Here is a 53,169-nt window from a genome sequence, read left to right as displayed (position 1 = left end):
AAAATGTTAAGTGTACTTCTCTATAGTGTTAAGTGTAGTCATGTTGTTGTGCAACAATCATCACCATCCCTCCCTAGAAATCTTTCACCTTCCCAAATTAAAACTCTCTATTAAACACTAACTCCCATTGTTCAAATATTTTTTTAGAACTCATCTATATGGTAAGAAACATGTACCTAATTAGGATTATTATTTGAGTGAGATTGGAATTTGGGGGTTCATTATAGCAATGTTCCAAAGGACAATGTTTTCTATATTTATATTACGATCAATGCTTGGGGCTGAGGTTGTGGCTCGGTGGTAGAGCAATTGCCTAGCATGTGTGAGGTACTGGGTTTGATTCTCAGCACCACATATAAATAAATAAAATAAAGGTCCAATATATATTTGGCTTTCTTTTTAAATTGTTTTTTAAAAATTATCTTTGGAGAACTGCAGAGTAGATGTAGATAGACAAAGTAAGATGAGCATCTCAGTAACCTTTACCTCTTAGCAAGAGTTTTGTCCTCAGTCTAGTCTTGCCCTTCAACTGTGGAATAAGTTTGTATAATTACCATGGGGAAACTTCAATCCTACAAGGTGCCATATCCTGTAATTAATATTAATAGGTAATATTAATTTGGTCACACTTCCTGCCTGAAACATAGTCTGTCATCAGCAGTGTCACTCATGTAAAGTAACTTGGAAGAAAAACAGGCAAAAATTTATGATTAACAAATACAGAATATAGTTATTATTATTTTTGTGGTGCTGGAAAAAGATAGTTATTACTAACTCAACTGGTTGCAAAAATATAAACATGGAAGTTGTAGTACCTTCCTCCATTGCTTGCTCTGTATAATACTTGCCTTCAGTCAGCACTTAGCTAGATGAGGTCCTTCAGAGCTTTATCCACTGTGGATCTGAGCCCTTGAATCCCTACTCTTATTGGGTAACTTCAGGTCTCTATGGGCCAGGAGTATTGTTCAAGTCACCTCTGTGACCCCTGGATCAGTCTCTCCAGTCCTGCAGTGATGTACTTTTCTGATTCTTGGTTAAATGGTGTGAGAAGCTCCAAGTGGTTAGGGGAAAGTCTCAGCTTCTAATTCATCAGACTCATAATTGTGTCATATAGTGAAAACCTTCCTCTGTGAGATTATGGGACCTCCAAACACACTGAATTGAAGACTATAAGAGGGGCAAGTAAACATTTTTTAAGTAGGTTATAAAGTCACATAATGAGAGGGTCACCTTCCAATCTACTCCTTGGTTTCTAGGACCTTGCATTCTGCTATAGAGAGAAGTCACATTCAGTTATCCACTAGTTTAAACAAACCCCACATGTTCTAGAGCTAGTGTTACACCTCAGCCTTCCTCAGGTTCTATCAAATCAGTTATATCTAGGTCATGGGCACATGGTAAGACTGGTGAATCTCATGCCCCTGAGCACATTGGTGCACTTTCTTTGCTGTAAAATGAATTTCCTGGTCAGAAACAATGTTGCATGTGTTTTACAAAAAAAGGAATGAAAAGGCATTTTTATGTGTATGAATATCTTGCATGATGAAGTACTACCAGCCGGAAACTCACATCCAATGATAGAGTCAGTATCCACCCCTAGAGTATACATTTATGTTTCCTTTATGATGGATGCCACCAGCTAGCCACGAGTCTCCTGAAATAATAAGCTGAACATTCAGGGGTGATAGCTAAATAATCCTAAAAGCAAGGATATTCATATTGTTAATCCTATGCATGGCCCTGTTCCTCTGTCCCAAATCCCCTTGCCCCAAGTCTCAGCATTTTAGGCTGCCTTAGAGTGTCTTTAAATTAGCTTAAGAGTCTTTATAAATGTAGCATTTAATTATTGCTCCAATTCTGAAACCCTTAAAATTAGACCTTGGATTCAATTCTCATTTCCATATCTTATAATTAGGGAAAAAATAAGCTTTTCCAGAGTTAGGATGGAGACCCCCTGGTTCTCAACTGTGGATTCATTGCTTTTAATTTTTCCTTTTCATCAGGTCAATCTTCTAGGACAATCATAAGAAGGTAGAGAACTTTGTAATCTTTATAGTTACTTTTTGATCATACCAACCACACTATTTCCTTTCCTTCCTTGTGCCTTCTTCACCACCTGCACTTGATCCTATACCACCAATATTCATACTTTGAATAAGTTTAGTGCTGTGGCATGCTATAGATTTTTTTTCCATTCCTTTTAGTAGGGTTAGCTGTGCCTTCCCCCAGTGCATGAGAAAACCAACTTCAGAAACACATGTTGGGAATCTCTTTCTGAGAATTACATTCAATACAAATTCCTGTTACCAGCCAGGGTTTCAGCAAGAAATGAAAGACATGCTCAAGTTCGAGGAATATTAATTAAAAAGCTTATTTATAAATGTACAAATAAGATGTAGAACAGTTTGGAGGAGCAAAGAAGGACCCTGGAGCTAAGATAAAGAGATTGTGATCACCCATACACCTGAGGAAATAAAGGCAGGAAGCAGGAACCAAAACTTATGGGCAAAGAGGGCTACAGGGTATGTTTTTAGTTTGTTTTATGTTTGGTTTTGTTTGTTTGCTTGCTTAATGATTGGACACATAGCTCACACAGCAACCCAGCGGAAAAGTCTGAGAGAGCAAATATTCCAAAGTCATCCTCTTTCATTCGTGTAATCTGCGTATTATTTCACCAGAAGCCACTGAAAAGAGAGCCAATTGCTATAATCCTTAGTTTCATTTTGTGAGAAACAGAGAAAGGTGGAGAAATGGAGATTGTATCTGGGGAAGCAAACAGGAGACAGCCAGCACATCTAATATATGCTGGACACACTACCGGATTCAGCAACATATTTTGAAGAGAAGCTATAATTCCTATATAAAAATCCTAAAAATCTATAGCAAAGTCATGTGCCTTAACAATTGTAGCAGCGAATAATATGTGTTCATAATTTACTAGGGTAAATAAAAATAATTGCATAGAAATCTAAAAGTTGACCTGTTCAAAATTTAATTGCTTTTCTTCCCAAGAGTCTTATCATGACTAGTGACATAATTTAGCCACCCAGTTACACATCCAAGAAGCTCAGAAGTCATGTGAAAATACATCTCTGCCATTTCCTCAATTCAGAGATTAATTTAATCCAGGAGTCATACAGTTATTCTCTCTCTTATGTGGTGATATTTCGTTCCTTCCCCAGCAACACCTGTTTGGATTGAAATACTCATTCTGTTTGCCATGTGACATTATAGCCTCCATTCCTTCCTCAGCCTTCAGAATCGCACTTCAAATATGTAAATCTCTATATACTGTACCATGACTATAAATTCAATAGCTAAAAATAATATTTTTAAGAATTTTTTTACTCCAAAACTTTATAAAAACTTAAACACTTATATTTAATTAATTTAGGTATGTGAAATAAATACTTTTATGCATTTTTTTGGATAGTAAACAGAGGTACAGAAATTACACAAATAACTCAGGTAACCGTTAAGTAGTAAAGCCAGGGTGTGAGTCTGATTCCAAGGCTCTCACTTTTCATCTCTCTTAAATATTTCAACAATATTAAAAGTGGTAAGAAAATTAATACTTATAGTCCTTGAGTTCGTTACAGTACTTATACTTTATAGTATAGTAGTGTCAGGTATTATTCTGGTTACTTTAGATATTATTACTCCAATTAATTCCAACAATAAATACAATGAGAAAGAAATTTTCATCCCCTGTATATAGCTGAAAAATGGAAACACAAAATTTTAGTAATTTTCCTAAACTCATACAGTTAAATGACAAGGGCAGAATTTCGACTTAGTTGATCCCTTTCTAAGACCCTGCTTTTAACCCCTATGCACGTGGCTGCTTAGACTGTTACAATTCCCTTGCATAGAGGATAAAACTTACATTCATTAACCTGGCATGTGGAGCCTTCGTAATTTGCTCTCTGCCTCACTCATCATTCTTACCAGGTTTTGCTCAAGTCCTCTTGCTCAGCAAGGCTTCCTCATATTGAGTCTGATGTAGGTCCTCGTTGCCTCATGCTTCGTGAGAAAGCCCCTCTCTCTTCACAAGGTTGCACCTCCTCACTAGTAAAGCCTCTGTGGACCTTCTCCCTCTTATTATATTTATGTACTGCAGAGGGAAGTGCTCTCCCAGGTTGCTAGAACTGCCCGTGTACACAGGGTGGTATTTGCACAGCATTGTTGCCATCAGCTATTTTTTCCTCTTGTCTGTAACACCACTAGCACCTAGGAAGCTGTTTGGTTCTTTTTTTTTTTTTTTTGAGGTATCCATTGATAACTATCACATTTATCTGCTGAGTCAAAAATCAAACTATCATATGAATGAAAAGCCCTCACATTTGATTGAGGAAACCAATTTCATATTCCCCTTTGCTTTTTATTGACCACACGAGTCCACACATCTATCTCTAATTACAAGTCCTCCATGAAGATAAAATTTGGAAATCCATATCCCTTTCTGAAACGGCCACTCCGTTCTCCCCTAATAATAAGCCTAAATCTCTGTCTGTAAACTTTTCTGTTTAAGTAAATGTAATTATATGTGACAGATGTTTGCAATACAGAGACTTAGGAGATAAGGTTCTGTTCTCTAGGTCTGTCACTTTGAAAAAGCAGGTCATTCAATGAAGTCTACAAAACCAGAAGACAAATGACATCTAGCTTGGGAAGAACTCGCCCTTGAGTGGGAAAGACAGGTCAGTCTGGGCCTACTCATTATATTGCATATTCTTAAGGGTTGGGTTGCCAGAATTAGCAAATCAAAATTTGAGGATACTAAATACTACAAAGGAAATGCTTATACTAAAACTTGCTTATTGTTTATCTGAAATTAAAATCTAACTGATGCCCTACAATTTTACCTGGCAAGTTTACTTGAGAGTTAATTACTATGAAAAGATGTGGAGGTATTTGAATTCTGCAACTTCTTTCTCCTGTTATCACTGTTTATGAACTTGCCTCATTCCTTATCACAGGTGCAATGGAAACTACAAGGGTACTTTTCTGCAGACTCTTTCTTGTCTTGTATCTCCTTCAGATGGTTACACCAAGTTCAGGTATGATCTCTCACTTGTCCTTACAAATATAAGAAAAATGAAGTTTGCCAGGAAAAGCAAGGAAGAACTCAAAAAATAAGTTTTTATTTATTTTTTGACAATTTCTTCTAAGGTTTAATATGTAGTAATGATATGAAGATGGGCACCATAGGATACAGCTTATATTTAGGAAGAATTAATCGTTCCTAATGAGCAAGTTTTCTTTTTTTATCTTATCTTATTTATTTATTTATTTATTTATTTTTATTAGTTGTTCAAAACATTACATATGAGCAAGTTTTCTTTACTCAGATTTGTACTAGGTTCCAGGAAGGAAAAACAAATAAAGATAAATTAAAACTTGCCCTTGAGAACCTTTCATGTTGAGAAGACATGATTTATGTATTACTTTTGCAGAGAGAAAGTGGTGCAAAGAGTGGATCCATCTTGGAATCCCTGTGTGTTTTCAGAACAGTGTAGAATAAAATAAGGAAAGATGAAACAGACTAGAGGGATCTTGATAGAAGATGGGAATCTGCATTTGTCCAGGAATCTAGACAAGGCAGAAATAAATACAGGTATTTAGAGATCCATAAAATTCTAAGACAACAAATGACATAAACGTATAGAAATTTCTAGTAAAAGCTGCATGTTAGATGAAAAACATCTTACTGATACAACATTAGGTGGGATTCAGTCTTTTGTTAATTAAAATTAAAAATTCCACAAATATCATTGTACCTGTTTTAAGCATAACTGTGAGTGTGAACATACAAAGTATTTCCAGTAGAACTGCTGACCACAGTTTATGCACTATTTTATTATTATATTGAAAATGTTATTCTAAAGTAGTTGTCAATAACTTCTGCCAAATAGCATATGTGAGTTTGTCAGGTAGATGTTACAGGTATCAAAGTTTTTTATCTTTTCCAAACTTATTGTTGAAAAATAGGATTTTACACTGATTACTTTCTAGTTTCTTATTAATGAGTATGGTTGAGTATCTTTCCAAAAATTTTGTATTTTCTTTTTCTCTGAACTTCCTGTTATTTTCTAACTTCCTATTTCCTCTTCATTGTTAGGCATTCATAAAAAGCAACAAAGAAAAAACTAACCATTGATTTGATTTTTAATCTGTTTTATCTGTACCCTATGTTTATGACAAGTTTATAATTTATTAGATTTTTAAATCATATTTTGGATATATAAAATCTATTTTGTTTTGAATTTTAATTTTATTTGATTGATTACAAAATTGCCTGCCAAAGTTGTTATTTATTTTGTCCTCCATTTTTTCCTAATTGACTTTTAATTTTTAACTCACTTAATTTTTATTTTTAACTTTTAATTTTTAGCTATTTTCTAAATCAGTTTCAGGTTCATGAAAAAATTATGCAGGAAGTGTATGGAGTTCCCATATAATCCCACTCCCTTATTGCCATCTGCACCCCCTCCACACACACACACAGTTTCACTTTTTATTCACTTATTATTTCACAGTTTTATTATTAACATTTTCTCTTTTTATACAAGGATTGAGAGAAATCCAACATTATTTTTGTCCAAAAATAATTAATCAGTTGTCCTTTCCACTGATTAACTCAACTTTCTCCACTGATTCCAGAAGTCATCTTTGTCATAAACCAAATTTCCAGTGTGTCTGAATTTCTAAACTCTGTTCCATTGAGATCTCTTCATGAACTAATTTCAGATTTCAAAAAGATGATTATATTTATGCGATAAACTTTAATATTTTGTAGATATATCCCATACCCAGTAGTTACTTAAAGATAGAGCTTTTATATAAAAAATTTCCAGAGATTGAAAGATCAAGATGGTGGATCAAAAGCAGGCTATACAAATGCCCGCTCCTCCAGTCTGGAATAAAAGCAGTGAAAGATCAGCTACTCGGCAAAGTTAAATATTAATTTTACTTTCTTCAATATCCAACTTTACAACCTACTATAGTATTATTCCCATTTTCACTTTTGGATGAGTGGAGCTACAAAGATCATTATCTATAAGTTTTTAATGGATTATTAGTATATGGTTTACTCTCAAATGGTCACTTACTCAAGATTATTATGATTTCTCAAAGAAGGGTTGGGGATTGATCACAGTAGTGTGAATATGTTGAGAAGTTGCTTTTATGCTGAGATTTACCCACAGCCTAGGGCACATGGTAAAGACAAAGTAATTCACTAAAAAAGTCTCTGACATAAGAGTAGAAGATATATCTAGCCCAGCGGATATTCAAATATCAAAACAGAAATATGGAAACATGTCTCCAAAATTTTATAACTTTCCAATAGTTGAACCCATAGACAATGAAGTAGAAGAAATGTCAGAAAAAATTTCAAAAAGTTGATTGTCAAAATGATCAAAGTTCTGGGCTGAGGTTTCGACTCAGTGGCAAAATGCTTGCTTAGCATGTGTGAGGCACCGGGATCAAGTTACAGCACCACCTATAAATAAATAAAATACAGGTCCAGTGACAACTAAACAATATTGAAAAACAATGATCCAAGTTCCAAGGAATGATCTATGGGAGAAGATACACACAGAAGAGGAAGATAAAAATAACCAAGAGATCAGGGAAAAGAATAAATTCCATTAGAAAAATAAATAAGCAAATGAGAATTAGTCATGACTCAAATATGAAAAATGAAACAAAATGACAGATGGTAGCACATACCCCTATAATAACAAGTTCAAATGGTCTTAATTCTTTCTAATAAGTTCAAATGGTCTTAATTCTCCAATTAAAAGATATAGAATAGAATACTGGATTGAAAAGCAAGACCCAACTGTATGTTGTCCCAAAAAACACATCTCATAGGCAAAGATGTTCAGAGACTGAAAAGCGAAAGGATGCAAAATGATATCCCATGCAAATGGACTCCAAAACCAAGCAGGATTAGCTAATCTCATATACAGACAAAGCAGACTTCATGCCAAAAATAGAACAAACAATGTCAAAACATTTGATAAAGGAAACAATCTAACAAAAATATAATTATTTATGCCCCAACTATCACTGCACTTAATTTCATATAACAAACATTACTTGATACAAAGGGACTGACAGGTCCCAATACAACAATAGTGGAGTACTTCACTACCCCATTCTCACTAACAAGTCATTCTGGCACAAAATCAAGAAAGACACATCAGATTTAAACTGTAATATAGCCCAAATAAATTTAACAAGAATCTACAAAATATTTCATCCCAAAAAAGCTTAATACACATTCTTTTCAGAAACTCATGGAACTTTCTCCAAAAGTGATCACGTATTAAGCCAAAAAGCAAACCTTAGCTATTTTAAATGATCTCTTGCATCCTTTCAGATCAGAATGAAATTAAATTAAAAATCAAAATAAAAAAATACAGAAATTATACAAATGTATGAAAGAGTTACTTTTGAATGATAAGTGGATCACTGAAGAAACTGTGGAGATGGGTTTAAAAATTCTTGGAATCCGAAATATTAATAAAACATATCAGAATTTATGGGATACAGCAAAGGCAGTTCTAAGAGGGAGGTTTATATATATTAGTGCCTACATTTAAAAAAATCAGAGAGGTCTCAAAGAAACAAGCTAATGATACATCTCAATGACTTATAAAAACAAGAACAACACAATACCCAAACTAGAAATGTGAAATAAATCATAAACATCAGAGCTAAAATTAATGAAATAAAAAGTAAAATAAAAATACAAATGATTGGGGCTGGGGATGTGGCTCAAGAGGTAGTGCACTCGCCTGGCATGCGTGCAGCCCGGGTTCGATCCTCAGCACCATATACAAACAAAGATGTAGTGTCCGCCGAAAGCAAAAAATAAATATCAAAAAATTCTCTCTCTCTCTCTCTCTCTCTCTCTCTCTCTCTCTCTCTCTTTCTCTTTAAAAAAAGATTTTAAAAATACAAATGATCAATGAAATAAATAGTTGGGTTTTTTGGGGGAAAATAAACAAATTGGTAAAAACTTAACCAAACTAACTGAAAGAAAGAGATACTTGCAAACCAAATTCAACCATTATTAAAAAATACATATTACATGATCAAATTGGTTTTATTCCAGAAGTGCAAGGATGGTTCAATGTATACAAATCAATAAATGTAGTATAGAACATAATAGAATCAAGGAAAGAACACATAATCATTTCAATAGATACAGAAAAAGCATTTGATGAAATTGAACATTCCTTCATGATAAAGTCCATGAAGAAAGTAGGTATAGAAGGAAAATCCTTCAACATAATAAAGGCTATATATGACAAAACCAAACTCAGCATCATACTGAATGGAGAAAAACAGCATTTTTTTTCAAATTCAGGATTGAGATAAGGATAGCTGCTGTTTTTGAAAGACATCAAGGCTCTTCTTCACTATAGTCTTTGAAATTTGAGCCAGAGCAATTAGGCAAGGGAAAGAAATAAAGGGATATAATAGGAAAGGAAGAAGTCAAATTATCCCTATTGGCAGCTGCAATCATATACTTAGAAGACCCTAAACATCGGTTCAAATGACACTTAACCCTGATGAATAAATTCAGAAAAGAAGCAGAATACTGAATTGATGTATAACAACAAATAGTTTTTCTATATACCAATAATGAATCTTCTAAGAAAGAAATTAAAAAATAATTGCATCTATAATAGATTAAAAAATACCTAAGACTAAATCTACCAAAGGAGGTGAAATTTTCTGTATAAAGAAAATTTTGAAATGCAGAAATTGAAGCAGATATCAGAATATGAGAAACCTCCCATATTCATGGATAGGGAGAATAATTATTGTTAAAATGGACATATTACCAAGAGTTGATCTATAGAGCAATACCCATAAAAATACCAATGATATTCTTCATAGAACTAGGAAAAGCAACTACAAAATTTTTAAAAGACAAAACACCCAGAATAGCTAAAGCAATCCTGATCAAAAAGAGTAGAGCTGAAGTCATCACAATACAAATAACCAAATCAATAAGTGGGCAAATTAACTGAACTGAAACATCTCAAAAGAAGTACAAATGGTCAATAATTACATGGAAAATGTTCAACATCTTTGGCCATCAGGAAAATGCAAATCAAAACACTGAGATTCACTCTAGTTAGAAAGTCAACCATCAAGAATGCAAATAATAATAAAGACCAGTAAGGATGCAGGGAAAAAGGAAATCTTGCCCATTTTTGGTGGGAATATAAATTAGTATAGCCACTATGGAAATCAGTATGGTGGTTTCTTAAAAAATTACCATGTGATTCAGCTATACCACCATTGGTATTTATCCAATGAATGAAAGTTTGCATACTTAAGGACACATGAATACCCATGTTTATCACAGCACAATTCACGAAAGTCAAACAATCAGCCTTGATGTCTTTCAACAGAATAATGGATAAAGAAAATGTGAAACACACACGTACACACGTATGCATACACATACATACATACACACAAAGTTTTATCAACCATAAAGAATAACTTAGTGATATCATTTGCTGGAAAATGTATAGAACTGGAGAACATCATGTTAAGCAAAATAAGCCAGACTGAAAGTGGAGTACTAGGTGTTATCTCTCATATGTGGAAGTTAGTGAGAAAAAAAGGGGGGGGGAATATTAAAGTAGAAGGAAGACTGATAGAGTATAGGAAGGAAATAAGGGTGATGGAAGAGGGGAAATTAAGAGGAGTTATTGAGGAGTGAACTTGATCAAATTATATTACATGCATGTACCATATGCCACAATGAAACGCATCAATCTGTGTAATTAACATGCACCAATTTAAAAATAGATAAAAGAAGTTTATATACATGTTTCTTTTTGAAATGGTTCAAAGATTTTTATTTTGGTGGCCTCAAATTCTTACACTGAGTTATCCTTTCTGCATTGTTGATTTTAATAGGAAAAGCTCTAATATTTTCTATTTTGACTTTGAGTATTTTCTTCCTTTATCTGTTGCCTGTGAGATTGTTATAACCTGAAAAATTATTAAATTAAGTATTACACAACTTTAAGAATGAATATATATATATATATACACTTATATAAGAATATACTCATATTTTTTTATTCTTATTCTAACACATACACATGCATATGCACACATATATGTATGTATCTGGTCACAGTGGCACACGCTTGTAATCCCAGCAATTTAAGAGGCTGAAGCAAGAAGATAGCAAGTTCAAGCCCAGCTTGGGAAATTTAGTGAGAACCTGTCTCAAAATAAAAAAATTAAAAGGACTAGGGATGTAGTTTGGTGGCAGAAAGCACCCAGGTTCAATCCCCAGTCTTACAAAAAAAGAACTTATATGTCAAAATACATTCTACTATCATGTGTATCTAAAAAAATAAAAATAAATATGTAGATGTTAACCTACAATAAGGGAGGGTAGGGAGGGAAAGAATAGAAGTTCATTGGATTAATCAAAGTGGAATGAAAGGAAGGGAGGGTGAAGGGAATAGAAAATACAGGAGAATGAATTGAACATAACTGTCCTTTTCTCGTCAATGTATACACAACTAGTGTAAGTCCATATTGTGTGTGATCACAAGAATGGGATCCTAATTGGAATGTGTTGTGCTCCATGTATAATATGTCAAAATACGCCTTACTGTCATGTATATCTAAAAGCAACAAGTAAAAAAAGATGAAAATGTAGCAAATTATTTGTCTAGTTATATATAAAAACTAGTAGAGAATAACAATGAAATGATTTAACCCCTCATCATTATTATTTTGAAGTAGATGTGAAGGTAAACATGGCAGCCAATGTATAATCACTCTTTGCAATTATTTTGTCTGTAACACGTGCATTTAAAACGTACACAAAATAATCTGTATTTTAGAGATCCAAATAAGAGTTTAATTGTTTAAGGAAAGGAGATTAACTTCGCTAGCAATGCTCAAATATATGAAACTATCCCCAAAGATTTGTTATATAGGCATACAATAATTTGGAGATTGAATAATCAGCACCTAATGTAACATTCCTTCACATTTACAAAATAATTTTTAACATAAATGTATTAAATATAAATTGATCAATCGCACACTGATACTTGAGACTGTTAAGCCTCCAAGGGTGAAAAAAACCTAAATTGATTTGGCCATTTTGATTAAGTGGCGATATAACAGAAGATATTGAGAGAGGTAAGGTGGCCATCATGTGGGAAGTTGGAGAGTACTGTGAGAACAACTGCTTTTCATTCTCCCTTCAATGAGTGGTGCAAGAGACGAAAATGAGAGAGTCTAAAATGTCCCATATTCTCACATCTTATTCCAGTCAGCCTTGAGAGTTTCTGAGTCTCTTGCCTGAAAGAACATGTACTTTAGCCAAGTTGCACCAAAAAGGGAAAACAAAAAATGAATCTTGGAGGAGAAGGTGGTGGTACTTTAGGATGTCTTCCTGGTAATTCCTAAAACAGCTGAGACAGTTACGTTATAAAAGAATATAGAGAATAAGAGAAATAAAATTAAACATGCAATGAGTAGAAATTTCTAGAATTGAAAAAAAAATAAGAATCTTCCAATTCAAGAAGACCTATGAAAATTATCTAGAAAAAAGGATACATTCATTATAGTTAAAGTGCAGCAAATATTAAAGCAGTCTGAGACAGAGGTTTACAAAGGATGAACAAATAGAATGGAATAAGAAGCAACTATTAAACTTTTTCCTAACAAAGACAAACCATTTAGCAGCAATGAAGCCATATTTTCATATTTTTTAAGGTAAATAATTTCATGAACTCTACTCAAGTCAAGGGTTAAGTTAAAATGTCTTCAGGGTGAACAAAATAATTGACTCTCAATAAAGGATGTGTGTGTGTGTGTGTGTTTGTGAGAGAGAGAGAGAGAGAGAGAAGATAATGATTTAAGTAGAAGGTGTGTCCTAACTCATGCTCTCACCTTTTGGTTATTGTTTCCCTTCCCAGAACAATTTATGGTGAAAGGCATAAAGGGGCCAATCCTGGCTCCATTTGGTGGAGAAGTTGAGCTCAGCTGCCAGTTGTCTCCACCGCAGAGTGCACAACACATGGAGATCCGCTGGTTCCGTAACCGCTACACACAACCTATTTACCTGTACAAGGCAGGTAAAGACCTGTATGGAGAAACTACCTCCAGGTATGTGGAGAGGACAGAACTCCTGAAAGATGCCATTGGAGAAGGTAAAGTGACCCTCAAGATCTTTAATGTCAGTGTTGATGACGATGGGCAGTACCACTGCTTCTTTAGAGATGGAGATTTCTCTGAAGAGGACGTCACAGAAGTGAAGGTCACAGGTAAGATGGATCCCTCTGAAGTTTCTCTGCATCTGTGATTCTCAACCCATCTGTGGCTCAGCATTAGAAAAACTCTCAAGTGTTTTCAGACTATTTCCTTTTTACATAATTTGGTTAGCAAGTTCAAATTCATGCATTAAGTTTTTGAACTGGAAAGAGTAGATGATCAAGGGTGAAAACTGTGAAGACAACAACTCTATCACCAAATACCTTCTTTTTATGTCCACATACATTGTAGATTTCTAAAAGACCAATAGTTCCATTTTTAAGATTTGTTTGTTTTCAGTTATTTCTGGTAGCACTTTAGTAAAATGTAATTTTACAAGCTACCTAAAGCTTTACAAAAGTCTCCTTAATGGTAATTTTATTGTCACTTCTCCCAGACTCAATTCACTGACTATTTAGTGCTAAGTTAATTTTCTTAAACCTATTTGAAAAAAATCTTTATCTACAATCTTCAATGTCCTCAGATATATATGCTGTATCTATATGGGATGCAAATTCATAGTATTTAAGTCAAGCTCCTCATCCTTTAAATTATTCCAAATAACAGAGAAATGCAAGGGATATGGAGTAAACTGAAGAATTTCATATATGTGAGCATCCAAATGTAGGACTCCAGCCCACTCATGTTTAACATACTTATTGGGCATTATATACCACCTGACTCTGCAGTCTAGATTTGAGCTATCCAATGTGAGGTGATCGTCTAAATTTATATTTAAATTTATCAAAATTAAAGAAATAAAAATTACATGTCCAGTTCTAAAATCTCACTGACTCCATTCCAGGTAATATTCTCATGTAGCACATAGCTACTCTATCAGCAGAGGTATAGACTATTTCTCTTATTGCAGAAAGTCTTATTGGACAGATCTGCTTTTGGGTTACACTTTAAATCTCTACTAATTCTTCCTTTGTCCACACATTAGTCAAGTCTTATGTCTCAGGCAATACCTTGAAATTTTTCAAAAGTTTTTTTTTTCTTTAAATGAATAGGTATTTTGATGTCATCAGTATATTAACTGTTTATGCAGGACATATTATATATAAATACCTGTTATATATAATGAACACATAAAGTTTCAGTTTAAGTTGGATTCATACTATAATCAATTATTTATAATTGATTTTGGTGGCTCAAAAGTGACTCATGATGAAGATAGAATAAAAGATATTAAGCCATATACCTATGAGGTCTGTAATCTTCTAATAGTTATATAATCATAATGTAATCATTTTAGCAATCCAAGGACCCATGTAAGCCTCTAAGATTTAGTAAATAACTAATCAACATTTTTGATTGAATGAATGAATGAATAAATAAAACAAAGAGTCATTTTCTCCCCTAACTTATTTAGAACAAGATGTTCTTTGTATGTTGTAACCCTTTTGCCTGGCTTATTTGGTTTTCCTTTGGATTTTTGTTTCGCTGCTATGTTCCTCTTCCCTTTACCTATAAATATTGTCTTCCCCCTTCATATCCAACCAGCTACAAGCTCAGACATACAGATTTTTGTGCATCCTCCTAATACCAAAGGTCTTATTATGGAATGTCATTCAGGAGGTTGGTTCCCACAGCCTCAAATGGACTGGAGAGACAGCAGAGGAGACATACTCCTACCTACATCAAAATCTCACTCACAGGATGGAGACAAATTGTTCAACATGAAGATGACCCTTCTTCTCAGGGATGCCCACTCTGGAAATGTTGCTTGCTACCTTAGAAACCCTCTAACTGGCCAAGAGGAAAGAACAAGCATTGTCTTAGCAGGTGAGATCTGTGTATTTGTTCTTCAAATGATAGCTAATGTCACATGACGTATAAACAAAACAGAAACATTCACTTGCTTTCTTCACTTGGTTTCCAAGGCATTAGTTTCTCTTGGATTTATTCGTCATTTTGCTTGTTGTCTTTCTTCATCTCTTTCCTACAGTCACTATTTTTCACTGTGTTCTTGATATTGGATTTCCCAGGGCATAGGTTTTCAGCCTTTACTCTCTAATGAGTTCATCTTGCCTCCCAGCTCTAAATACCATTGATCTAATGATGGCTTCTCAAATTTTATCTTCAGGTCAGACCTCTTCCCACTCTGTTCTCATCTTCATCTCAGCATCTCAACATAGTCCAGTGGGTACCTCATGCCAAGTGTATAAAACTATACTCTTGGTTTAGTTTACTACCTTCCCAATCACACTTCATATTTTCAATTTTTCAGAACAAAATCCTTAAACTTATCCTTGACTCCAATTCTTTTCTCATATTCTACATAGTATCTGTCAAGAAATAACACCATGTCTAGCTCTAAAATAAATACCTGGTGTCTCCTCACTTCTCACCACCTCACTACTGCCCTCCAAGTCAGACCCCATCCCCCACTGAGTGATGCAGTGCCGTAGCCCCTGAAAGAGTCCCACGTCTGTTCTTACTCACATGGCTTAGCTCAACATGCAGAAAAAAGGACCCATCTCAAACATGAGACATAAAACACTACCCTCTTTCAATACCCTGCAATTGTTCCCCATTTTATTCAGAGTAAAATGCCCCACAACGTCCTGCATTGTCTGTGTTTCCATTACCTAGCTGACCTCGGCTCCTGGTGTCCTCCTTTGTCCACTCTAGAGTCACACAGACTCCTTGCTGCCCCCATTTGTGCAGATGAGCCCCTACTGTGGGGTCTTTGCTCTAGTTGTTCCCCCTTCCTACAATGCCATAAATCTCACTAACCTTCCTTGTCTCCCTAAAGTCTATGCTAAACTCTAATCTTCTTAATAAGAACTTGTTCCACAAACCAACCTGAAAAAAATGTAGCCTGCTTCCTATCACCTGGGGTCTCCTATCTCCTCACACTTCTTTAATTTTTTATTTTTAGTATCATTACTTTTTAACCCACGGCATAGCGTAATTATTTCATTTTCTCTTATCTCTTTACCTCTTCAAAACATAAAGGTAGGAATTTTTGTTGGTTTTATTAACTGAGACACTCCCCCAAACTGCTTCAAATATTGCATGGCATATAGTATTTAGACAATCAATAACTTATACTTAAATGATTGAAATAAAACCAAAAAAGTATCTTGTAAACTACTAGTTATATATGTATGTATTAGTGTTTGTATGAGTTCATAAAATTAGTGTTGGAACCAGAAGCTGAGAAGCATATTGTAACTCATGTATATTATAATATTAATTCTCCTAACAGTTCTAGCAATTTACTTTATTCAAACACTTTTACATTTATTTTCTCATTTGGTATTCAAAAACTAAGCTTCATATTATATTGTGTTAGAAACAGAAGGACAAACTGTTATATAAAATAAAGAAAAATTGATCTATCTACTCTCTGTCCCTATAGTTCATGGCAGATATAGAAGGGAAAATATTTAATTTAATTGCAACTTCCGAAAATAATGAGACATATTTTTTGAGTTAGCACTTGCTTAAAGTAGACATGTACTTTTCTACAAACTTATATTTTTAAAAAGAGTTATAATTAACACAAACTTTGGGAAATAATTCTCAGTTCCAGGAAATATAGACATCTCAGGGAGATCTGATGTTCCATTCATGAATATCAGAACATATGGAAAGAGTCAAAACTTATGATAAAGAAAATATCGTAAGTTTAATCTTACTTGGGACTCTGTCCCTGCCTGACTTGTGAGCAGATAAAAGTCTGTTTTGACCTCATTGGGTTGTGGTAGGAGGACAGGGTGGATATCTGGATACAGGATTAGTTACAACACCATGGGTATCTTGGTCCGCTCAATATGCACAAGCCAGTAGGCCAAAGTAGATGCTTGTTCATACGACTAGAAGAGAAAATTTTACATCGACTATGTCTCTGGATGTATTTGAGAAGAATAATGCCAGACCCAAAAAGTACATTGGCAAATTCAGAACTGCACATATTCTGATAGTTTAGACAAGAGGACTGAAGGCTTGAGTTGGGAGTGACCTTGTTATAGTTCTGGAAAAAGTGCATCTGAGTCTTGGGTGGGAGTGTAAGGGGAAGAACTTAGCACTACCTCTTTCTTTTACCCAAGGAGCTCATGAAACAGAATGCATGGGAAGAAATACAGAGAGTGGGTTTCACTCACATGTGTCAGCCTGACTCAGCCTCATTCTAGACCCAATCCTACTTTTCACCTACCCAATCATAAACGTCTCTCCAAACTGGCGTAGGTTTAATATTCCAGGGAGAAGGGATCTTGAATTGGATTATGCTTTGGATGAATCATAATTTTTAATTGGGTGGGTCCTTCACCCCAAGTTTCCTAAGAGGTAAGATTTGTAACTCTCCATTTCAGATGAACTATTTTCACAGAAGAAAATTTGGATAATAATTATAATTACACTTGCGACAGTGCTGATATCCTCTATTGCATTTCCCAGTGTTGTATTCTATTGCCAACAGGGACAAGGTAAGTAGGTTTGAAGAATGAGAGATGCAAAGTGGAAGAGGGCAAAGAGCTAAAGCTGCTCTTTCTTCCCAAGTCTGTCTACCTGAGACATTCTAAACTCTTGGGTGTTAGATATATATCCTACACCAATTCCTTGGTCCTAGATATTTTTTTCTTGTTGCTGAGCTGCGTACAGTGTTATTTATCTGGAAGCCTGAGCACCTTAAAAAAGCCAAAACCTCTTTTTTTATGGTAATAGATAGGCAAACAAGCTTGGAAAGATTTTAACAACATCTAACACCATTAATACATATTTCTCCCTTGGAAATGACCTTCTCAGGGACAGAAAATAAAGTATCAAATGCATATTGCCATGAAAAGGCTTCAGAGAGGTCACTCACCACTGCATCAGGAAAACAGAGCACTCAGGGATAGATACACTAGTTGCATCATGGGGTGATTTACTTTTCCCTGGAGAAAAAGTTTTCATTCATTCTAAATTATGCTATGGGGGGAAGTGAAATTGAAGGATTCACAATAAAATTTGGTATACACAATAAATAGCCATTCAGGATTGGAAAGCACCAACTCAATAAAGGTTTACAACATACCAAAACATTCAAAATGGCATAGCAGAATTCTTGATTGGCTCAAGAGCAGCCTCCTAGATTCATTTCCTCATACAGCATTGCAAGACAGGATGTCATTTCTAGGTGGGCTAAGAGAGGAGTCTTTCCTCTGGGAAGAAAGACATCAGATTTCCAAACAAAATGACAAGGTCATGCCCAATATGCACAAGCCAGTAGGCCAAAGTAGATGATATGCTCGTTCATATGACTAGAAGAGAAATTTTTACATAAACTATGTCTTTGGATGTATTTGAGAATAATAATTCCAGACTCAATTTTAAAAGCCTCAAGCTCACATACCCACTCTGGTACCCTGTCTTTAACAATCAGATAAGATCCCCTAGGATCTCCTCCCAAACCAAGTAGTCAGCTGAGGATATGGGTCTCAGTTCTTCTGCATTTCTCCCAACTTGATGGATCTCTCCTTTTTCATTTCTACCTGCTCTTCTGGCCTGAACTCTGTTATTTGATTTAAATGGCTGCCATTTTCCATTACTGTGTCCATGGGGCTTGGGAAGAACCCACGTACCAGAGAGCCCCAAATCCACAACTTTAGCTCCTGCTAGTTGCTGTTTCACTAAAGTAAATTTTTGTTTAGTAGCTTATCTGCTTATTGATAGCATCCAAGTTTCAAGGATTTTTAAAATTATTCCTCTCCTTCATTACACCTTTTAATGTAATTCCTTTTTTATTGCATACTTCCTTCTAGTATCTTGTGCTTTATTGAGACTTCTAAGGAAACATGTGTTGTTCTAGATAGCTCTTTAGAGATTATAGTGAAAGATCTTTCTACATTGATCTTTACAAAGCAAACTGCCTCCAGTTATTCAACTATTCCCTTCTGGCATAATTTTAACTCCTAACATTTATTAATCTTTATCTAGAAGGTGTTCTTGAATCATTTGAAATGAATCATTTTCAAGGTGGCAGAGTCATTCTATGGTAGGAATTATCACCATGAGAGTCTAACACTTTACTGAGTTTTTACTATTAACAAGGCCTATTCCAGTAACTTCACAAATATTAAGGAATTTGACCTCTACAATGCACTTTGAACTAGATGTTATTACTATCCCCATTTTTCCATATGATGAAAATTATGTATTTCAAAGTTGTATTGCACCTAAAATCACAAAGGTGATAATGGTAGGAAATAAGTTTGAATATAAACCATATTTACACTCATATCCTATATTTTAATCACTAAGTTGAACTGTTCATTTAACCCTCTAGCAGAAGAATGGGCAAACCAATAGTAGTAAGCCTTCACAGCATGAAATAACTCCATGAAGAGAAGAGACAGCCAAATGATACACCATGATTTGAGATAAAGAAGATTTTAAATAATGTGTTATCTGAAGGTCATTCACTTGTGATATTCTTGTATTTAAAGACCTTAAAACCCCATATCCTGCTCTCTAATGAGGCCCATTGATTGATGGGCTAGATAGAGTAAGATTTGTTTCTTTCCTCCAGACCTGTTTAGCCTCAGCCCAACACCTCTCCCATCCCTTTTTCCTATCATCAACAGCTCTCTGATATTTCAGTCCTAATCCTTAGTCCTGTTCTTAATCAATACTGGAGAAGGCATCAAAATATAGTTGTTTTTTTCTTTTGTCCTTTCCCCCAAATCCAAAGTGTCTCCCACCAGTAACCAGTGATTATTAACATCTCTTTTTCTTCAGGTAGATGCTGCAGCTGGAATTCTCCTCTGTTAGTGGGTTCAGTAATAATTATTTCTTCAGTGATTGTGGATGTCATACTCAGTGTCTATTTGTATCAGCATCAAAGAGGTATGTAGGATCAAGAGGATGAAAATTTTTTTCCCCAAATGCCCAGTAGCTGTTAAGATACTTAGCCAAAGAGGAGGGATACTTGTGTGAACTATAGGAACAATAGACCCTTGGGCCACATGTCATAGGGTTTGAATTCCAGCCTCCTGAATTTTATGGGATTAATGATACAGTAAAAATTACTGCTGTTTCTGCTTCTAGAGAAAATATTTCTTCAATTTAATAGTCTTATTTTTGCTCCTAAATCTAGCCATCAGCACTTTGCTTCATAAGTTACTCTAATTATTCCCATACTTTAACCTAGAGATAATGATTCACTGTATCTTAATGTTTGTAGGTCATAGATATCTTTCAGAGATTGATGCAAAGAAAGGGACCCTCTTTCAAAATTATCCATCAGTACATAAAAATTTTGCTTAATGTCATGGTGTGCTTGGACACCTGAAATTGATCCTTCTTTTTTAGCTCTCCTTGAAGGTGAAATTAAATTAGTAATTACAAAAGTTTGGGATAGTTGAAATCAGCATTTAAAATGTGCCATCCACAGTGTCTTTGAGGTCCCTAAGAAAATTGTATGTACAAGGTAATGATCATTAAGATAAAGTAATTTTTAATAATATGTCAGAGTCATAGACAAAACCACAATGCAGAAACCATAAAGTAGGACTGGACTTTTCAGAAGATTTTTTTTCATTAACTTTTTCTGATAAAATGAAGACACAAATGGTCTTAAACCAAAAGAGGTGAAATTAGAAATTCTGCAACATCTTACAATATGTTCATCTTAAAGCATGAATGAACTTTGAGGATATTATTCTAAATGAAATAAACTACTCACCAAAAATACTATATGGTTTCACTTGTATAAGGCACTAGGAGTAATCAAAACCATGCAGATAAAAAATAGAGTGGTGGCTGGCAGGGGCTGGATGTAGAAGATAGGGAATTGCTAGATGAATACAGAATTTCAATTTGGAAGATAAAAAAATTTCTGGAGATGAATGGAGGTGATAGCTGCAAAACAATATGAACTTAACTTCCCTATGTACATATATGAACACACCACAGTGAATCTACATCACGTACAACCACAAGACAGGGATCCCAGTCAGAATAAGATGTACTCCATGTTTGTATAAATATGTCTAATTATACTCTACTGTCATGTATAACTAAAAAGAACAAAAAACGAATTAAAAAATAAAATGAAAGTGAAAAGTGGAAAATATATTAAAAATAGTATGAAAGCACATGATATGACTGAACTGTAGAGTTAAAAATTGTTAAATATGGTAAAGTTCATGTTATGTACATTTTACTATGATTAAAAAATAAAATTTTCTAATTTTCAAGGGACAGTGTTACAACAAAGAAAAGGCATTATAGAGTGGAATAAAAGATTTGTAAAATACACATACTGACAAATAATTGAATCTAGAATACATTATTTCATTTTACACAAGACAGCTACTACTAATCATCCCTTTCTTTTATAGTATTTTCAGTTTTTCATTGAAGAAATGTACACTATAATTATTGAAATGGCTAGAGTCTAAGTGCATATTGTGCACTGGCACATTATTTTGCATAATACTGCTATGAACACAGGTCTACCTCTTCTAGACCCTGAATTTAATTATTTTAGATATAAATACAGAAATGGAACTTGGTCCAATTTTCTTTTTAATTTTTGAAGGCACTGTCATATTGTTTTCCACAGTGTCTTCACCATTTTTTTATCCTTACAAATGGTGCACAAGAATTCCTATTACTTCCTGTGAACACCAACACTGTCCTTTTTTTTCCATATATGGTAACCAACTAGAAGAGTAACATGCTATCTCATTATAGTTTCAAATTATATTTTCCTAATTGTTGATGATGTTAAGCATCTTCTTGTGTTCTTATTGACCATTAATATGTCTTTTTTTTATTTGGAGAATTTCCATTGGTGCATCATAGTTATACATAATGATGGGATTCATCATGCTGTAATCATACATACATAGGACATAATTTGATCAATCTCATTCCCCAGTACTTTTCCTACCCCCCCCCAACCCCTCATCTTCTTGCTGTACTTTACTAGTTTCTCTACTACTATTATTGTTATTTTAATTGTTGGAATACATATATATTAGTGCATGTATATTTGTGTGTATACACACATATGATTCATTATGGTATTCATACATAGACATAGCATAACTAAGTGGATTTTACTCCCTAGTAATTCCCGGTGCCCAACCCTCCTGCCTCCCTCTTGATCCACTCCTTCTATTCTGTTGGTCTCCCTTCTATTTTTGTGAGATGAAGATATAGTTGTTCAAGTCATTTTCCCAGTTTTGAATATTGTTTGTTTTTCATTTTGACTTTCAGGAGTTCTCTATATGCTCTGTATGTTGATCTTTATCAAATAAAAGATTTACAAATATTTTCTCTGATTCTTTAGGCTGATATTTTTATTCTATTAATGGTGCATTTAAATTTTTTTAGTTGTACATGGTCACAATACCTTTATTTAATTTATATATGTGGTGCTGAGGATTGAACCCGGTGCCTCACACATACTAGGCATGTACTCTACCACTGAGCTACAACTCCAGCCTGTGATGCTGCATTTTAATGTGCAATTTTTAAAAAGTTTTATGCACTCAGTTCAGTTTGTGTATGATTTCTTTGATACCATATCCAAGAACCTATTGCTAAGTCCAATGTCAAGAAGCCCTTGGCCTGTTTTTCTCTAAGAGTTACACAATATCAGATTTTACATTTATGCTTTTTATACATAATGATATACCCATTTAGGGTTAATCTTTGGATACAGCATTAGATAAAGACCCAACCTCAATCTTTTACATGTGAATAGTCAGTATTTCTCAGCACCATTTATGGAAGAGAGTCCTTTCCCCACTGAATGTATTGACACCTTGTCCAAGATCACTTTTTTAATATGTAAGGACGTAGGCTGCATTCTATTCCACTGGTCCACATGCATGTCTGTATGCCAGGTCCACACTGTTTTAAGTGCTGTAAGCTTTGTAGTAGGTTTTGAAAGCGGGCTGAGAGTTCTCCAGCTTTTTTCTTTTAAAAAAAAATTGGGGGGAATATTTGCGGCTCCTTGAGATTCTCTATGAGTTTTAGGATGGGCTTTTCTATTCCTGCAACAAATGCCACTGAATTTTGTATGAGTTAGTTGCCTTAAAGCTGTAGATAATGAAAGAAAAGAGAAAAACAAAGCAGTTTGGGGGGTAGGTACTCTGGATGTTACCTCGATTGGAGAGAGAGATACATGCAATGAGAGGAGAAATTGTAACAATGATGGCCACCCATGCATCTGGTGATCAGAAGCAGCAGTGATCACAGAATAGCCCCCTTATATTTCCTTATATTTTAGAAGGACAGAAATTAATTTTGCCCAATCTGGCTCCTACTGGAGATGTGCAGGATGCTCCAAGAACTCAACAACTGCCAACCACAGGGAAGGTAGATGCATAGCTGTTACCCAACACTATTTTTTCTATGAAAAGAAATGCAAATGATATGATAAGGTATAGATAGTCATAGATGCCTTGTAAAAAATGAAAGATAAAATGTTCTAAACTCATATAATTAGTCAATATATTTTTTACAAATATTTTATCCTGGTCTGGCTCGCCTTTTCATTTTCATAACACTGTTCCTTTAAAAGCAGAAACAATAATTTTTTATTATGGTAAAGTGTACACAACATAATATTTACCATTTTAATCATTTTAACTCCACCATTTAGTGATATTAAGTACATTCATATTGTTGTGCAACCATCACCACAATCCATCTCCAAAAAACTTATCTTCCCAAATTTAAATTCTATATTCATCAAACCATAACTCACTATCTTCACCTCCAGCCCCTGGCAACCGTCACTCTGTTTTCTGTCTTTATGTTTTTGTCTATTTTAAGTACCTCACATATGTGAAATCATATAGTATTTGTCATTTTTGATGGGCATATTTCACTTAGCATAATGTCCCCAAGGATTATTCATGTTGTAATATATTGCAAAATATTTTTCACTTTTAAGATTAAGCAATATTCCTTTGTATTGATATAAGATGTTTATCCATGCATCCTCTGAGAGATGCTTGGGTTGCTTTCTGTTTTAGCTCTTACACCAAATGCTACTGTGAATGTGGGTATACCAACATCTCTTCTAGTTCCTGCTTTCAATTCCTTTGGGTATATACACAGACATGAAACTTTTGGATCACATTATTATTCTATTTTTTCTTAGGAATTTTTATACTAATAAATGGGATACTAGCTATCTTTAGTTTATATAAGAAAGTAATTTCTTTCTTTTTTGGGGGGGAGGGGGGTTGAGGAGTACCAGGGATTGAACTCAAGGGCACTCAACCACTGAGCCACATCCCCAGCCCTATTTTATATTTTATTTAGAGACAGGGTCTCACTGAGTTGCTTAGTGCCTTGCCATTGCTGAGGCTGGCTTTGAACTTGCAACCCTCCTACCTCAGCTTCCTGAGTTGCTGGGATTATAGGCATGTGCCACTGTGCCTGGCAGAAAGTATTTTCTAATTGGCATTGTTACACAGTAATACAATTTCTAATTGGCATAGTTTTAGCAATGGTGCTACCATCACAAGACACAGTAACCAATATCATGAACTGTGGACTTTTTTTCACTATAGAATTACCAAGAAAAAAAAACACTTTAAGGGAAATTTCTGCTCCAGATGACAGTATGACTATTGGGAATTGTAATTTTCCAGAACCTTCAGCACTAGATAAAGCCAACAAAGGCATAACATATCCATCTTTCCTTCAGACTCTGGCCAGCCAGAGCAAGCACCAAGGTATTGAATAGAAGAATAGATATCACCACCTCATAGCCCTCCTCCAGCTTCAGCCCAAACTTGCTCATGTCCAGGATTGTCCATGTAGCCTCCTTCTCTCCCATTCTCACAAATTCAGAAAGTAAGGAATAATAGTAATCTGAAAAACAAATCTATCATCAATCTTTAATACAGCGCTCCTTTCTGAGTGGCAGCTCCCTAATTCTTTCATGTCTCCCAGTTCCTGATTCAGATCCACTATTTGCATTGGATGCCATCTGGGCAGAAGATATGATTGTGGCCCTCTGGGTGCTGATGGTCTTCATCACCATGCTCATTTCCCTTATTTACTTCAAAATGAGAGGTAAAGGGAATGGGAAATTCAGAAGGCATGGTTACTCTGACTGATGGCTGGATATCCAGAAGGGTAACTTTTCTGCTCCTTCTGTCTTAATAATTGGAGGAAGGAATGAGGAACTGTGTCCTATGTAAGGATTTGTAGATTGTAGCTTTCTTGAGGTTCCTGGGATTTCTAATAGTGCCAATGTTAGTGGCTCAAAATCCACTGACAGTCACAACTGTGATTACACAGTTATAACAACGCTCCCAGGTACATGTGGAAGGGTCAGCTTTGTTTGATCTGCAGTCTCTGAAACTTTTGTATATACAGCTCTTTAAAAAGCACACATGATTTCTTCTCAAATGATCTCAGAGGCAGAATTGAACATTTAACATCATAGTTTTCTCTTTCAGAAACGTGTGAGTGTCTACAGGGGTAGAACCAGGAACATTTCTGAACCTATATTGATAAAGGACATATGTCTTTGAAATATTCCCTTACTAAAGTCAATTCTTGTAAAAATAGAAGGGAAGATAGAACTAGTGACCCAGGAAGGAAATTTTTACACTTGATTTCTGTGTTCTACCAATAACCTACAATCTTAAAGCATTCTACTTTAAAAAATGTACATGATTAACCAAATGTACATAGTCTTTATTCTCTTCAGCTTTTCCCCTCAAACAAAATGCAAATCCATGCACAATACAAAGAAATCATTTTAAGTAAAGAAGGCTCAGATTCTGGAACACAGAACTCTGTACTGTTTTCATCTTTGCATCCACTGATTCTTGACTCTATCCAAACCACCCACTGAGAGCAGACAGGTGTTGAGTTGTTCAACTAGACAAGACAAAATGACAACCCAGTCAAGCCTTTATCCACTTATTGCAGGAGTATAAGAAAGAGGTCAGAGGAAAAGTAATACTGGCTTTCCACTCGTTATGGTTTGAATCTGGAATGTCACCAAAAGATCAGGTGTTGGGAGCATGGTCTCCAATACAAGAAGGTTCAGAAGTGGGGCTTTTCAGCAATTATTAGGGCTGAGACTTCATCAATAGATTAATCCATTTGACAGATTAATAATTTGAATGTTCTGCTAGGTGGCAACTGTGGGCAGATGGTCATGGCTGAGGGAGGTAGGTAACTAAGTATGTAACCTTGAGGAATATATCTTGTCACTGGAGATTCTCTCTCTCTCTCTCTCTCTCTCTCTCTCTCTCTCTCTCTCTCTCTCTCTCTCTCTCCCAGCTACCATGAACTAAGAAGCTTTCTTCTGTTACAGATTCCCACCGTGATGCTCGGCCTAACCTTGGACCTGAAGCAATAGAGTTGGCTGACCCCATAGACTGAATTCCTGAAATCATGATCCTGAAATAAACTATTCCTCCTCTCAGTTGTTCTTATTAGGTATTTTGACTACAAGGATGAAAAGTTGACTAACACAGTGCCGTTCCTTTTCCCACCTGGAACAATACTTTAGCAAGGCTAAATTATACTGCATGTCACCTGAGACATGTGGTGCATGTGAAGGAAAGCCTCACTACAGAGGGCTCCTGCCCTTTGGTGGATTAGGAGGAGTAATGAGGGTATACAGGGAAGGATTAGGAATGGAAATGTATTGAGTCAGAATACAGAAGAATTTTTATAGTCAAGATGTTCTATAAAACCGACAGACTCAGCAGAGATGATTGAAATTTGTCCTAGCTGAGGATCTCAATAAAGAGGCCTCTAAAAGACAGTTCCTGGACCACATATGCCAAGAGCATGACTACCTGAGAGCTGGGGATTGATTCCTTGCCTGAAACTCCCTGCAGACACTTTAAGGCACTGGATGTGTGCAGTATGTGGTGTAGGAAAACAGCTTTCTCCATGAGGCTTGCTAGGCAAAGTCTTTGTAATTTCCTATGGTGGGACAAAGAGGATCACACACAGGATATTGGGCAGGAGACAAACTTCCCTCATTACATTCTTAATGTTCAGATACAGTCCACCATTGAAATGAAACAAATGCAGGGGATAAGTGTATTTTCAAAGTACAAATTTGTACTCCTTATACTAGTTTCTGCCAACAGGAAAATCAACCCAGTCATTTGCATTTATAAGCATGGATTAATGATAAAGGGAAGTAGTATGGATCCTATAGTTGATACTCTTCAGCTTAAGTCACATTTACCTACTGACTCAATGAGACTAACTGCTGTGACCTGCACAGCCAAACCTTAGAAACTGGCAAGGGGCAATGGGGAATTAAGAAAGACACATAAATATTTAGAGAGAAAGCTGGGATCAGGTGATACATTGATCTGTGATGGAGAAGCAGTGACCCACAGCTAGCACAGCACATTTATTATATAGGGTTTCATAATCAGGAAGTTAATGTTCTTTGTGCACTAAAAAGTTACAGGACTAGAAATATTTTTGTAGCTATTCTACTGTTGCAATGTCAGGAGCATCCTGTTGTGCTCAGGAATCCCATTGTCCAGAGTTCCTAGTAAGAGGGCAGGGTTGGAGGTCAGAGCACTGGTCAGACATTGTGGTTATCTTGTCAAGCTCAGAATTCTCTTTTCCTTGGAATTGGTGCCTGAGCTCAAAGTCAAGACTGATATAGCTCTGTGTTTTTGCACAGAGCCTTCTCAGGCAGGCTGTCCATAGCAACTGGGCAATCTTGACCTGCACCTTGCTTGCCCAAGAAGTTCCCAATGCAAGTGTACCACAACCATGAGGCAGAGACCATGATCCAAATCACTGCTCTCCATAACTAACAAGAGAAAGTGAATGAGAAGTTTTACTTTCTGTAATGCAGAAGACCAAAGGAACTGAAATATACTCTCTTCAGCTACATGGAGCTCCAAGGCCATTGATTGATGGTGCTTCTCTGTGTCCTACTAAGAACAATGACAGAGGTGATTGAAAAACATGTCTTTGAGGTGGTCTAGATGTTGCAACTATCAGATAACAACTTTAAAGCATTTATTATAAGTGTGTTCAAAGAATTGGAAAATGTTTAAAATTTGTAAATAACTGTATTTCAACCTCAATTACAGACAATAAATAAAGAGAAATTATAGGGGCTGGGGTTGTGGCTCAGTCATAGAGTGGTCACCTAGCATGCACGAGGCACTGGGTTCGATCCTCAGCACCACATAAATGTAAAATATATTGTGTCCACCTAAAACTTAAGAATAAACATTAAAAAATGTATGTACCAATGTATCATCTCTTTGCATGGTAAATAAACCCAATAAAGATTTTTTAAAAAGAGAAATTATATTTATTATAATAATTGTACTATTATTAAATAATACAATAAATTCTATTTATAATTTTAGAAGATGATTCTGATGGTGAAAAGAAAATAACTGAAAGGAAAATTTTACTGGAATAATTCAGTACATATTTGACACAAAAGGAAGAATTGGTAGACTTGAAGCTATCTCAATAGACATTATACTATCTGAAGCACAGAAATTTGATGGAAGACATTGATCTGTCTTCCATCTGTCTAGGATAAACACAAAATGACACACTCTCCATAGTTAAGCAGTTGAAAGATAAAGATTAAAACAGAAAGAAAATGAAAGACTCATCACATAAAATGAAACTACACTGTTACCATTGCTTAGTTATAGAAAACAATGGACAACAGAAGGTAATGAGAAGATGTATTCAAAATGCTAATAGAAATACAAAGAACATGTATATGCTCCTTTCATTCTCTTTTTAATATCTAGAGAGAGCATAGAAGCATTTTATATTATTTTCTTTTCTTTTTATCCTTTGTACAAATTTATTGAGGTTTGATTGGTTGCAACATATTACATATATTTAAGGTGAAAAATTTGATGCTGCTTGACATAGCCATATATCCTCTAAACTATAACTACAATAGACATTCCTTAATTCCATTTTTTTCTAAATACTCCTTGATAACTCATCCTCACCATTTTCCTACCACTATCCTCAGGCAAACATTTGATATGCTTTTTGATATTAGAGATTAATATATGTTTTGTAGAATTTTATATGAATGAAATCACAAAGTACATATTTGTTTTTATTTGACTTCCTCCACCTAGAATAATTATTTTGGGGTTCATCTTTGCTGTTATATATATACAGCAGAATAGTAGTCCATTGCATTGATATGCCACTCAATATGATGAATTTGTTGAATTATTCAACTGTTAATGTACTTTGGAGTAATTTCCAGTGTTTCCACTCTATTACAAATAGAGTGGTATGAATATTCATGTGCAAGTCTTTTTGTGGACTGTCCTCATTATCTTTCATTATGTAGACATGGAATATCAGCATCAACATATGATATATGTATGCTTAACTGTTTATGAAACTACTAAATTATACTACAACATGCTTGTGCCAGCAGTGTATGACAGTTTTCACTGTTTCATGTTCTGGTCAATATTTGTTATGTCAATCTTTGTACTTTTAGCTACTGTAGTGTGTGTAAACTAGTATCTCATTGGAGTTTTAATTTACATTTCTTTAAGGATTAATGATACTAAAGATTTTTCATGTGCCTCAACTTAATCTATTTCTAGTTATAAAAGTAACACTATATTTAATGGTCAATTCCAGTAATCAGAGTCCTCAGAAAAAAACCTTTGAAACAATATTTCTCTTATTATTCCACACTTATATATGTTGGTCTTAACTTTCACATTACAAAATCATTTGTCTGGTTATAATTCTTTGATTCAAACCACCGATGCTGCTGCCACCACACAGAGGTCCATTGATAGGGTGCCTGTAGATTTGGTTGCATGTGGCCACCTCCATCTTGGGACACTGGCCAGGACCTGGGGGGCCAGAGTGCCTGCATTTGTGCTGCCACGGCCATCTCAGGCATAGCCAACTTTGTCTGGGGACACTGGCCAGGGCCAGGAGGTCCAGGGACAGGTACCTGCAGGTTTAGCTGCCCCTGAGGTCTTCCTGCTAGGAGTGCTATTGGCCACCATCTTGCTGCTTCTTCACAGGGTCCCTCCTTTCTGTGAGTTCATCCCTGGTGGTATCACTGAATGAATGTTAGAATGGCATTGAGATCTTGAGACTGCAACATGGCTGAGCCTGGGATATCTGAAGCCCAGATCTGCCAGGTAGTAGCTGGGTTTACATGGGCCACTCTGTGCCTGGCAATTTTGTGAATAATCAGAGACTGGGAGCATTTTCTTGGCAGGAGCACAGGTCAGAAAGGTTAGAAAGAGCTGGGATCTCCCAAGCTCCTTGAGTCCTGAAATGCTTATAGACAGATGGGGCTGACTACATCCGGTCAGAAGGTTGAAAGAGGGTGTGAGGGCAGCTTACTCAGCCAATAAGTCTGGCATCCACCGGACTAAAGATAACATCAAACTGTAGACAACCCCACTTATCAACCCCACCCAAGAAAGGAAGCTGAGAAACTTTTGAATTCTAAAGGAAACAATTATTTAATTTTTCATTGTTTCCGAGCCCCCCCCTCTAATCTGTGCCATATTTGAAACCAAGTATTTTTCATGCATCAGTTTATTGTGGACTGGGATGTCTGAGATGTCTGAATAGTTTTTTTTTTTTTTTTTACAATTCTGTTGAGTATCTTTTTTTTTTTTTTCACTTCGTATAATTTTTTTTTCTCACACTTATCTGTTTCCCTGGATTTTCTTTCTCTCTTCTTCTGCTAATATCCAACCTCACTCAATTCCTCTTTCACTCTTTCTATAAATTTTTACATCTATCTTCTCTCTGCCTCCCTAATAAATATCACATCATACACCATTCTGTTATCTTTTTATCCACCATTTAAAATTGTAAACTCTTTTAACAAATTTACTGTTTATATTGTAGACAATAATTAAACATGTCATTTCTGTTTATTGCAACAAATCAGTAGGCATCTTAATAGGAGCTATTAGGTTTAAGGCCATATGTTGTTTGCATTGGATGCTGTTAATATCAGTCTTCCTTTTAAAGGCAAGACACTGGAAACCTTCAGGGACATGATAAGTCTACAAGGTAGAAATTGTATTGCCTCTGATCCATACTGCTAGATGGGAAGAAAATAAAAAAAACTGGAAAAAAACAAGGGAACAAAGGGCCCCAAACAAACCAAGATGCTCCAATAATAGAATCCATTGACAACACTGGTGAAGAAATGTAAGAAAAGGGCTTTAGGATGTACATAGTTAAACTTATCTGTGAAGTAAATGATGGTATAAGGAGTGAAATCAGACAGAAAATACAGGAAATGAAAGATCACTTTAATAAAGAAGCAGAGATTCTGGAAAAAAAAGCAGAAATTGTGGAAATGAAGAACTCAATAAATCAAATTTTAAAATTCGGTAGAAAGCATCACCAATAGACTAGACCATTTGGAAGACAAAACCACAGGTAATGCAAGCAACATATTTATATAAGGAATAGTCAATCAAAGTAGAAACTAAGTCAAATTAAAAACCAGAAATATGTTGAGGGCCATGGACAAGTCAAGATGGTGCCTGGCACTGTGCCAGGAGGAGTGGTTTGAGAAGTAACACCAGTGAGCCATTAAGATGATGAGGATTCCTTAATGGCTTACTGCTGTATCTAGATGATGTTAATTAAGATAAGCTGTGTGTAATTATTAAGATGATGAGGATTCCTTAATGACTAATTACTGTATCTAGATGATGTTAATTGAAACAAGCTGTGTATAATGAGTTAGGTATAAATATCTCTGCTGTCCTACAATAAAGGGGCTCCTGCTGTTTCAACCTTCACAAGTTGCTTGACACACACCCCCCCCCCCCGGGTTATTTTGCCCAGCCAGACTACGGCAGAGGGTGGCCCGTACGGGGAGCCCCAGGATGCTCGGGGGTGAGTGACAAGGTAGGCTGCCTGTCCCTGGAGATAGATGGGACAGGAGCAAAGCTGCTTGTCCCTGGAAGCAGATAGGGCGAGAGGAAGGATGGCCATCTCAGGAAAATGGAGAGGATTGATACAGTATGTTTGTGTCTTGTTTTGTCTTGGTGTGTTGTATTGTCTTTGTTACGAAAATATGGAAGGGGTGTTAAGTAAATTGCTAAGGGAAGGAGGCACCCCAGTGGAACCAAGAACAGTTAGGGCATACGTTGATAAAAGCCCAGGAATTCTAGTCAGAAAGAGGAAGAAAGTTCAGAGGAGGAAGGAGTATCAGGGGAAAAGTTGCAACAAAAGGCTACTACTAAATACTTTTCATCACCAGAGGGTGCATGAAGCGGTGTGGCGGCTGCCACCTGTGCAATGCAAGCCGATCGCGGGCGCAGGGGGAACTTTCCAGCAGGTGCCCCCCCCATGGGACTGCTGACACTGCAGCTGGTGGCAGATGACACGCCCCCGGCGCCCCTGAAGTTTGGTCATTTCCAATGTCAATAACTACAGTGGTTCTCCCACACCTGGAGGCTAATGAATATTGAGCACCATTAAGACCTATTTCAAATGTAAAAAACCTTGAGATAATGTATTCAATTGTTTGGAAGGTTGTTTTCTTGGTGTCTGCTGGAATGCTACAGGATTTTCTTTAGCCATCATTGCCAGAGATTTATGCAATAAAAATAATCATACAGTTTAAAGCATTTTATACCCCCCAAATTCTCTTGCACCTATTTGAAGTCCATCCCCATGTTCAACCTTGATACCAATCCCATAGTGGGATTGATGGGTCATATGGTAAATCTACTTATAATTTTTTGAGGGGCCTTCATATAGTGTTCTGTTATGGCTGCATTAATTTAGATTTCCAATTACAGTGGACAAGGTCTCCCTTTGCTTCACAATCTCACCAGCACTCATTAACTTTTGTTGTAATAAGGTAAATGCAAATCAAGGTTATGTTGATATTTCATCCCACTTCAGCTAAAATAGCAATCATCAAGGACACAAATAATAGTAAATTATGGCAAGTATATGGAGGAGCAGATACACTCATATTTGTTGATGGGACTACAAATTACCTGGAAAGCACTATGGTAATTCTGAAAAGATTAGAAATGAAATCAATATGTCCCAGCTATTCCACTCTTTGGTATCCAAAAGAAATAAAATCAGAATCCTATATGATACATTTATATCAATGTTTATATCAGCACAATTTATACTAATGAAGTTATGGAACCAGCCCAGGTATCTATCAATGGATGAAAGGATAAAGAAAATGTCCTATATATGATAATGTAGTTTTACTTAATCATAAAGTTGAAATTATGTTATTTGCTGGTAAGTGGATGGAGCTGGAGAACATCATGCTATAAGATAAGACAGACTCAGAAATAAGACAGACTCAGAAATTCAATGGTTCACTGTTTTCTCTCATATGCAGAATCTAGAGAGAAATAATTTTTAAAAGGAAGGAATTCCAAGAAGATAGAAGGAAGAACAGTAGATGAGATGAAGGAGCTCAAAATGGAGGAATGAATATATTATAATGAATTACCCTTTTAAGTGTATCATTAAAGCACCAATTAAAAAATGATGAATAAGCCAAAGGAAGACCACTAGAATTAAGGAAATGGAGCAGGGATGGGAAGAAGGGGTGGGAAAGTGGAAGTACTACAGATTGAAATGGAGCAAATATTACATGCATGTATAAAAATGTCAAAATGAAGCCCATTATTATTTAAAACTATACTCCACTCACAAAACCTTTATAAAAAACCAACAGTACTGAGTGGTATATAGTAGATGCTCTATTAAAGCCACCCAGAGCCCCCTTCAGTTCTGAGGCATCCATCCCCTATATTGTGGGAGAATTGGTAGTTACAATTTCTCAGCTAAGTGTCTTTCTGGGAGTTGTCTTCAGCCAAGGCAAGCTCCCTCACCATAATTCATGCACCCTCATCATGTGCAAAGGCAGCTTATACCAATGAGTGATAAATGTGGTAGAAGAAAGGCCTGGCACACTTCCCTCAAGGCCCAACAATCCTGAATAACAATTTTAACTTCTTACAGGATCAATCTTTGTTGTGACTCCATTACAATTCAAGTATACTTCCTTTTAAATCCTACTTCTTTTACTTGACCATTGGTGCTAATCTTGATGGTATGCCCCCAACAAACAAACCCTACACACATCTTAGAATCAGTTTCCCAGGGCCCTAAACTAAGACAAATGTCTATTATGTTATCTTCATAAAGGGATATCCTTAATGTCTAACAAGAATTTATTATCCCCATAAGTAATCAGGTAAATTGAAATAAGTTAAATAAATTGATCAGCACTCATGATTGTGGGCTGAAGTCTCAATATGTTACTTTCCTTCAATAAAAATCCTAGCAGGTTTATTTAGCTGGAAACTCTTAGTAATTTGAAAGTTTACATGAATAAAAGCATAGTGACTTTGGATATCTGTGAAGCCAATTATCCTGATCCAAGAATAATTTAGTCCTACTAAATTCCAAGGGGGAGTGATAGAACTCTGTCAGCCTTAATTGGTTCCATCCTTGAATGTGGGTAGGGCCCTGAGGCATGGAGTAAGGAACTCTTTTTCTTGTCACAAATATGGAGACTTGGCCCAAATAATATTTCACCCTTCCCCCAGGTAGTGACTAATAATGGAAAGAAAAATGTATAAATCCCTCAGGTGCCAGTTTCATAAGGAAAAAGGTATGACTCTGTTTTCTAGGCTCTTTTCAGTTAGTTTAGCAGAGAGATGGCTCAATAGGTCTGAGTTAGCTCAACAGAACAGGCTATGACCAATAGTGGAGTAATCTTCGTTTTAGAGTCACATAAGTGTTTCCTTCTTTTGATCCCCTAAATACACAGGGCATTATGGTAACAGGGGGCCCTCTCTACAAAACACTGACCACCGTGAACAGTCCAGGTGTGTCTGTACTAAGCTCAGTGTTCTATGAGATAAGGAGAGTTCAGGAATTTTCCGTGGTCCTCTCCATCTTGGCTTATACATTTTAACCTGCATTTTATAACTGTATTTTATGGTAGTTGGGGCCTATATCCATTCCTCTTACATTCCTTAAAACTTCCCTTTGGATAAGTAATTGCCAAAAGAAGCCTCCCTAAGCCTTGACTAGATTCCTCTGATTAAAAAAAAAAATTCCATTGTCTAGTTAATAAGAAAGCTTTAAAAATTATTTTCCAAGTGCCTTCCCTTTGCCTTTCCCTAAATTGAATGTAGCTTAACTTTCAGGAAGAAAACAGAACTGATATGGGAAGCTTAAAATAGATGATATCCAGTAGGGTTTGGAGTGAAAAAAGAGAATTTTAAATGTTATTTACATAGGGTATGACTATTAATAAGAACAAGAATTCCTCTAAATCTTTCCCAGCAGAAGCATGATGTCCGGGAAAGATACAAGTAGGAAATATATGAAGGAACACACCTTGGCTCAGATATCACTTCAGTTCCAGGCATATCATGTTGGAACAGGTTTACTGCAATCAGAACACAGAGACCTTTCAAGTAATGCCAATGTAGGCTGCAATTGTGCTTGAGCATAAAGCGGAAGCTTTGCTGTTTTCTCCATGAAAAGCGATTAATTTTTTGATTGGTAGGAAGAAAAGTTTAGTTGGCACATAATATAAGCTCGGGTAAACAATGTGCTGGCTTGGACTTTCGTGGAGGTCTATGCTATTGTAGAAGCATTGCTGAACTACCTGCGGGCACCAAGGCAACCATTTGAAAGACCTGGAAAGAAATTTTCTCTGTATTCTGGAGCTCAAGTAAGTGATCAGAATGCTGATGGTGGTTGGATGTCAGACCGCCCTCTGACAGAGGTTGAGGAGAATCACTAGACCAGCTAGAGAGTGTCTCCGGGCTGAGCGAGAGGGTGAATGTCACCACCCGGCCTGGCAAAAATCACACCGAGGCGGGAGTTGAGTCAGCCGAGATGGCGCAGCAACTCAGTTTATTGTGGAGGGAGAGGACTTATAGAGAGAGGAGAAGGAGGTGGGGGCAAAGGCAGGGGGCAATCAGAGATCGGAGAGTCCCCCAGATTGGGGTAGCCTAGGCACCCCAGTTACAGAAACAGAGCCCCCTTACCCTAGTTGCAGAAACAATACCCCATTAGGTATGTGTGTCCCCTTGCTGGGGAGTTATTCTTTGTGTTTGCAGAAGCCATATCTTGGGGCCATTCAGGCATGTATATGGAAGCCATTTCTCAAGCTCTAACTGTCATGTACATGGAGAATCACAAAACCAGAATCACAAGACTGGGGATTTCTTTTTCCCCAGCGATTGCACTTCCATGGTCAGCAGAGGTCCCAACAGTTGGAGGCAAGGATATTTCTTCCTCTCTAAGTCTAGCCTTTGGATTTCATTTAGCTCTACCTCTGTAATATCTCAACAATCTTTTTTTTTAATCACAGGATAATGATATCTAGGAACTTAGAAAGCTAACAGTCAATGAACTGCTTTAAAAAAGAGATCTGCTTTCAAATTCCTTATTCAGATTGCTGATCATGTTCTCCCATTCCCTGAATTTTAGAAGTCGTGCCATTTACCTAGTCTCTTCTTTTAAGATCTCAGAGCAAAAAGAATGGAATCAATGTTTTAGACTTGGTAGTGACCATAGTGGTGTTCCAGTTACCAAGATTTCTCTCTTAAAATACAGATGGTTCAGTGAATAAATTTAAATGTTCATTAAAAAGTTATTATTAGTGTTTTAAATGGCATTTTAAAAAGTAGACTTTAAAAAAACTGATTTATTATTGAGGCATAATTTACATAAAGCAAATTTCATTATATTTAAGAATAATTTAAGTTTTATTTATGTATACATCCACATAATTATCCCTGTAGTCAATATAATGAACACATTCATGATTGCCAAAGTGTTTTCATGTACTTTTGTAAATGCTCCTTTCTTTTCTCCGTCCCCAGATAACTACTGACTTATTTTCATAAAGATTATTTTCATTTTCTAGAATTTTATATATATGAAATCATATCATGTGCATCATACAATTTTTTGTCTGACTCCTTTAATTTAGTGATTCTGTTGAGATTCATGTGTGTTGTGTATAAAAATAGTTCAGTTCTTTTATTGCTATACATATTATATTGTATGGATAACCACAACTTTTTCATCCATTTGCCTGTTAATGAAGTTCTGAGTTATTTCCAATTATTGTTTTTTATAAATAAGGCCACAATGAATGTAAATATGCAAGCCTTCTTGTACTTTTATCACTCTTATAAGTTTGTATGCAAAGATAAATATCTTTCATAGATTCAAGATTTGAGTGAAAGATTTTGAATACATGCATATGGCAATGGAGGGAGATATCAGAAAACCTATCATTTAGAGATTATATCTCTTTGGAAAACTTAACCTGCTTTTCTATAGTATGCAAACTTACCTACACCCATATGAATCCTCTAATGGGGAAGCATTGCTGATACTTGTTTGTTGTATTTGTCAGCTTTGTAAAATAATAATATACAAAGCACCATTTTTTGAAATATTTTTATTTTGGCTGTATAAGTGCCAAATAGGCCTATCATTTTTACTCAGTACTAGAGAGATTTTGTTAGTGTCCAGGATCATAGAAATTTCTTTCTTCAGATCTTGACTCATTTTTCTAGTGCACATGGTTATGATTTAAATAAAGCCCTACATTTCCCTTTAATATGTATTGTTTGAAAAACTTTGGTGGTTGTGTGTATTAGTGGGTTTATTTGACTTACAGAATCTGTGAACCAACTCATTTGTTTCTGACTTTAACAGAGTTAACTAGACAAAATATAGGATGCCCAGTTAAATTTGGATTTCAAATAAACAATGAGTAATTTATGAGATCCATTTTTTTCAAGATGTTATGGATTATTCTATCCATATTATATTATCTATATTATATTATTATATCTATATTACCATGCTTTGCAATAGTTAAAAATAATAAAACCATCTAATTAAGGGTTTGTACATTTTAATTATCATGTCTTCTTTTCCTTCACCCCACAGATCTAGTAGCCTCCCTACAAAGTTTCTGATGTTTCTATGATTTCAATTTTTACAAATTCTGCCTTTAAGTGATTGATTGCATGTGGAATTTATCTTTATGTGTCTGCCTATTTCACTCAATATAATGTTCTTCAATTCCATCCAGACTGTCACAAATAACAGAATTCTTCATTTTTCAAAGACTGAATAGTATTCCATTATGTATGTATACCACATTTTTTTAATCCATTCATCCACTGAGGGGCATTCAGGTGATTTCATAACTTGGCTATTGTTAATAATTCCACAATGAATACAGGACTCCACATATCTCTTAGACGTACTGATTTCAAATATTTTGTATGAATACCTAGAACTAGTATTGCTAGATCATATGGTAATTCTTTTAATTAGAAAGAGAGAGTTAGCCAAGATATCCAGATAAAACTGCTTTAACTGAAACTTTATCACAATGGTCAGTACAATGAATTGAACAATATTGCAAGATTGGTGATAAGGAGATCTTGGTAGAAATATATGCATGGACCTCTTTAAAATATCCCAAGATGTGACAATACTCATACTCCATGTGAATAATCACTAAAAGATATTTTTTGCAGGTGATACTTGAAAGGATTAGGTGAACAAAATGACCTATTATGTGTATATAAATTGTGCTCTTTCCTGATTGGCCCACTGCTTTCTCAAAGAGCTCATGAATAAAGGAGTAATATGTATATGGGTCCCATATAATTCCACTCACCATGCTGATCTGGTTACTAGTAGTAATCACCATTGTGTTGATGGTACCACTGACTAAGGATAGCAGCATGGTGGCAGCTTATTTAGATCATAAGCTGCTTTTCATGAAGGTATCAATAATTTGTTCTCACAAATTAGACATTGATAGTGATAATATTAGGCTTTTCCTGAGGGGCCTGCTTCTTTATTTAATATGAAGTTCACAGTTTCCTCAGAAAACATTGATTTTGACAAAACAGTTGCTTTTAAGGAAAGGTACGTAAAACAATAGTCTGAAGTTTACTATTCATATTTGTTTTATTCATTTAATGCCCAAATAGTTATGGAACACCTGGGAAATGCCATGAAAAGTTCATTGTGCTGGGAATACAACAGGGGACAGTAAAAATAATAAATAAATTTCTGACCACAGTTTATGTTGCTATTGGAGAGGAAGCATGGCAAACAACAAACATATATTAGTTGATAATAAAAGCTTGAATAAGCAACCAATATATAGGCTGGTCTTTTTGTAGTTAGGACATATGAAGGATTAAGAGTTTGTGGGTGTCATTTTAAAATTATAACTTCAAATCAGTCACAAACATTGTGGCTTCCCATCCTTCAAAGTGAAATATAATAATTTTTAGGTCTTAGTATCCTAGATTAGATATTTCGATCAAAAGAAACATTATCAGTCTGTTGAGTTAGAAATTAAAACTGCTAAAATATTGACTTTTCTCTTTTTTTCTTCTTTAGCATGGCCAGGGGTTTATTAATTTTATTTACTTTTTCAAAGAACCAACTTTTTATTTTGTCATTTTTTTCAATTGTTTCTTTTGTTTCTATTTCATTGATTTTTGGCTCAAACTTTAATTATTTCCTGTCTTCTACTGCTCTTGGTGTTGATTTGTTCTTCTTTTTCTAGGGCTTTGAAATGTAATGTTAACATTTATTTGTTGACCTTTTATTCTTTTAATGAATGAGCTCAATGCAACAAACTCTTCTCTTAGTACTGCCTTCTTAGTGTCTCAGAGATTTTGATGTGTTGTGTTAGTGTTCTCATTCACCTCTAAGAATTATTTTATTGTATCCTTGACTTCTTCTACTATCCATTAATCATTGAATAGTGTATAGTCTGCATTTGTAAGAACCTTCTATTTTTTATTTTATCATTGTTTTTAATTTCATTCCATTGTAATCTGATAGAATGCAGAGTATTATCTCAGTTTTTTCTTTTTTTGTATTTACTAAGAGTTGCTTTGTGGCATAAGATATGATCTATTTTAGAGAAGAAGCCATATGCTACTGAGAAGAAAGTATATTCACCCATTGATGGATGAAATATTCTAAATAAGACTGTTACATCTAAATTATTGATTGTATTATTTAGTTCTATGGTTTCTTTATATAGTTTCTGTTTGGGAGATCTGTCAAATAGGGAAAGAGGTGTGTTAAAGTCACCCAATATTATTGTGTTCTTGTCTTTTTAACTCTTGAAATTGAGAAGAGTTGGTTTGATGTACATAGATGCTCTATTTGGAGGGGGGCTTAAATATTTATAATTGTTATGTCCTGCTGATATATTCTTCCCTTAAGAAGTATGAAATGCTACATCGATGTTCATAGCAGCACAATTCACGATAGCAAGATTGTGGAATCAGCCTAGATGCCCTTCAATAGATGAATGGATAAAAAAAATGTGGCATTTATACACAATGGAGTATTACTCTGCATTAAGAAATGACAAAATCATAGAATTTGGAGGGAAATGGATGGCATTAGAGCAGATTATGCTAAGTGAAGCTAGTCAATCTTTAAAAAATAAATACCAAATGACCCCTTTGATATAAGGGGAGTAAACAAGGACAGGGTAGGGACGAAAGTTTGAGAAGAAGATTTACATTAAACAGGGATGAGAGGTGGGAGGGAAAGGGAGTGAGAAGGGAAACCGCATGGAAATGGAAGGCGATCCTCAGGGTTATACAAAATGACATATAAGAGGAAAGGAGGGGTAAGACAAGATAATACAAATCGAAGAAATGATTTACAGTAGAAGGGGTAGAGAGAGAAAAGGGGAGGGGAGGGGAGGGGGGATAGTAGAGAATAGGACAGACAGCAGAATGCATCAGACACTAGAAAGGCAATTTGTCAATCAATGGAAGGGTAACTGATGTGATACAGCAATCTGTATACGGGGTAAAATTGGGAGTTCATAACCCACTTGAATCAAAATGTGAAATATGATGTATTAAGAACTATGTAATGTTTTGAACGACCAACAATAAAAAAAAAGAAGTATGAAATGTTTTTCATTGTCTCTTCTGATTAACTTTGTTTTGAAGTATACTTTATCTGAGATTATGCAATCCATATGAGTCATAAGTTTTTTCCCATCCTTTTACCTTGAGCCTGTGGATGTCTTTGCCCATGAGGTGAGTCTCTTGAAGATAGTATATTGTTGGGTCTTACTTTTTAATCCAATCTGCCAATCTATGTCTTTTGATTGATGAGTTCAGACCACTAACATTCAAGGTTGTTATTGAGATATGATTTGTATTCCCTGTCATTTTGATTTATTTCTGGTTTTTAATTTGACTTAGTTTCTCCTTTGGTTGAATATTCCTTTAGTGTAGTTCCTCCCTCCTTTAGCTGTTTTTCACATTTACTTTTTAACTTCATCCTCATGGAATATTTTGTTGAGAATGTTCTTTAGTGTTGGCTTTCTAGTTGTGAATTCTTTTGATTTTAGTTTATCATGGAAGGTTTTAATTTTATCTTCAAGTATGAAACTTAATTTTGCTGGATATAAAATTCTTAGTTGGCATCCATTTTCTTTCAAAGTTTGAATTATTCCAGGACCTCCTAGCTTTGAAGGGCTGGGTTAAGAAATCAGTTGAGATTCTAATTGGTTTTCCCCTATACATAATTGTTGGTTTTTTTCTTCTCATGGCCGTTAAAATTTTATCTTTATTCTCTGTGTTAGTTATTCTCATTATAATGTGTCCTGGTGTGGCTCTGCTGTCATTTTGTACATTTGGGGTCCTGAAAGCCTCTTGTACTTGATTTTTCCATTCCATTCTTTAGGTTTGGGAAATTTCTGCTATTATATCACTGAAAAGATTGTGCATTCCTTTGGTTTGTTTCTCTTCTCTTTCATCTATTCTGATAACTTTTAAATTTGTTCTTTTTCATGTTATCCCATAATTCTTGGATGTTCTGTTTATGATTTCTTACCATCTTCTCTGCATGGTCAATTCTGCTTTCAAGATTATATAAGTTGTCTTCATTGCCTGAGGTTCTGTCTTCCAAGTGGCCTAGTCTGTTGGTGATGCTTTCTATTGAATTTATAATTTGGTTTACTTATTCTCTCTTTTCAAGAATTTCTGCTTAGTTTTTTTTTTCTCACAATCTCTGTTTATTCAAGTGATCTTTCACTTTCTGTATTTTCTCTTTGATTTCACTCCTTATGCTGTCCTTTACTTCACATATCCATTTAACTATGTACAATCTGAACTCCTTCTTGAACATTTATTCTCTTGTGTTATCAGTGGCTTTTGTTGTTGAAGCATCTTGATTTGTTTGGGGCACTTTATTGTTCATGTGTTTTCCCATCTAGGAGTATGGATCTAAGATAGCACAAATTCTACCCTGTAGACCTATAGTGTCCCTGAAGGTTCCAGCACCTCACTTTTAATGGTGGGACCAATAACAATAGCACCGAGTATAAAAAGTATATAGCCTTAAACCTAATATTTCCCACTAAAGTGTCTGCTGTTTTCTCACATTAAACCACAATGATGAGTTCAATAACTATTTGTGGTGTAAACAGAAAATTGGCAAGAACAGTTTACAATTTCAATTTGTGGACAAAAGACCAGAACTAGTATTGAAGGTGATGCTTACGAGGGAGGAAGAGAGAAGCTAGTAGCAAAAATTCACAGGAAGGGTGAAAGAGGATCTGACAGAGATTGGCTCTTGGTTGGAGAAAAGTTGGAAAGAAAATCCCAGGAAACAGACAAGTGAGAGGAAGAATACAAACAAAGAGAAAAAAATTAAAGACATAAGAATACAACAAAATGCAAAACACCATTCCTGTATCATTGTCTTCCACACACTGATGCATAAAAACACCCTGCTCCAAAAATGGTAGATATATTAGCAAGTTGAAATATAAAATAAAATGAAATAAATCTCAATGGAAAATTGAACTATCTCTGTCAGCATTCTAAAGTTTCTCGGCCCTGTCTCTGATGTCTCTCAGGATCACCAGGCCCAGATCAGCCCTCAGAGACCCAGTCACTATCCCATAAATCTGGGCTTCAGATACCTCAGGCTTGGGCACGCTGCAGTCCTAAGATCTCAATGCTGCTCCTACTTGCATAGAGACCACCAGGGATACACTCATGTAAAGGAGTAATTCTGAAATGCAGCAGCAAAACAAGGACCATAAGCACTCCCAGCAGGAAGACCCCAGGTACATTCATACCAGAAGGCACCCCCACACTGGGCCTGCAAGTCCCAGACAGAGTCCCCAGACAAAGAATCTTGTGATGGTAAATCTGCTAGCACCTTGGCCCTGGCCCCAGACAGCATCCCCAAATGGGTTGTAGCCACATGCAACCAAACCTGGAGTCTCCTCCACAGCAGACCTCTAGGCAGTGGTAGCAGTAGTAGTGGCTGTGGTTGGTGGCAGCAGGCAGTGGATCAGCAGCAGCAGTAGTGAAACAGTGTCAGCAGTGGCTGCACCAGTGGCTGCAACTGCAGTTGTGGGAGCAGCATCACCAGGTGATCTCTGAGGAGCAGCAGTGGTGTTGGCATCAGTTGTGTCGGGGGCGGAAGTGTCCGTGGTGGCAGAAGTGGATGGCTGCAGATGTATGGGCAGCAGCACCCAGAAAGAAGACCTCCAGGCAACCTCAGGTTGGCAGCAGCGGTATCAGAGGCAGCAGCATTGGTGGCAGTAGTGGAAATGGCAGGTGATTGGAGAAGAGACCTCTGGGCATCAGCGGCATCGACCTCAGAGGTAACATTGGGGGTATCAGTGGCAGTGCCCAGAGAAAAGACCTCTAGGCATGGCAGCAGGTCTGAGGCAGCGACATCCATGGCCCATAATGTGTTTTTGAATGAAGTTTGCCAATATTTTATTAAGAATTTTTGGATCTATGTTGATCAGGGATATTTGAAGTTTTCTTTTTTGTCTTTGCCTGGTATCAGTTATACTAGCTTCATAGGATGATTTTAGCAGTGTTCCCTCCTTTTCTATTTCATAGACTAATCTGATATAGATTGACATTAGTTCTTCTTTAAAAGTCTGGTAGAATTCAGCTCAGACTCCATCTGGTCCTAGGCTTTCTGAAATTTCATCTATTTAAGAGTTCTACATATTTGTGATTTTATTTGAATACATCATATGAATTTAGATTTATTTATTTAGCTTTTACTAACATTTAAGAAGGAGAAAAGGAAAAGGTAACTATCAAAATAGAGGATAAGTGCCTTAAAATAGCTGAGAGATGCACAGATAAAGAAGCCATTATTGCCTTTATCTGAAACTTGGAACAACTAAAGTCTGTTGCCTTTTTGGTACCAGTTGACAGCCACGGAGTTGCTCAGTCCAAAATATCTTCCAATTATTATCATGGTGAAGGTCATAATTCTTAAAATTCAGTTCACTGTTTTTAATATTACTACTTTGTCCAATCTGAGACCACTGATAAAATGTAAGGGATGTCCTATTTCAGTAATGACATATACAATTACTGGCATTTTAGTAAAAAAGAAAGTGATTTATTTTAAAGTGGTACATTTTAAAATTCCACTTTTATACACAAAAGTGGGATTCATTGTGATGTGGGCATGTGTATACTTATTAATTTCAGTCTTCCCTTCCTCCCCTTTCCCATTTCTCCTTCCTCCCCATCACTTCTCTTCTTCTACTCCACTATTCTCTCTTCTATTTTAATGAGATTCTTCCTCCTTTTATAAGGTTCTTATTTCTCTCTAGCTTCTGAATGTAAGAGAAATCATTCAACCCTGATCTTTTTGAGTTCATTTCACTCAGCATGATGCTCTCCAGTTCCATCCATTTACCAGCAAATGCTATTTCATTCTTCTTTATATCTGAGTAAAATTCCGTTGTGTATATATACTACATTTTCTTTATCTAATCATTTTATCAGAACTCATTAATAACCAATAAGAAGATGATACAAGTTGATTTTAATATTATTTATTATCTTGTTTCTCATCTTGTGCATGAAAAACAGAACTGCATCTAACTATTTGAAGTTCTTTATTGCCAAAAAAGAACATTAATGTTTCAACAATTCAAAAAAAAAAGAATAAAATATCTAAGAATAAAGTTGACCAAGGAGATAAAACGTATTTACACTGAAAACTATAAAATACTGGTGAAAAAACTGTAGAAGACACAGAAAAATAGAAAGACATCTCATGTTCATGAATTAGAAGAATGAATACTGTTAAAAATTTCTGTACTACCCAAACTGAATTATAGATTCAATCCAATTTCTATTAAAATACCAATAGCATTTTCTACAGAACTAGAAAAATAATTCTAAAATTCATACAAAATCATAAAAGACCCTGAATAACTAAGGCACTCTCAAGCAAAAAGAACAAATCTGGAAGCATCACATTTTTTGAGTAAAACTATATTAAAAGACTATAGTAATGAAAACAGCATGGTAATAATATAAAATAATACATGAACCCATGGAGCAAAATACAAAGCCTAGAAATAAAACCTCAAGGATGTGGTCAAATGATTTTTTTACCAAGAATACCTAATAGGGAAAAGACTTGTCAATAAATGATTCTAGGAAAACTGGATATCTACATCAAAAAGTAAAATAAAGAGCCATGTGTGGTGGCACATACCTTTAATCCCAACGACTCAGGAGTCTGAGGCACGAGGATTGCAATTCAAGACCAGCCTCAGCAATTTAGAGAGGCCTTGAGTAACTTAGTGAGACCCTTTCACAAGATAAAAAAATTTAAAATGCTGGGAATGTTGCTCAGTGGTTAAGGACCCCTGGGTTCAATCTCTGGCACCAAAACAAACAAACAAAATGGACGCCACTCTTACACCACACTCAAAAAATCAATTCAAAAGAAAATAAATACATAAGTGTAACACCTGAAGTGATTAAAATTCTTAGAAGGGAAATTAGAGAAAAATTTTCTTTTCATTTGATTGATATTTGTTTTGACACCAAAAGCATGGCAACAAAAGCAAAAACAAATAAATGAGACTATTAAGTAATGAGACTATCAGACTAAAACTTTTCAGCCCAGCAAAGGAAATAATCAACAAATACAAAGGCAGCCTGTTGAATGGGAGAAAACATTTGTAAACTATATTTTCTAAAAATTTTAAAAAATTTTTCCTACATTATTTGTTATTTTGAGTTTTATGTAAACAACTAACATATTTCATATATTTTTAAAACTAAAGTGTAAATTACTGTATGAGCCATAGTTATTTTCAGGCTCAATGAAAAACAATGAGTAATTTATGTATCTTTATAGTCATACAAAAGCATTTCAACTTACTCTGAAAATCTTACTATATTGAATGAACCGTTCTCATTATAATAAAATTTAGTCTTACATGAAAGCCAAGCATCTCATGATACAAATACCAGTAAGTGCCCATTTCTGTGACTTCTGGAAACCACTAGAATCAGCTGAAATCAGCACTTGACTTCTCAACTCATTAAACTGTCTCTCAGAGAATGTTGTTACTGTGTTCCTAGTTCCAATCCAACCATGCAGATCTCACAAAGAAAATTCAAATAGAAAACTTTTCTTTTGGGGGTTGTAGCTCAGTGGTAGAGTGCTTGCCTAGCACATGTAAGGCCCTGGGTTCAATTCTCACACCAATAAAAACAAATAAATAAAATAAAGGTATTGTGTCCATCTACAACTAAAAAGAAATCTTTTTTATGTTTTACTAACTCATTAATTATGAATATCAATGGGGGTTTGGGTGATTGTTCTATCCATGCATACAACATGCATTCATCAAATCCAACCTCCTTTTATCCACTCACCCCTATACATCGTTCCCAGCTCCTATTAATCACAATTCTAAATTCAGATTGACTTTTTTTATTTTCCACATATGAGGGAGAGCATGTGATACTTGTCTTTCTGTGTCTGGCTTATTTCATTTAACATAATGTCTCTCAGGTACATTGATTTTGCTGCAAATAACAGGATTTCCTTCTTATTTATAGCTGAATATTATCCCATTGTGTAGATACATCACATTTTCTTTACCCATTTAGCTGTTGTCATGCACATAGACAGATTCCACCATATCTTAGCAATTGTGAATAATGCTGCAATATACATGGGCTTGTAGGTAACTCTTTGACTTGCTGATTTCATTTTCTTTGGATATATATTTTGGATCATATAATAGATCTCTGTTTAGTTTCCTGAGTAAATTCCATACTGTTCTCCTTAATGACTGTACTAGTTTACATGACCACCAACAGTGTATAAAATACCCATTTTCTCTACATTCTCATGAGCATTTGTTATTTTTTTGTTTTTTGATAATAGTCATTGTAACTAGAATGAGACTACATCTTACTGTGGTTTTAATTTGCATTTCCCTTATAGCTGCTATCGAGCATTCTTTTACATAATTATTGATCATATGTATTTCTCCTTTAGAGATGTGTGTGTTCAGAGCATTTGCCCATTTTTTTTTTAGTTGGATTATATTTTGCTATTAACTTTTTGAGTTCCTTTTATATTCTGGATATTAATTCTCTAACAGATAAATAACTGGCAAGGATTTTCTCCCATTCTGTACGTTATCTCTTCACTCTGTTGATTGCTTCATTTGCTATATAGAAGCATTACAGTTTGGTATAATCCTGTTTGTCAATCTTTTATTTTGTTTCGGTATAATCCTGTTTGTCAATCTTTTATTTTGTTTCCTGTGCTTTGGGGTCCAATCCAGAAAATCATTGTCTGTCCCAACATCTTAAGATATTTTCATCATGTTTTCTTCCAATATTTTTGTAGTCTCAGGTCTGCCACGCGACCAGAGCTGGCTTCATGAAAGAAGGCTCGATTGATGAGTAATTGCTAGGGAGTTTTAAATTAAAGAGACAAGACTGTAATTACCTTTAATACCAGCTCCTCGGGGACGGCTTCTCCTAGCTCCCGCCTCCAGCCACCTAATGCTGCAGCAAGGTTTACAGAAGAGACTAGCAAGAGAGGGAGTGGGCTTTTATTGGGGAACAAAAACTTCCGGGGAAAATCCCATCCAATGAAGGTTAAGAGGGGCAGCATCCCAAGGTCAGGGGCAACGATTGGGTCTTTGAGGCAGTGGCCAGACACGCCTCTGCACAGACAAGCCCTCAGACCTGGAGAAGGGTGGGGAAAGCTCTGACACAGCTGTGTCTAAGCGCCTCTCACCCAGCCAGGGAGGTAACTCAAATCACGTGTAAGGATGGCCTCCCATACTCAGGTCATACATTTAGGTATTGGATCCATTTTGAATTTATTTTTGCACAGGGTGAGCAATAGGGGTGAGGTTTCAATATTCTGAATAATGTATATTTAGTATTAGTATTCCTAGCATCATTTATTGAAGATGCTATCCTTTCTCCAATGTGTTTTTGACAACTTTTTTGATAATTAGTTGACTACAGATGCACAGATTTCTGGATAGAAGACTTAGTGGGGTAAAAGAAACCCACTCTGTTCCATTGATCTATGTGTCTGTTTTTATCCTGATACCAGGTTGTGTGTTTTGGTTACTAGGACTCAGTAATATGTCTTAAAATCATGTTTCATGAGGTCTTCAGCTTTGTTCCTTTTGTTCAAGATTGCTTTGGCTATGTGATTTTTTTTTGTGCTTCCATATGAATTTTAAAATTACTTCTCTATTTCTGTAAAGGTTGTCATTGATATTTTAATGGGGATTGCATTTAATCTATAAATCGCTTTCAGTAGTACACACATTTGGACCATATTAATTCTTCTAATCCATAAGCTTTTAAAAATACCAAGAACTCAGGAGAGAGGCAAGACTACTTAAAACAAGCCATTTTTAGCAAAAGTATTAATCTTTAGAACCACGAGGTGCCTGGTTGATTTTTCTCTTGTAAGCGTGAGGTACAAACTATCTTAAAAGTCTAATTCAAAACTTACCTTCTCCAGAAATCCTTATCTAGTGTTAGTTTCACATCAAGTTTTTTTTCTGTAATGTCCTGGATTAATTTCTAATAGGTCCTTATCTTAAACTCTCATATAGACATTTACAAATTGCCTTGGATTGATTTTGCACTGAGTTAGACAAGTGTAGTATGTTTAAAAGTGTTGCTTTCCCCTCTACTTTATACTAGATTAGATAAGCAGTCATAATGGAATACAAAAAATTGAAACCTCAAAAAGATAGCACTACATGCAAACCAGATATTAAAAATTTCAAACACTGACACCTTGTGCTAACATGTAGTAGTCTTCTATATCTATAGTATTTATGTTTTCAGTATAATACTAATGTAAATATTGGTGTATTCTATGAGTCTCCAGGAATTTGTTTTCCATCTCTTTTCATTAAAATTGCTTTTATTCTTAAGTTGTAAGCCTATGGCCTGAAAAACAAATATCTTCTATTTTATAATTTCATTCAACTTGAGTCTCAGACTGAAAACCAGAGGTTTCATTTTATTTATATTTCTGATTATGATATGTTTTGACTATTTCAGGGCAATGTTTAGATTTTATGAAACATTTGTTTATTAGCTTATCACTTTTCCTACAATTAGATACTATCACAGCTTGAATTCTTATGAAGTAATTATATTTGACATAAATAATATCAAAATTTTGTAAATAAGACATTCATGTAATACGTTTTAGAAATATTTGAGTCTCCAGGAAATTTTTTATTTTTCTCCCACACTTTGGTGATTACGTGGCTTTGCTAAAAAATATAGGTTCTTGGTACAAAATGCTTCTTCCTCAAAGTTTTATATCATCTCTTTTACAGTCATCCAGCCTCTTTTGTTTCGGATGAAAAGACTCATTTCCTAATTTGAAAAAATCTGTAAAAAAAAAAGAAATAGATGTTATTGCATCCATATTGATTCAAACCTAATTAAATTTACATTATGGGAGGGAGTTACATCAGAGATCCGTGATGCTGGAGCTCACTGGCATCCATAGAACATATGACAAAGATGAAAAGCAAAATCTACAGAACACAGTTAGAGGAAGGAAAGAAAAACTTTGTACGTTTTGTACAGTTAAATTCTGTAGCAAAACCAGTATCACAATCTTTTTTTTATAAATCATCTATGTCACTCAAGGAATTTTGAGAGCATGGAGATGCATACAGTCGAGAAAGGTATCATGCAAGCTGCTAATTTGAGAGCTGCTATTATAAAATTTAAGTTAGAAAAGGGAGTAGAGTCCCTTCAAGACAGATAGGATTTTTGTTTTTTATTAACTTGTATTAATTACACATACTAATTAATTCAATGAGGATATTTGGAATGTCAAGAAAGAAGTTAGAGGTACTAGTTTGGAAGGAGAATGTGAACTCGGATATCACAGCTGTGCTTCATTCCTTTGGCAATTGCAGTTCAGGTAAAGAAAACCAGAACCTCCTCAATTGCTGGACTTAAAAACAAACCAGAGATAAGACAAATGCTCCAGAATGGAGCCCTTTCATAAAGGGACACCCATGTCCCACAGGCTTAGAGCACTGGTGGGGATTTTGGACACTTCCAAGTTGAGATGAATTTAGAATGTACCTTATTTTCTTTGAGGAAGAAAGAAAAACCCTTGAACCATGTCAAGAAAAGGGAATAAACCAAGCCTGTATTAACACAAGCCCTGCTTTTCCCTGCATTTTAGGTTGTAATTTTTGCTCTTATTTATTTGCATGAAATTCTTTCATAAAAATTGCTAAAGATCTGGATGGTATGGCATCCCTCCCAGTACACATGCCTTCTACGTGAATTATCATCCCTGGAAAGAAGCAGAGATTGAATATAAATCTCTTTGGGGCAAACTCTGTTTTATCCTTTTGCTTTCTGATTTCTGAGCCTATTTGGACTAGACTTTTTAGTAAACTCAACAGGCCTAAGCCTTCAATGGGCTTATAGACCTATGTTATTTGGTGCCATCTTAATTTATGGTCTCAGACCTAACTCAGATTTAAGTAGTAGTGTGCCTAATCTCTACTTAACTGACCCCTAACTTTGTTTTGAGGAAAGTTCCCAATTTAAGGAGCGATGATTTTTCCTAACATTGTTTATGTTCATTATTTCCCTGGAAATATTGTTGGTACAATTATTAGAGGGTAAGGAAGATTCAAGAATCCTGATTCTATCTTGGCATAATGGCATGTGTCTGAAGTTCCAGCTACTTTGAGGCTGAGACTAGAAGGATTGTGAGCTTGAGGCCAGGTTAGGAAACATAGCAAGGCCATGTCAAGAAAAAGAAAGGGGAGAAGAGGGAGGAGAGGGAGGAGGAGGAGAAGGGGGGAGGAGTAAGAGGAGGAAAAGAAGGGAGAGGAGGAGGAGGAGGAGGGGGAGAAGGAGGAGGGAGGAGGAGTGGGAAGAGTGGGAGGAGGAGGAGGGGGAGGAGGAGTGGGAAGAGTGGGAGGAGGAGGAGGGGGAGGAGGAGTGGGAAGAGTGGGAGGAGGAGGAGGGGGAGGAGGAGGGGGGAAGAGGAGGAGTGGGAGGAGGGGGAGGAGTGGGAGGAGGAGGAGTGGGAGGAGGAGGAGGAGTGGGGGATGAGGAGTGGGAGGAGTGGAGGAGGAGGAGGGGAAGAGTAGGAGTGGAGGAGGGAGGAGAGGAGAGAGGAGAGAGAGGAGGAGAGGAGAGAGGAGAGGAAGAGGGAAGAGGTGGGGGAAGGACCAAAAGAGAAGAGGGGAGAAGTATTTTTCAGATTCTACAACATGTCCAATTATCTCTATCTTTTTATACTTTCAATATCCAGGATTGGAGAAAATGCTTATAAAAGAGACTAAAATTTTGTTATATAAGACTCAGGTTGGGGCTGGGGTTGTGGTTCCGTGGTAGAGCACTCGCCTAGTATGGGCGAGGCACTGGGTTCCATCCTCAGCACCACATAAATGTAAAATAAAGATATTGTGTCCACCTAAAACTTTAAAATAAATAAATATTTTTTAAAAAGACTATGTTGGGGGAAAGGTCTCTAGAATTAAATACAAAACTTCTAGTACAATGAGGACATTTCCAGTAATTGAGATCTGCTTTATGAAGTTTTGGGTATGACTTCCCCAACTTCTCCAGGCTTTGAAGGGCAGATAACAAGAAATTTAGATGTGGTTTTTCACTCTTTCTCATTATATAATCCTCACTTTCTTAAAGGGACTCTTTTTTTTTTTTAGTCCTACACAAGTAAAAAACATATTGATTAGGGGGGTAATTGATTAGTGTGAATCCATGACAAAACAGGTATGAAACACACCTATGTTAGTGAGGCAGACTTGCCTGGTTCTTATGCCACAGCACCTAATTTTTGTTTGTTTGTTTGTTTGTTATGTGACTCTCACGTGAGAATTGCTCATGACTTCAGAAGTATGCCTCCACTCCCTGTACACATGCCTACCTGACCATGTCTTAAGGTTAGCTGAAGGAAGAGTTCAATGGAGGTGTCGATATGAGCCTTCCCTATGGATCTGCAGCATTCAACATTGAACCAGCAGGATGTAGCTGGGCTGGGGTCTTTCTGTCTTTCTCTGGTGTTAATTAATCTTAAATGTGGGTAGCAAAATTTATAGTCTCACATTTATGTGTTCTTTCACAAGAAGGGCTTTGCAATTTAGTGGATCCTACAACACTTAAGAAAACACAGGGAAATTGTACAATGGTCCCAGTCTGCTTATGAAAGTAGAGAGAAACATGGATAACCCAAGCCACCATTTTTTTCTATATTCTACTTGACCCTATAACAGAAGTTTCATTGAATGAAGTCTAATGACCCAGGGGATTTAGGTAGAGGTATGGGAGATACATCCTTGGAGTTCCCACCCTCACTGCCTCACTTACTGTTGATATGATAAATAGAACAAGAATAAGCACAGAGAAAAACACCATCAATGCAGTCAACATTATGCATAGATCCCATATCCATCCACAATACAATGAGTACAGG

At 35.8% G+C, this 53,169-nt stretch overlaps 2 protein-coding genes across 2 annotated transcripts in view; one reads left to right on the top strand and one right to left on the bottom strand.

Annotated features, from left to right (window-relative positions):
* Nucleotides 1–4,984: 4,984 nt before the first annotated feature.
* LOC113198076 (selection and upkeep of intraepithelial T-cells protein 1-like) lies at nucleotides 4,985–26,688 on the top strand. Its single transcript, XM_077791545.1, has 9 exons — nucleotides 4,985–5,060; nucleotides 12,990–13,337; nucleotides 14,830–15,111; nucleotides 17,649–17,722; nucleotides 19,972–20,009; nucleotides 20,060–20,163; nucleotides 25,240–25,362; nucleotides 26,439–26,474; nucleotides 26,621–26,688. The coding sequence occupies exons 1-9, from the start codon at nucleotides 4,985–4,987 to the stop codon at nucleotides 26,686–26,688; spliced, it is 1,149 nt and encodes a 382-aa protein (XP_077647671.1).
* Nucleotides 26,689–52,398: 25,710 nt separating this feature from the next.
* The window catches only part of LOC113198079 (selection and upkeep of intraepithelial T-cells protein 9-like), a 16,866-nt gene continuing 16,095 nt past the window's right edge, over nucleotides 52,399–53,169 (bottom strand). Inside the window, exons 4-5 of the mRNA XM_077791544.1 lie at nucleotides 53,064–53,169; nucleotides 52,399–52,404 (exon numbers count right to left, since the gene is read on the bottom strand). The exon at nucleotides 53,064–53,169 is cut by the window's right edge and continues 16 nt beyond it. Of these exons, the coding sequence (XP_077647670.1) occupies nucleotides 52,399–52,404; nucleotides 53,064–53,169 (112 nt within the window). The remainder of the gene's footprint in view (nucleotides 52,405–53,063) is intronic.

Source organism: Urocitellus parryii, chromosome 11, assembly GCF_045843805.1.
Source record: "Urocitellus parryii isolate mUroPar1 chromosome 11, mUroPar1.hap1, whole genome shotgun sequence".
NCBI classification, from domain to species: domain Eukaryota; kingdom Metazoa; phylum Chordata; class Mammalia; order Rodentia; family Sciuridae; genus Urocitellus; species Urocitellus parryii.
This window is presented reverse-complemented; position numbering and strand designations above follow the sequence as displayed.

What these genes read in the sequence shown, in the direction of transcription:
- LOC113198076 (XM_077791545.1), top strand. Translation starts at nt 4,985, where the DNA reads ATGGAAACTACAAGGGTACTTTTCTGCAGACTCTTTCTTGTCTTGTAT. An exon ending in CACAGAAGTGAAGGTCACAG is followed by an intron (nt 13,338 to 14,829) that starts GTAAGATGGATC and finishes ATATCCAACCAG; the next exon opens with CTACAAGCTCAGACATACAG. An exon ending in CTTTCCCCCAAATCCAAAGT is followed by an intron (nt 20,010 to 20,059) that starts GTCTCCCACCAG and finishes TTCTTCAGGTAG; the next exon opens with ATGCTGCAGCTGGAATTCTC.